We start from the raw sequence: 72,089 nt of genomic DNA on the forward strand, positions 1-72,089 counted from the left end.
GAATGCTGTAATTGATAAGAGGCAGCAGCCACTCTCCTTAGCTGGGAGAATGGATATTGGGTTCTGACACCACCTCTACGTCTCAAACACCTCTTTTGGGCTCCAACACCCAATAATGGCAATACTCATACCCAGATGCCCTCTTCACACTGCCTGGCTCTGAAATCCTGCTTACCCTGTCCATGTTAATAACCCCATGCCCGTCCATTTCACCACTTGGAATGCCCTCTAGGAGGCTGTCACCCTGCACAGGCCACCCCCTGCATAAACACCCACCTCATCCAGCTCAGGCTCTGAACTCCTGCAGCGAGCCCATCTTACGGCTTTTGGACAGAACTGTTTAGAAAGGCAAGGCTTGAGGAAGAGCAAAATGTGTTGTAACTTGAAGTAAAGCAAGTCATTCCCTCATGGACTGTGCATGGTCTTAAAAATGTTCTTTGCCTCTTCAGAAAGTAGGACTAATGAAGTCTGACCCACATCCAGAACTGACTCTAATCGTGAGCTCACTATTGATTGGCACACTGCCTTTCCAAGTGTAAAGCTATTTCCTCAGTCCGAGACTCTCATATTTATCTGTCAAACACTCCTAACAGCACCAAAGAGTAGAAGAGTCATTTGATGTTTTTAAAGTTATTATGAGTTGCATTTTTCTTTATGAAAAAAATAAGTTGAGTCTATATAAAAAATTATTTGGCAAGTAAATTACACATCTTTGGTCCAAATCTTTAAATAAAGCTTATGCTGTAAGAAGATGCAACATATTCTCTTTATTCTGCAAAACAGGCCGGTGGTAGCATAAGATCATAAACACACAATCACAGTTCCACTGGATCCTATGATGTCCCATATCTCCATATATTCAGAATCACACATACCCATCTTCATACAGCCTGGCTTGCACCCAGACACTCGACAATCCCAGTCACACAGCGACCCACACATCCACCCCATCCAACACATAGGTCTCCAGTCACAGTTAAGCACAATCTCCCACTGAACCTGGCACCTCACTGCTTAGTTATCAATCAGACTGCCAAGCTACTTTCTGTGACCCACAGCCAGAGAAGGTGCAGTCGGTCCCACCACCTTCATGCACGCACACGAGCTCACAAGCCAGATACAAAGGGCCATCACCCATTCTTTTAAATACACATAAAAAGCTCACGCCCTGTACCAAGGAGCCGGGACTACCTCCGGGGAACAAACTGACAAAATCCACCTGCCAGAGCTCCCACGGGTCTTGCACCCACTCAGCCTCAGGGTCACACCTATGGATGCACTTGGCAGTCCGGAGAAGTTTGCACAGCCCAGACAGCAACCAGGTGCGAGATCCCCTTGTTTGTTACCCTCAGCTCACCTCGCCGCTAGCCGGGACTGGGTTGTAACCTCGGGTTCCACGCGGGTCTGCGCCTGCGCTAGGGCCCCGCGCTTTGTATTCAGAGCCCAAGCCCACCTACTCCTGGCTGTGGACTACATTTCCCAGAAACCCCAGGGTCAGTGTTAGCTGTGGCTCTGAAGGCCCTCCACAATGCGTTCTAGGTGGTTTCACCACAGGTGGAACTTGTTGCAGCCAAGGAAGAAGTCAGCCTAGGTGAGATGCAGCAGGCCTCATTGGAGTAGGAGTGGGGTCGGGGTTGCTGACCAAAGTGAAGAGCCCCAGGGTGCGGATGGCGCTTATGGTGCAGGGAGCCTCACGGCCTGGGCGTGCGTGAGAGTTATAGGAGGGGTACTGTGTGATTGAGTGTGACAGGCGGTGTGCTTGCGTGTGTGCGTGCGTGCCTGCCTCTCAGGTCCAGGTTGGGCCTCTGTGACTGCGTGCGGCTGTGAGGCTGCCCCCGGTGAACCCGGCCCTCTCCTCACAGCCCCGAGTGTTTGCACAGAACAATGTCCCCAAAGAGGAACGTCAGATACTGTATTGAGTCCTAGGAAGGGGGTTCCCAGCAACAAGGTACACAGTCCTGGGCTTTGGGGTGGGACTTTTAGAGCTAGAAGTGTCCCTGAGACTGACTTCTGGGACTAAATGATGGGAGGGACTGTCCCTACTTGGAGGCACTGTGGGTGCTGCTACATTAGTCAGAACCACAGCATTTTCATACCTCTAATCCTAGATTTATGCTGTAAATTCAAAGACAGATTCCAGCCTCCCTCTCCCATCTGGTTACGTGTGTGAGATCAGAGCAGATGTGGCCCTGGAGGGGATTTTCTTGGTCTGTCTATGATCTAAAAAAGTCCTGGTGCCTCATGAGTTCCTTCTTCCCCAGTCCTGCCATTCTGCCAAACAGGGCTCCTAAGGAAGAAGGAAGTTGTTGCACATCTGAGTCCAGATCAGGTGAGTTTGTATTTCCCCTTTTTTTGCATTTTTGTTTCTAGAAAATGGAAACATTGCTTATTTTCCTGAAATGTCCAGTGGCCTATCCTAGGCCTTTTCCCCAGTAACCGATGGACCATGTAGATCCTCTCCTCATTGGCCCTCAAATGCTCCCTCCTCATTTTTCAAATCATTCTTCTGCACTCACTTTTTTATGATAGGAAGAAGTGCTTATCCTGGAGTCTACAGTTAAAGCTTTGTTTTATTGGGATTAGTGTGGAATCACATCAGTGATCTCTAAAACCTCAGTTTAAAAGTAAGGCAAGATCAGAGGTGGTTTGACTAGTGCCAGTAAGTGACAAGAGCATCTACTTTTTTAATTTTTAAAAGGCTTTTGGGGACAGGAATGTAATTGGAAGTCTGAGCATGAAAATCTATCATCATGGGCAGGGATTTTTCCAAGAAGTCAGTGGGTTGAGATTTATGTTTGTAAAGAGTTTATGATTTTAAAAAGTACACATGAGTAAAGTAATACTGCACACTTAAGATTACAGAATTAATTTTTTTGGCTCATTTTGCAAAAAAAATTTATTCAGTTGTGTTGCATGAAGGACTTACAAAGAAGAAAGTTAAAATAGCCCCAGCATCAGTATTAATATTAGGAGAAGGTATGTTGTAGCAAAATTTTTCTGTGCATTTGCTTGTGTATTTCTGCAGAATAGAAATTGTACTAAATGACCATTTGAAGGACACAAAGACTGTCCATCTTCTATTTAGAGAAAGTAATTTTGCATAACTATAGGTTTCTTACACTCCAAGAATAGAAGAAGAGGAGGAAAGTGCCAATGAACCCCTCTAGTTTGATTAAACTTCCAGGTATTTACACCTTTTAAGGTTATATAAATCAATTAAGAGTAATTATTGTTGCATACTTTATCAAATCAAATAACCCTTCAGGATTACACATTTTTTAGATTTTTAAGATTGCTTTCCCAGGACATAGCAATATCCTCTCCTGTCCAAGTATCTTTTAAAGCCCCACTCTGCAAATAATATTTTGTAGGACAGATTTATAATAGTGGAAAGCAGTAATGACTATAAATATTCACATAAATCTTTACATAGGATAGGAAATTAAGATTGAACCTCTTATTAAAGTTCTCCATTTAATGCCTTATTAGGTTCTTTTGGTCAGTTTTATGTTGAACAAGGTGTCTCCTCTTTGGTAGCTATAGGGACAAGAGTAGACTTCTTAAAATATTTTAAATGTCATTATAAAAAAATGGGCATGAGATTCAAATTTCACTATGAAAAACAGAAAATAATTTTATTTATTCACAATAGAATAAAGGATATGTAATATCCTTAATTTTGTACTATTTCAATCTTCATGAAAACTCTGAGATATGTGCTATTCTTCCCCCTAGTTTATCAATAAACTAACTGAAAAATTGGTAGCTATCACACTAAGATTCACATTCTGATTCACATTCACAAACTGCCTAAAAATGGAATTTTAGTCAAATATCAGACATAAGGGCTTATAGTATACCTGGGTTTTATGATAGAAATTAATTAGTCATACAAGCACTGAAAACATAACTGCTACCTTTAACAGCAATAATATAAAATCAGAATAGACTGAATAAGTATGAGCTAGAAGATAAAAGCTGCCAGAGAAATTCAGGTCACATGCCTTGGGAGTTCATAAGAAAGAGATGTTATTTCTCTAGCTAACTCTGTCAGGTTTTGACCAGATTATTCTGAACTCAGGGGAACTCTGTTGTGAGAAATGGATTTTATGCTGTATGCTTAATATAACAGCTGTTTTTATTTTTTTACTACAAGTTACATTCAGTATTATTTTGTATTAGTTTCAGATGTATGGCACAGTGGTCAGACAGTCATACATTTCAAAAAGTGGTCCCCTCGATCTTTCCAGCACCCAGCTGGCACCACGCATAGTTACTACAACATTATTGACTACATTACTCATGCTGTACTTTATGTCCCCGTGACTATTTGGTAACTGTCAATTTGTGCTTCTTAATCCCTGCACCTTTTAATCCAGTCCCTCAACTCCCCTGTCCTCTGGTCTGTTCTTTGTATCTATGAGTCTGTAACAGCTGGTTTTAGATTATCTTGAGCTCTTTCTCCCAGTTCAAGAGAAGTAGTTTAAAAAGGAAGACCTTTCCCTTATCAAAATGAAATAATTACATATATTACATCAATGTGTATATTTTATATTGCTTATAAAAGTGATGGATTATACTCAAGAAAAAGGAATGTCACAAATATGTCATGCAGATTAGAAATTTTAGCATATGGATAGATAACTTTCTGAACTTTTTTCTCTGTCTTGATTTCTACCTGTCTGTCTTTCATTATTTCTCTTTGTCTCTCTGTCTCTGTGTGTGTGTATATGTTTTTACAAATGTGTTCATATTGTACATTCTGGTTTTAACCTGATTTTTCTATTTATAGTATATCTGAAATATTTTCCATATCCTTTAAATATTCTTTCCAATTTAGTACAGTACTTAATATCTATATAATATCTCATTATATACATGATCTATAATTTACTTAACCAGTCAACTGGTGCTGGACTCAGAATGCTGAGCACCGTCTTCCTTTTACAATCATTTCCTTTGGACAAAGTCCTAAAAGTAGGCATGTGTGGTTAAATTCTTTCACATACCTCTACAATTCTTACTTAAAGGTTGCACAAATCCACAGTATCTACAACATATCCATTTCCCCATGCCCTTGTTCATATGGCATACCAATCTAATACCTGTAAATTGGTATTTCCTTATTTCTTTAACAAGTGTCTCCTTAATTATATTTCACTTTAATAACTTTGGTGGATGGCATATTGTTACTTTTTAGTGAATTACCTATGTTCAAGTTCCACTCAAAGGAAAATATCCTGCACTCCCGGCCAAGATGGAGGCATAGATAGACACGCTGTGCCTCCTCGCACAACCAAAAGAAGGACAACAATTTAAAAACAACCAGAACTGACAGAAAATCAAACTGTATGGAAGTCTGACAACCAAGGAATTAAAGAAGACACATTCATCCAGACCGGTAGGAGGGGCAGAGATGGACTCGCAGCAAGGCAATGGCTGGAGGACCAGGGTGGGCAAGACAGCAGCTGGCAGACTCGGGGAGGTGGCGACTGGCGGAGCGGGCAGGCCCACATTCACGTACAGATAAGCCAGGAGGGGAGAGAAACAGACCGTGCAACCCAGGACTACAGCTCGGGGAAATAAAGCCTCAAACCACTGATTGAAAACACCTGTGGTGGTTGAGGCGGCACCAGGAGAAACTCCTAGCCTCACAGGAGAGTTCGTTGGAGAGACCCACAGGGGCCTAGAGCCTGCACAAGCCCACCCACTTGGGAATCAGCACCAGAAGGGCCCACTTTAGTTGTGGGTAGTGGGTGAAGTGACTGGAATCTGGCAGAGAGCAGAGCAAGTGGCATTGTTCCCTCTTGGACCCCTTTCCCACATACAGCCCTGGTGAATACCTAACACTCCGCCCTTTTCTATGTAACAGGCACATTGAGACACACACACAAAAAATATGGCCCAAACAAAAGAACAGATCAAAGCTCCAGAAAAAATACAACTAAACAACAAAGAGATAGCCAACCTATCAGATGCACAGTTCAAAACACTGGTAATCAGGATGCTCACAGAATTGGTTGAATTTGGTCACAAATTAAATGAAAAAATGAAGGCTATGCTAAGTGAAATAAAGGAAAATGTACAGGGAACCAATAGTGATGGGAAGGAAACTGGGTCTCAAATCAACGGTGTGGACCAGAAGGAAGAAAAAAACATCCAACCAGAAAAGAATGAAAAAACAAGAATTAGGAAAAATGAGGAGAGGCTTAGGAACCTCTGGGACATCTTTAAACGTTCCAACATCCGAATTATAGGGGTGTCAGAAGGAGAAGAGGAAGAACAAAAAATTGAAAACTTATTTGAACAAATAATGAAGGAGAACTTCCCTCATCTGGCAAAGGAAATAGACTTCCAGGAAGTCCAGGAAGCTCAGAGAGTCCCAAAGAAGTTAGACCCAAGGAGGAACCCACCAAGGCTCATCATAATTACATTACCCAAGATTACACAGGAGGAGAGAATCTTAGAAGCAGCAAGAGAAAAGGACCCAGTTGCCTAGAAAGGAGTTCCCATAAGACTGTCAGCTGATTTCTCAAAAGAGACCTTACAGGCAAGAAGGGGCTGGAAAGAAGTATTCCAAGTCATGAAAGGCAAGGACCTACATCCAAGATTGCTCTATCCAGCAAAGCTTTCATTTACAATGGAAGGGAAGATAAAGTGTTTCTCAGATAAGGTCAAGTTCAAGAAGTTCATCATCACCAAGCCCTTATTATATGAAATGTTAAAGGGGTTTATCTAAGAAAAAGAAGATAAAAAATATGAACAGTAAAATGACAGCAAACCCACAGTTATTAACACCCGAACCTAAAACAAAAACAAAAGCAAACTAAGCAAACAACTAGAACAGGAACAGAACCACAGAAATGGAGATCACATGGAGGGTTATCAACAGGGAGTGGGAATGGGAGTGGGAGAGAGGGGGAAAAGGTACAGAGAATAAGTAGCATAAATGGTGGGTATAAAATAGACAGGGGGAGAGTAAGAATAGTATAGGAAATGTAGAAGCCAAAGAACTTATATGTATGACCTATGGATGTGAACTAAAGGGGGGGAATGTGGGTGGGAGGAGGTGTGCCGGGTGGAGGGGAATGAGGGGGGGAAATGGGATAACAGTAATAGCATAATCAATAAAATATATTTTTTTTTAAAAGGAAGATATCCTGGGGTAGAGAGAAAAAAGCCAGGGTTGAAAAAGAATTGGCTTTATTTAGAGAAACATGGATTCAAAACACAGTTCTTCCTCTAACTGAATTTGAGCAAAGAACTTTACTTTGAGCTTCTATTACCTCATCTGTTGAATGGAGATAACCACATTGCGTGATTAAATGTTAATGTGATAAAGGACCCACAGAAGATACTAAAAATACCTATTTTTGTTGTCACCTTGAGACCATGGGCATGACTTCACACCATGCGGCTTTGATATTGAGAGATTGGATTAGTCACTGCCTGTAGTGACTTCCAGCAGAAAAGCAATACTGAGGGTCCTAATTTTATTGAAATACGTAGAGGTTGGATGCACACAGAGCTCAGAGGATTCTGGAGCTGTAGTTCTGGCTGGGGAAGCACTCTGCATGGGAAGTACATTTTGCAATGGAAAAGGCTGCCTGCCGTTTTCTGCCTGCATGTCTGCTGAGTCCAGATATCTGAGCAATGAAAGATTATTCAGGTTTGGATGGAGCAGCCCCTTCTCAGCTCTAGAAGGTGCACATGGATGGAGGAGGATCTGCTCAGGGTAGGACTCGACAATTTGGTCTCAGCTACAATTCAGCATCATCAGAAATTGGGGGTGGACCAGAGACCCTTCTGCTGGAGAGCCTGATCTGGCTTCAAGCTGGAGGCCTCTGCTCTGCTTCTACACTTGACAGGTGGTTTCCATGGTGTAGGGAGGGTCTGACTTTACCCAAACTCAAGTCTTGTCTCTCCTGATTTGTATGTGGGGTATTGTGGAGATGGAAGTAGAAAGAAGGCAAAACACAATCATTTTAACTTAAGTCATTTGGAGATTTCTGAGACACATTTGTTCTCAAAGCCTCTTGTTTCTTCCCCAGCCCTGGCTTCTCTGGACTCTGTGTTTCTCTAGTGGAGGAAGCCAAAAGAAGACTGACAAGTTCTTGCTGTTCTAAAATGATGGCCTATGTAAGTTCACATTTCTCCTCCTAGAAATATTGTGATTTTGAATTTATGATATCATTTTTATTATCCTGAAACTTCTTCCGAACACAAAGCTACTGCTGAATCTGCTCCTCATTTGCTCTGATCATAGTGAACAATGGTGCCACACAACCTAGTGTCCTCCTCATTTGCTTCTATTCTCTCTCTCTTTTTTAAAAAAAATTATTTTTGAGAGTACATTTATTAAAGCTGGGTACAGTGAAACAAAGGAAGGGCTTTGTGTAGAAGAAGCAACAGGACAGCCTAGGCGGTGCTTTGCTTTGGCTCCCTAGAAACATTATAGGATAAAAATGAGCCAAGATGGGGCTGCTGTTAGCTCACTGAAAAGTCAGAGAAAAGGGGGTCTTGGAGACAGGGTCAGGGGGTAGCCCAGGATGAGCTACCACTGCCCATTTCTCCCCTGGTTGTGAATCTCATGGAGTCCCTTCGAGTTTAGGAGAGAAAAGTAAAGATGCATGCCTGAGAGGGAAGAAAGGCATGGGCATGCTCCAGAGAGAGCCTGCCTCCTCTCTTCTCTCTTGCCTGTGTTTACCTATTCATCACCTCTCTCTGAAAGATGAAGTCTCACGATGGAAGTATTTGGACTTCCCTCTTTAGAGTCGTGATTCCATGACATAGAGATGATGATCCCATTAGACTCCCCAGATCTGAGTTCTGCAGGTTGATAAGATGCAATTTAGTGTTCATTGTTCTGCAGTGGTGAGATCTCATACCTTGAGAGGCCTATAGGACTGCATTGGTGTGTGGCCTCCATGTAGGGATCTCAGGAATCTAAGTGGGGGTTGGGGGGAGCCGCGGGGAAGGTGGTGGTGGTCCCCAAAGGGAGAAACAATAGGAAAAAGGAACATTTTCCTATTGAGGAGATTGTGGAGGAGGCTTGAGGAGGTTGTGCTGGTATCCAGTGACATTAGCATCATTGTGGATCATCCTGCATCAGCGTCCTATAGCTCAGGTTCAAGGTAGGTGATCCTGAGGGATGGTGGTGGTAGCCAAAAGGAAGATTCTCTAGATCCCTAATGGGGGATGAAAACAGACTCACTCACAGGATTGAGGAAAACAGATTCAAAAGGATTGGTCTGATGTATCCATAAGATAAATGATTAGGCAGCCAATAAACAATTTAACTAAAGACTTTGTCATTTGTTATAATAAGGAAAAATGCTTGTGACATCATCTTCCATAATGATGAGCCTGAGTTTCAATGAAGTCAAATGTCAGTCAGGTCCTGTTTTCTAAGATAGAAGTTTTAGATTACTTTTGGGGAAAAACAATTCTTTTTTGTTTTTTTCATTTCCTGAAGAGAAAAGAGGATGGAACTCACATTTATTCAGAACTTGAAATGCAAGAACATGATAGGCAGTGTGCTTATTTATATGATTTTATTTCATTGGGAAATTTTGATTTTATTCATTCCTTGACCCTTCATTAATTATGTTATCTCATTATGCACAGGACATTTCGTTTGTACCACTAGCGTATAGGTACTCTACTTTAGAAATACTAATTTCCTTATTTTCCCCCACATGACATAGGCTTGAATCCTAGTTTAATTGCTTGTTATGTTGCCTCTTTCCTGCAAAGCAGTTTTCCATCTTGAAAATACATTCAAAACAATGGGTTTCTCATTTCAGATGTCCTTGGCATTTAGCGATGTGGCCATAGACCTCTCCCAGGAGGAGTGGGAATGCCTGGACACTGTTCAGAGGGCCTTGTACAAGGATGTGATGTTGGAGAACTACAGTAACTTGGTGTCACTGGGTAAGGAAAAGTGTGCAAATAATTTACAATTTGTTTCTGGAATACCAGTTTTCTCCAGTGTTATATTTCAGAGCCATGTTTTAAGAAACCAACTGATTTTCTGCCCCCTATTTCAAAAGAAATGGTTAGAATATTATTGGGTTGGAAATGGGCACTTGTGTTAAGCACCTGCATCTTCCCCATTCTTCAGTGACCTTCATTGCTCCCTCTAGCCCTTCTCGCAACTGCCTGCTTTCTAAATGATTCCCAAATTGGTTTCTACAACATTTTCAGAGAAGCCAGCTTTCATATAATGCACATGGTCAGAATTCCTGTAGCTGCTTAGTGTTAATGTCTGGCCCACCTGCAAAGAGATAGTCTCTAAGTTCTGTTTTTATTTAATCATCAGAAGAACCTCTATGGTTTATATAGTGGTGGATTGGGTTAACAATATTCATGTAAAATTCAAGCAAATACATCCCTAGAGGAGGAGTCCTGGAAGAGGGATCTATTTAACCTACTTTGTGGTTGAAGGTTATAGTCTGTGAATTTTGCATTTTCCATTGAAAGAATATCTGAGGGAGAACCTGGAAGCATTTTAGGAAACTTAATATTTTTCTTTTAACAAAATAACAACAAGGATAGGCCAGGCCTCTGGTAGTACAGAGAAACTGATTCTTCAAGAGAGCATGTGGCAGAACTTCTGGTCAAGATGGCGTCATAGGTAAATGTGGTACTCACGTCCCCCTACAACCACATCAGAATTACAACTAAACTACAGAACAGCCATCATTCAGAACTGTCTGAAATCTAGCTGAACAGAAGGCCTACAACTAGGGATATAAAGAAGAAGCCACATAGTGACTGGTAGGAGGGGCAGAGACACAGAAGGGGCTGGTCCCACACCCACATGAGTCAGATAAAAATTGGGAGGGGTATCTTGGCTACAGAGATCCAGCCCCACACCAGGAACCCTAGCCCAGGGTTACAGCGACAGCAAAAGAAGTCCCCATAATTTCTAGCTGTGGAAACCAGCATGGATTGTGTTTGGGTAAGATGGAGGGCTTCTGTAGTCCCAGGTAGTCCTCTTAAAGGGCCTGCACACAGACTTACTTGGATTTGCTTGCTTTGAGATCCAGTGCTGGGGCAGCAGCCTGAAAGGCACCAGGGACATATGGGGAGGAAGTGAATTCTCTGGCATCTGGGCAAGAGCTGGAGGAGCAGCTTTTTCTTAAACAGAAGCATTGGCAGTGGCCATTGTTCTTTTTCTGATCCTTTCCCCCCAAAAAGCTGGCAGGCAGGTACCATGTCTGATTGATTCTCCATTGACCTGACTATCACTGTTCACCACACCCAGGTGATTCTCTGAGACCCTGCCCACCCAACTTTCAAACCCATCCATACTGCAGACTTTTCTAAAATCTCTCAAACAAGCAGCATCTGGCCTCAGTGTGTCCCATACTTTTCATTAAGTGGCCCTACGCCCGGCACTAGTGCCAGGCTGCCTTGGTTTGCATCTTGGTATCTCCTGGGAACCTCCAAGTCCAGCACAAGTAGCAGTCATCTGCAGATAGCTTTGTAGCTCCTGCTGGGTGGCCCCAGGAAGAACACATGTGGTAGCTGACCTCCTAGAAAGCCTGTACCTCCCAGAAAACCCCAGAGCCAGTGCACCTGACAGAAAGCTTCAGACCATGTTGGAACACCACCAAACCACCCCCACAAGTGACACACTCAAGGGATGGACTCAGCAGGTACCAGAGCCCCACTGAAGTAAGTCCTACTCTGTGGGGTGAGCCCCTATACAGCTCATCCTCCCTGGTGGTTGCAGTCAGTCCTTGCAGCCGATTGGACTGGGGGTAAATCCTTACGATTGATGTGCCAACAGCAATCAAGGGTCAACAACAGTGGGGGTGTACACAGATCACATGGGGGTGTACATGGAATGCCCACCTCTGAATGACACATACTACATTAGGCCACACTACCAAGTCACAGAGTCAAAGCAGATCTACTTAATACATAGAAACAAACACAGGGATGCTGACAAAACAAGGAGATAAAGAAACATGGCCCAAATGAACGAACAGATCAAGACTTCAGAAAAAGAACTAAACAAATGGAGACAAGCAATCTATCAGATACAGAGTTCAAAACACTGGTTATAAGGCTCCTCAATGAACTTAGAAGATTCGAGGAACTTAGTGAGAACTTCGACAAGGACATAGGAAGTATAAATAATGGAGATAGAAAACATTAAAAAGAAGCAGTCCACCCTGGCTGGTGTAGCTCAGTGGATTGAGTACTGGCCTGCTAATCAAAGGATCACCAGTTCGATTTCTAGCCTAGGGCACCTGCCTGGGTTGCAGGCCAAGTTCCCAATAGGGGGAGTGTGAGAGGCAACCACACATCGATGTTCCTCTCCCTCTGTTTCTCCTCCCTTCCACTCTCTAAAAATAAATAAATAAAACCTTAAAAAACAAAGAAATAGTCAGAAATGAAGACTGCATTAACTGAAATGAAAAATGCATTACAGGGAATCAATAGTAGAGTAGGTAAAGCAGAAGATCAAATCGGAAATTTGAAAGACAAAGAAGCAGAAAGCACCCAGTCAGAACAGGAAAAAAAAAGAATTAAAAAATGAGGATAGTATAAGGAGCCTCTGGGACAACTTCAAGTGAACCAATGTACACATTGAGGGGGTGCCAGAAGGAGGAAAGTGAGGGCAAGTGATTGAAAACATGTAAAGAAAGAAAGAAAGAAAGAAAGGAAAACTTCCCTAATCTGGTGAAGGAAATAGACTACAAGTCCAGTAAATGCAGAGAGACCCAAACAAGATGAACCCAAAGAGGCCCACACAAAGACACAGCATAATTAAATACCAGAAGTTAAAGACAAAAAGAGAATCTTAAAAGCAGTTAGTTACCTACAAGAGTGCTCCCATGAGACTATCAGCTATCTCAAAATAAACTTTGCATGCCAGATGGATTGGCAAGAAATATTCAAAGTGATGAAAAGCAAGGACCTGCAACCAAGAATAACAAAGCTATCATTTAGAATCAAAGGACATATAAAGAGCTTCTCAGACATGGAAAATCTAAAGGAATTCATCACCAACAAACCAGTACTACATGAAATGTTAATGCATTTCCTTTAAGAATAAAAAAATAACAAATATGAGTAGTAAAATGGCAACAAATACATGTCTATCAACAATTGAATCTTAAGGAAAACAAAATAAATGAACAAGCAGAACAGAAACAGACTTATAGATACAGAGGACATTTTGACAGTCGCCAGATGGGATGGGCCTTGGGGGACAGGTGAAAAAGATGAAGGGATTGAGAAGTACAAATTGGTAGTTACAGAATAGTAACAGAATGAAAAGAACAGCATGGTCAATAATGTTGTCATAATTGTGTATGGTGGCAGATGGGTACAAGATTTATCGGATGGTCACTTAGTTATATGATATCTAATCACTGGGTTGTATACCTGAAACTAATATAATTATGTATGTCAACTGATTGAAAAATAAATATTTAAAATAAAAAAATAACAACAAAAAACAGTGCTATAATACTAGGTATCCTTTTAAGCCTTTAGATATATTCATTTAATTCACATAACAGCCCTACGAAGGAGGTAATAATAGCGCCATTTTTCATTTTATGAAAGTACAACACACGGAGGGAATAACTTCAAGGTCACACAGCTGGTAGGTAGCAGAGGATTTGAACCCAGGCTGTATGGCTCCCGTCTTCGTTCTCAACCCTTCTCTATATGTCTTTAAAAGCAGAGCAGACTGCCCTGGCCAAGTGGCTCAGTTAGTTGGAGCATTGTTCCATACATCAAAAGGTTGCAGTTCGATTCCCAGTGAGGGCAGATACTTAAATTGCAGGTTTGATCCCCTGTCCAGGTGCATATGGGAGGCAACTGATCATTGTTTTTCTCTCACATCGATGTTTCTGTCCCTCTTCCTTTCTCTCTAAAATCAATAAACATATGAGGATTAAACAAAAAAAAATTTTAAACTTTATTTTTAGAGGGAGGGGAGGGGAGGGAGAAAGAGAGGAAGAGAAACATTGATGTGCAAGAGATATCCGTTGCCTCTCATATGCCCCCAACTGGGGACCTGGCCTGCAACCCAGGCATGTGTCCTGACTGGGAATCGAACTGGAGACCTTTCAGTTCACAGGCCATCTCTCTATCCACTGAGCCACACCAGCCAGGGCTAAAGAAAAAAATTTTTTTGTAAAGTAGAGCAGACATTTTCTCTTCTCTAACTAGCCTCTTTAGTCCTGTGATCATGGATCCATTTATTTTTTTTTTTAATTTATTTATTGTTATTTAATTACAGTTGTATGCCTTTTCCCCCATCCCTTCACCCCACCCCAGGTGAACCCACTTCCCTCCCCCCTCTCCACCCTCCCCCTTGGATTTGTTCATGTGTCCTTTATAGTAGTTCCTGTAATCCCCTCTACCCACTGTCCCCGCCCCCACCCCCCACCCCCGCCCTTGCTATTGTTACATTGTTCTTAACTTCAATGTCTCTGGTTATATTTTGTTTGCTTTTTCCTACTATTGCTTATGTTCCAGTTAAAGGTGAGATCATATGGTATTTGTCCCTCACTTCCTGGCTTATTTCACTTAGCATAATGCTCTCCAGTTTCATCCATGCTGTTGCAAAGGGTATAAGCTCCTTCTTTCTCTCTGCTGCGTAGAATTCCATTGTGTAAATATACCATAGTTTTTGGATCCACTCGTTTGCTGATGGGCACTTCGGTTGCTTCCAGTATTTGGCTATTGTAAATTGTGCTGCTATGAACATTGGGGTGCACAGATTCTTTTGGATTGGTGTTTCAGTGTTCTTAGGGTATAATCCCAGCAGCGGAATTACTGGGTCAAAGGGCAGTTCCATTTTTAGTTTTCTGAGGAAATTCCATATTGTTTTCCACAGTGGCCTCACCAGTCTGCATTCCCACCAACAGTGCACGAGGGTTCCCTTTTCTCCACATCCTCTCCAACATTTGTTTGTGGATTTGTTTATGTTGGCCATTCTGACTGGTGTGAGATGATACCTCATTGTGGTTTTAATTTGCATCTCTCTGATGGCTAGTGATGCTGAGCATCTTTTCATATGTCTCTGGGCCTTCTGTATGTCTTCCTTGGAGAAGTGTCTGTTCAAGTCCTTTGCCCATTTTTTAATTGGGTTGTTTGTCTTCCTGGAGTGGAGTCGTGTGAGTTCTTTATATATTTTGGAGATCAGTCCCTTGTCTGAGGTATCGTTGGCAAATATGCTTTCCCATATTGTTGGTTCTCTTTGTAATTTGGTGCTGTTTTCTTTAGCCATGCAGAAGCTTTTTATTTTGATGAGGTCCCATTTGTTTATTCTTTCCTTTATGTCCCTTGCTTTAGGGGATGTGTCTGTGAGGATGTTGCTGCGTGGAATGTCTGAGATTTTCCTGCCAATGTTTTCCTCAAGGACTTTTATGGTGTTACGGCTTATATTTAAGTCTTTTATCCATCTTGAGTTTATTTTCGTGTACGGCGTAAGTTGGTGATCGAGTTTCATTTTTTTGCACGTAGCTGTCCAGATCTCCCAACACCATCTGTTGAAGAGACTGTTTTTGCTCCATTTTATGCTCCTGCCTCCTTTGTCAAATATTAATTGATCGTATAGATTTGAGTTTATTTCTGGGCTCTCTATTCTGTTCCATTGGTCTATGAGCCTGTTTTTATGCCAGTACCAGGCTGTTTTGATTACCGTGGCCTTGTAATACAGTTTGATATCAGGTATTGTGATCCCTCCTGCTTTGTCCTTCTTTCTCAAAATTGCTGCTGCTATTCGAGGTCGTTTATGGTTCCATATGAATTTCTGCAATGTTTGTTCTATATCTGTGAAATATGTCATGGGTACTCTAATAGGGATTGCATTGAATCTATAAATTGCTTTGGGTAGTATGGCCATTTTGATGATGTTAATTCTTCCAATCCATGAACATGGTACATGCTTCCATTTGTTTGTATCTTCCTTAATTTCTTTCTTCAGTGTTGTGTAGTTTTCTGAGTACAGGTCTTTTACCTCCTTGGTTAGGTTTATTCCTAGGTACTTTATTTTTCTTGTTGCTATATCGAATGGGATTTTTTTCCTGATTTGTGTTTCTGCAGTTTCGTTGTTGGTGTATAGGAATGCCTTTGATTTCTGGGTATTGACTCTGTATCCAGCTATTTTGCCAAATTCATTTATTAGGTCGAGTAGTTTTTGAGTGGAGTCTATAGGGTTTTCCATGTACACTATCATGTCGTCTGCAAACAGTGACAGTTTCATTTCCTCCTTTCCAATTTGGATGCCTTTTATTGCTTTTTCTTGTCTGATTGCTGTGGCTAGGACTTCCAATACTATGTTGAATAGGAGTGGTGAGAGAGGGCATCCTTGTCTTGTTCCTGATCTTAGTGGGAAAGCTCTAAGTTTTTGTCCATTGAATGTGATGTTGGCTGTAGGTCTCTCATATATGGCCTTAATTATGTTGAGGACTGCTCCCTTTATTCCCACTTTGCTGAGTGTTTTTATCAGAAATGGGTGCTGTATCTTATCGAATGCTTTTTCCGCATCTATTGATATGATCATGTGATTTTTGTCTTTGCTGTTGTTGATGTGATGTATTATGTTTATTGATTTGCGAATATTGTACCATCCTTGCATCCCTGGGATGAATCCCACTTGGTCATGGTGGATGATCTTTTTAATATATTGCTGGATGCGGTTTGCTAATATTTTGTTGAGAATTTTAGCGTCTATGTTCATCAGCGATATTGGCCTGAAGTTTTCTTTCTTCGTTGTGTCTTTATCTGGTTTTGGGATTAGGATGATGTTGGCTTCATAAAAAGAGTTTGGGAGTCTTCCATCAGTTTGGATTTTTTCGAATAGTCTGTGAAGGATAGGGGTTAGTTCTTCCTTAAATGCTTTGTAGAAATCTCCTGTGAAACCATCTGGTCCAGGGCTTTTGTGTGATGGGAGTTTCTTGATGACTGCTTCAATTTCCTTTGCTGATATTGGTCTGTTCAGGTTTTCTGCTTCTTCTTCAGTCAGTTTTGGAAGATTATATTTTTCTAGAAATGTGTCCATTTCATCTAGGTTTTCAAATTTCTTAGCATATAGGTCTTCATAGTAATTTCTTACGATCCTTTGTATTTCTGTGGTATCAGTTGTAATCTCTCCACTTTCATTTCTAATTCTGTTTATTTGGATCCTCTCTCTTTTCTTCTTGATAAGCCTACTTAAAGGCTTGTCGATTTTGTTTATCTTTTCAAAGAACCAGCTTCTGGATTCATTGATCCTTACAATTGTGCTTTTAGTCTCTATGTCATTTAGTTCTGCTCTGATCTTGGTTATTTCCTTCCTTCTGCTTGCTCTGGGCTGTCTTTGTTGTTGTTCCTCCAGTTCTTGTAGGCGTAGGGTTAGGTTGTTTGTGTGAACTGTTTCTAACTTCTTAAGGTAGGCCTGTATTGCTATGAACTTCCCTCTCAGGACTGCCTTTGCTGTGTCCCATAGGTTTTGGGTTGTTGTGAGTTCGTTTTCATTTGTTTCCAGGAAGTTTTTGATTTCTTCCCTAATCTCGTTCTTGACCCATTCATTGTTTAATAGCATGCTATTCAGTCTCCATGATTTTGAGTGTTTTGGGTTTTTACCCTTGGGGTTGGTTTCTAGTTTCAGACCCTTGTGGTCAGAGAAGATGCTTGATATGATTTCAATTTTCTTGAATTTGTTGAGGGTTTCTTTGTGTCCTATCATGTGGTCTATCTTTGAAAAAGTTCCATGGACACTTGAAAAGAATGTGTATTTTGCTTCTTTGGGATGAAAAGCTCTCTATATATCAGTTAAGTCCATTTCCTCTAGGGTATTGTTAAGTGACACAATATCTTTGTTAATCTTTTGTTTGGAAGACCTGTCCATTTTTGATAGTGGGGTGTTAAAATCCCCTACTATAATTGTGTTGCTGTCAATATCTTTCTTGAACTCCTCCAAGATTTTCTTTATGTATTTGGGTGCTCCTATGTTGGGTGCATATATATTTATAATGTTTATGTCTTCTTGGTGGATTCTTCCTTTGAGTATTATGAAGTGACCTTCTGGGTCTCTCTTTATGGCCCTTCTTTGGAAGTCTATTTTGTCTGATATGAGTATTGCTACCCCTGCTTTTTTTTCCTGTCCGTTTGCTTGGAAAATTTGTTTCCAGCCCTTCACTTTCAGTCTGTGTAAGTCTTTTGTCCTGAGATGGGTTTCTTGTAGGCAGCATATGTGTGGGTCATGTTTTCTTATCCATTCAGCTGTTCTATGTCTTTTGATTGGAGCATTTAATCCATTTACATTTAAGGTTATTATCGATAGGTAGTTATTCATTGCCATTATTTCCTACCTGTGTTCCTCTGTCTTTCTCTTTTCCTTCCTTTCCTTAAAGCAGTCCCTTTAGCATCTCTTGCAGAGCTGGTTTGGTGGAGCTGTATTCTTTTAGACTTCTTTTGTCTGGGAAGCTCTTTATTTGGTCTTCTATCTTGATTGAGAGCCTTGCTGGGTAAAGTAGTCTTGGTTGGAGGCCTCTGGTTCTCATTACTTGGAATATTTTTTGCCAATCTCTTCTGGCTTGGAGCGTTTCCATTGAGAAGTCAGTTGCTAACCTTATTGGGGCTCCCTTGTATGTTACTTCCTTTTTCTCCCTTGCTGCCTTTAAGATCCTCTCTTTGTCTTGGAAATTTGCCATTTTAATTATGATGTGTCTTGCAGTGGGTCTCTTTGGGTTCCTCTTGTTTGGGACTCTCTGTGATTCCTGGATTTGGGTGACTTTTTCTCTCCTCAGATTAGGGAAATTTTCCATCATTACTTTTTCAAACAGGTTTTCTATCCCTTGCTCTTCTTCTTCTCCTTCTGGTATTCCTATTATACGGATATTGTTACGTTTCATGTTGTCCTGCATTTCCCTTATTGCCTCTTCATTCTTTCTGAGCCTCTTTTCCTTTTCTTGCTCCTTCTGGGTGTTTTTTTCTACTTTATCCTCCAGCTCGCTGATCCGATCCTCTGCTTCATCAAGTCTGCTTTTAATTCCTTCTACTGTGTTCTTCAATTCAGAAATTGTATTCTTCATTTCCTCTTGGCTCTTGTTGATATTTTCTATTTCCTTTTTCATGTTGATATAGTTTGCAGTGAGTTCATTGTAGTTTCCTTGTAGTTTCTGGTAGTTCTCTTTGAGCTCAGAGAGCTCAGTGAGCTTCCTGATGACCATTGCTTTGAACTCAGTATCTGATAGTTGACTTGCCTCTTTTTCGGTTAGTATTCTTTCTGAGACTTCCTCCTTTCCTTTCATTTGGGAATTGTTTCTTTGTCTTCCCATTGTTTGTGAGGCTCTTCTTGTTGGCCTCTGCTTCTTAAATTGCTTTGTTCTGAATCCCTGGGTTTATGATATGAACTTCTATGGTAGAATGCCAATGGGATTCGGTGGTGCTGTCTCCTTACTCTCCTGTGCTCACTGGTCTTGAGCTGACGTTTATGTGTTTAACACGGTCTAACTCTAGTCTTTTCAGCGCTCCAGGTTTTGTTGTCGCACCTGTGGGAAAAATAGAAAGGGGGGGCGAAAGAAAAGGAAAAAACAAACAAACAAACAAACAAAAAAAAAAAAACCAAAGATGGGAAGGAGGGAAAAAGGAAATAGGAAAGGAGGAAAGGAAGGAAGGAGGGAAGAAGGATTAAAGAAAGATTGGAGGCAAGATAAGAAGGAATTTTAACAAAAATTAAAACATAGAAATAGATAAAAGAAGGCAGGAAGAAGACATAAAATGGTAAAGGATGGGAGGAAGAAGGAATGAAAGAAAAAAAGAGAGAGAGAGGAAGAAGGAGTTCAGGGGGAAAGGAAAAGGAAAAAAAAAAAAAAAAGGGAAAAAAAAATCTTCTGTTGGCTTTAAACCGTTCAGGTTATTTCTGCTGTTGTCCTGTCTGTGCAACGGGAGGGGGTGGTTGGAAGGATTGGTTTCACTTTTCTTCCTTCCTGGGTCACACTCTTCACTGTTTTGTAGGTGTGGTCCCTGGCAGGCAATCAGGCCGTTGATCAGCCAATCCAGCAGCTTTGTTCTTGGGACTCTCGAGTGGCCGCTCCAGCCGCTTTGGCTCCGGACGCGTGCGCGCGCAGCAGGGGAATCCAGCCGCTTTGGGTTTGTGACGTTATTTGGGCTCTGAGCGCGCAGCCGGCTGACCAATCGAGCCGCCCAGGCTAGGGAGGCTGGCGCGCTGCAAGCTGCTGGTTCAGCCGCCTTGGTGTTACGACTCTCGCCAGCCCCTTTGTGCTTGGGAAGTGCGCATCCAGCCGGCCCTACGCTTGGTGAGCGCGCAGCCCGCCGCCAAGCCAGAGGCTCTACACTTGGGGGCCCGATCCAGCCGCCCGGGGCTTGAGACTCTCGGGTGGGCGGGGCCGCCCTGGGACCGAATCACGCGGTACTCGGTTCCGAGGTTTTGGGTCTGTGGGTGGAGCAGCTAGTCTCTGCTCCAAAAGATCTCGGAGGTTTCAGGTGTGGGCGCCCCTCCGGGGTTTCATGTATGGGCCCCGTTCGCTAATCTGCGCGCGCGACCGCGCGCAACCGGACCTCAGGTGAGCGCCGGTGCTGCTTATCCCTGCTTATCCCGAGTTCCGCGTTCGCAGTCCAGGGGCGGAGGGGGGAGGGGCGCCAGGGGCCTCGGCCACCACCGAGAGTTCTCTAACTAGCCCCTGAGTGTCTCTATTTTCTTTTTCTTTTTGAGAAATTCCTCCTTTTCAAGCCCCCCTGGTCCAATCAAGCACCTGGCTGCTCACAGCGCAGCCTGGCCCTCTCCCAGGACTCCTGCAGCAGCCCCTGCGCCAGGGCTGGCGCCTCTGCAGCCCTTGTACCGCGCGGTCCCGGTTCCCGGGGACCTTATTGTCCTTGAGCACTCTTCTTACCGTCAGATCTTTCAATGTCCTCTATCTTTGGTCTCTAATCTTCGTATATGCTGGAGTACTGTTGGCTGTTCGCTCTGCTCCTCAGATCAGCTAGGTATTTCCCTGGCGCTGAGGGGAAGTGGATTCCGCTCCCACCTATGTTGCCGCCATCTTCCCTCATGGATCCATTTAAATGTCAATATTCTTCAATGGCCTTTTTCATTTTATCAAGTACCATTTTGACCTACAGTTTAATATAAATACAACCAAGTCTGAATTAAGTCATTGTGAGCTTACTTACAGGTGTTTATTTGTTCTAAATTACATGGCATTTCTTTCTTGTGAGCAGGATGTTGCATTCCTAAGCCAGATGTGATTACTTTATTGGAGCAAGAGAAAGAGCCCTGGTTGGCAATGAGGGAAGGGACAAGAAGCTGGTACACAGGTGAGTGATGGCAAATCAGGCAGGGAGTTGCCATCCTAAGTTTTAGCACTCCGGATCAGGGAGAGGCTCACCTCTGAGATGTTTGTAAAGCTCCCTTCAAAGGCCCAATGCCTGTGGAGAAAAGGCCTGAGACCTGACAAAACATTAAGATCTTAACAGGAGCTACCAAAGGAAATTGACCTTTACCCCCATTTGCCATGCTCCTTGTTTCTCTTCTCTTCTGTTTCCCTCCCTCCATTTCAAAGAGGGGACTGCTTTCTTTCTTCCCCAGTGACAACCATTTTACATATGTTTCCAAGTCTTCTTTTATAGTTACACTTACATTCATTTCTCCATTGGCTAAAATTGTTTTATTTAATGCCTTTTCCCCTTTTACTCGAAACCAGGCACTGAGCTAGAGTCGAGACTCCGTTGATGCTGGATCCTACCGTTGCGGAGGTGTTGCTCTTGTAGTAGGAGAGACATGTAGTAAAGAGATGACATAATATCAGATGTTGTGTGTGTTGTGAAGAAAATTAAGCAGACAGCATGTTGGAGGGTTGGCAGAGCTGTTTTAGGTAATATCAGCAAAGGCCAATCTGAGGTAATAACCTTTGAACAGAGATATGAAGTAAGGTCTCAAGCCCTGTGACTGCCGAGGAAGAGTAAACAGCAAATTCAAATGTTCTGAGATCAAGTGTCATCTGTGTTTCTTCCCAAACCAGATGATGCCTACTGATTTAAACATTCTTGTACAATTATTTGTGTGTTCCTATGTTTTCATTTCTCTTGAGAATAACTGCTGAGTCATGGGACAGGTATATTTTCTTAGATGTATTGAGATATAATTTACATAATATAAAGTGCATCCATTTCAAGTAACACGTTCTGTAACTTTTTAAAACAGTTTTATTGATGTATAATTATCATCAATAAACGGAACATATTTAAAGTGTACAGCTTGATAAGTTGACAGATGTATGTTGTGGAACTGTTATACCATCAAAATAACAAAAATTTCCTTCACCTTCAAAAGTAGTCCTTTTCTCATGCCACTCCCTACCCCCTCCCCAGACAACCACTGATGCTTTCTGACACTATGCATTTTCTAGAATTTTGTATAAATGGAATAATATAGTGTTTTATTTAGCTTCACTCACTCAGCATAATTATTTTAAGATTCATCCATGTTGTTGCACATATCAGTAGCCCATTCTTTTTTATTGCCAAAGAGTATTCCATTGTATGGCTATGGCACAATTTGTTTCTCCATTTACCTGTTGATGGACATTGAATTATTTCCAGTTTAGGGGTATTACAAATAAAACTGATATAAATATACATGAATATTGGTGCCTTCTCATTCAATAACCCTTTTTTAAAAATAATATATTTTATTGATTATGCTATTAGTTGTCCCATTTTCCCCCCTCTATTCCCCTCCGCCCTGCACACCCCCTCCCACCCACACTTCCCCCCCTTTACTTCATGTCCATGGGTCATACAGATAAGTTCTTTGGCTTCTACATTTTCTATACTATTCTTACCCTCCCCCTGTCTATTTTCTACCTACCATTTATGCTACTTATTCTCTGTACCTTTCCCCCCTCTCTCCCCCTCCCACTCCCCTATTGATAACCCTCCATGTGATCTCCATTTCTGTGATTCTTTCCTGTTCTAGTTGTTTGCTTAGTTCGCTTTTGTTTTTGTTTTAGGTGTGGTTGTTAATAACTGAGTTTGCTGTCATTTTTACTGTTCATATTTTTTATCTTCTTTTTCTTAGATAAATCCCTTTAACATTTCATATAATAAGGGCTTGGTGATGATGAACTCCTTGAACTTGACCTTATCTGGGAAGCACTTTATCTGCCCTTTCATTCTAAATGAAAGCTTTGCTGGATAGAGCAATCTTGGATGTAGGTCCTGGCCTTTCATGACTTGGAATACTTCTTTCCTGCCCCTTCTTGCCTGCAAAGTTTCTTTTAAGAAAGCAGCTGACAGTCCTATGGGAACTCCTTTGTAGGTAACTGTCCCCTTGTCTCTTGTGGCTTTTAAGATTCTCTCCTTATCTTTAATCTTGGCTAATGTAATTATGATGTGCCTTGGTGTGTTCCTCCTTGGGTCCAACTTCTTTGGTAGTCTCTGAGCTTCCTGGACTTCCTGGAAGTCTATTTCCTTTGCCAGATTGGGAAAGTTCTCCTTCATTATTTGTTCAAATAAATTTTCAATTTCTTGCTCTTCCTCTTCTCCTTCTGGTACCCCTATGATGAGGATGTTGGTATGTTTAAAGATGTCCTGGAGGTTCCTAAGCCTCTTCTCATTTTTCCGAATTCTTGTTTCTTCATTCTTTTCTGGTTGGATGTTTCTTTCTTCCTTCTGGTCCACACTGTTGATTTGAGTCCCAGTTTCCTTCCCGTCACTGTTGGTTCCTTGTACATTTTCCTTCATTTCACTCAGCATAGCCTTCATTTTTTCATCTAATTTGTGACCAAATTCAACCAATTCTGTGAGCATCCTGATTACCCGTGTTTTGAACTGTGCATCTGATAGGTTGGCTATCTCTTCATCCTTTAGTTGTATTTTTTCTGGAGCTTTGAGCTGTTCTTCCATTTGGGCCATTTTTTTTTGTCTTGGGGTGCCTGAGCCACGAAAGATTAAGTGCCTAAGGCAGCTTCTGCTGAAAGGACCGATGCGCCCGACTGTCTCCGAACGTGCAGGTAAAAATGCTGGAAGAACTTGTCCCCGTGTAAAAAGTCTAACCGCATCCACACAACTGCGGCTCCTCGGAAAAAAAGCACGTTCTCGGTGGAAGGGATCACTATTCTTTTCTTTCCAAGTTTTCCCCAATAAACCTTTTTATACTCCAAAAAATATATACATGAATATTACACATCTTTGCATAGATATATACTTTTACATATCCTGGGTAAATATCTGGGAAGCCATGGGTGGATCATATGATAAACATATGCTTACATTTTTAAAAAACTGCTGCAGCCCTGGCCGGGTAGCTCAGTTGGTTAGAGTATCATCCTAATACACCAAGATTGAGGGTTTGATCCCTGGTCAGGGCACATACAAGAATCAACTAATGAATGCATAAGTAAGTGGAACAACAATCAATGTTTCTCTCTCTCCCTTTCTCCCTTCCTCTCTCAAAAATCAATAAATTACAAAATAAAAAAGAAAATAAACTGCTACACTGTAAAATGGTTGTACCACTTTACCTGCCCAGCAGAAGTGTATGAGAATTCCAGTTTTTCTGCATCCTTGCCAGCACTTGGTATGGTTAGCCTTTCTAATGTTAGCTACTACTAATAAGTGTGCAGTGGTTTCACATTGTGGTTTTAATGTTCACTCACCTTATGCCTAATGATGTTGAGCAACTTTTCATTGCTTAATTTCTCATTCACGTATCTTCTTTGGTGAAGTGTCTATTAGAAACTTTTGCTCACTTTCTAATTGTTAGTTTTCTTATTACTGAGTTTTAGGAGTTCCTTGTGTATTCTGGGTACAAGTCCTTTATCAGATGTATGATTTGTAAATATTTTCTCCCATTATGTAGCTTGACTTTTCATTCTATTAACAGTGTCTTTTCAACAGCATAAGCTGTTCATTTGATTAGGTCAAATTTATCACTTTTCCTTTTATGGATTATGCTTTCAGTATCATATTTAACAAATCTTTGCCAAACCCAAGGTTACAAAGGTTTTCTTCTAGAATTTTTTATAGTTTTAGGTTTTTGCATTTCTATACCAATTATATACAAACTCTTCCAGAAACTGAAGAGGGAATATTTCCCAACTCATTCTACCAGGCCAGCATTACTCTGATATCAAAACCAGACAAAAACATTGTGAGAAAAGAGACCTATGAATCAATATTTTTCATAAACACAGATGAAAAAATTCTAAACAAAATTTTAGCCAGTTGAATCCAGTAATTTGTAACAAGAATGGTGATTGCTGGCAATTCTTGATGTTCTTTGGGTTGTGAATGCATCAGGCTAGTCTCTGCCTCCATCTTCACATCACCTTCTCTATTGAGTCTGGTGTCTAATCCCCCTCTCCTCACTCTTTCAAGTACACCTGTCATTGGATTTAGGGATAACCCTAAATCCAGAATGACCTCATCTTAAAATCTTTAACCTGATTATATCTGCATACTCATTTTTTTCAAATTAGGTCATATCATAGGTATTGGGAGCTAGGACTGGGACAGATCTTTTTGGAGGCCACCATTCAACCCAGTGTATCTGGAAATAATAACTTTTGTGATCTTTTTAATCCTTATATTATTTTTCTTGCCTTACTCTACTAGCCAGGACCTATAGTATAATTACTGAATAAAAGTAAGCTTGAGCATCTGTGGGATGCATGAGTAAAAATAATACTCAGCTGGTGCTAAATAAAATATCTCAATACTCAGTTGGGGTTAGGGACAAAGAAAAGCAACAATGGCCATGTACAGGGTGGAATGTATACAGTAGTGGAGATACCTTGTGTTCTAGGTAACTAGGAAATTCAAGAATGATGAGGCATAAAAATGACATTTTTCTATTTACTCTTTTGACTGAGCAATCTTGGAGGCACACTTGTTCCCTTTTTGTAAGAAGTGATGTAAGAAAGAGTATGTATAACCACTGCAGTAGGGTGAGGGAGATTGGGACAGGGAGCTGTGGTGCAATTTGGGGAAGGTAAGTTGTTATAATGAGCCTCCTTCAGCCACTTATTTGTCATATTTACTTTTATTCTTGTCCTAATTACCTTTTTAAATCCACATGTTCTACAATTAATTAGCAGGTACTCTGTATTAGAGCTTGTTATTCTGTGGCAGGAACTGAGACAGAGATTGTCTCTACTTAGGGAACAATAGGTATAGGAAAATAAAACAACAAATGACAAAATTAATGAATTTAAAATTGAGAAAAGCCACAGAACTAGGTGCTGGAATATGGAATCAAGAGCATGGACTGACTTAGATGTGGTTAGTAGGACAGCGTTTCTGAGGAAGTGACATTTAACCTGAGGCTTGGTGAGAAGGAGCCAGCCATACAAAGAACAAAAGTCAGAGGATTCCTGGGAGACGAAGCTGCCTGTGAAAAGCCTTAAGATATAGGAAAAGGTGTGGCATCCTATAGGATCTAAAGGATGCATTGCAATAAAGGAGACTGAGAACAAAGATGACAGTGGCTTGAATAATAAGATAAGTAATATGCTGGTATATTTATCTGTGGAAATTTTGGGTTTTATTAAAAGGATAAAGAGAAACCTTTGGGAAAAGAATTAGATACACATTCTCAAAATGATCTACATCAAAATAATCTGATGAGCAATATTTAAAATGCAAATATGCAGGACTTGTTCCTATAGGTTCCTATAGATTTTGATTCAATTTGTCTGGATTGGGGCCTGAAGAGCAGTATATGTAAGGAATTCCCCTACATCCGTCCTAAAACAGGAGGACCACTGGCTTAACTTGTTCCTCTAATAACCTATTTCACCCTCTTTCAAAGTCAGATAATTTTCTAAGATCTCTTACCTGCTTTCAAGTTGCATTACCATAATTTAGAGTTTTCTAAGCCAGTACCCAGCAAATAGTATCCATGGTACCAAATGGGCCAGTACCCGTGGGCCAAATAGCTCACCATCTGTTTTCACATGGCGCATGGGATAAAACTGATTTTCACATTTTTAATGGTCAAAAAAATCAAAGAATATTTTGTGACACAAATTTTTATGAAATTCAGATTTCATTGTTCATAAATAAAGTGTTATTACAACACAGCCATACACATTCAGTTACATCTTATCTATCGCTGCCATTGCACTACAACAAGAGATGTGTAATTATTTCAAAGACCATATGCCTTTCAAAGCCTAAATGTTTTACTATCTGGCTCTTTACAGAAAAAGTTTGCTGACCTCTGCTCCAAACCTTTACTTCTAATGTGTGTTATTTTTAGCTTATCATTTTTTTCACTATGACATGCAACTCCTCACCTCACTCCCAACACAGATAAATTACATTATAACATTTGTTTCCTTTTTACTTTTTTTTTTTTTTCCAGATTTGGAGTCTAAGAAGGTCACCAAGAAGTTATTTCCAGAAAAGAATATTTGTGAAATATATTTCTCTCAGTTGCAGACAATAGAAAAGAGTAAAACCTTCATCCATAAGGACAGTGTTTTCAGAAATGATTTTCAGTATAAACATGAATTTGAGAGACAAGAAGGACATCAGACAGGATGTGTTAGTCAAATGATAATCGAAAAACATATATCTCTTTCTCTACATCAGAAAATTCATTCTAGAGAGAAATCATATGAGTGTAAGGAATGTAGCAAGGCTTTTAGACAACATTCATACCTTACTCAACATATAAGAATTCATACTGGTGAGAGACCCTATAAATGTAAGGAATGTGGAAAGGCCTTTTGTCGTTTGGGAGATCTTAGAGTACATCAGACTATTCATGCTGGGGAGAGACCCTGTGAATGTCAAGAATGTGGGAAGGCCTTTAGACTTCATTATCAACTTACTGAACATCAGAGAATTCATACTGGTGAGAGGCCTTATAAATGTAAGATTTGTGGAAAGACTTTTAGGGTACAACGACATATGAGTCAACACCAGAAAATTCATACCAGTGTAAAACCCTATAAATGCAATGAATGTGGGAAAGCCTTTAGTCATGGTTCATACCTTGTTCAACATCAAAAAATTCATACTAGCGAGAAACCCTATGAATGTAATGAATGCCATAAGTCCTTCAGTTTTCACGCACAACTTGTTCGACATCACAGAGTTCATACTGGTGAGAAGCCCTACATATGTAATGAATGTGGGAAAGCCTTTCGTCTTCAAACAGAACTCACTCGGCATCAGAGAATTCATACTGGTGAGAAACCCTATGAATGTAAGGAGTGTGGGAAGGCCTTTATTTGTGGCTATCACCTTACTTTGCATCTGAGATCTCATAGTGGTGAGATTCCCTATGAATGTAAGGAATGTGGGAAAGCCTTCAGTAGTCGCTGTCACCTTACTCAACATTATAGAATTCATAGTGGTGAGAAACCCTATGGATGTAAAGAATGTGGTAAAGCTTTTTGTCTTCAATCAGAACTTACCCGACATCACAGAATTCATACTTGTGAGAAACCCTATGAATGTAAGGAATGTGGGAAGGCCTTTATTCATAGCAATCAACTTATTTCACACCAACGAATTCAAACCAATGAGAATACCTATGAATGTATGGAATGTGGGAAGGTTTTTAGTCGTCGCTACAATCTTACTCAACATTATAAAATTCATACAGGTGAAAAACCCTATAAATGTAAAGAATGTGGGAAGGCCTTTCGCTTTCAAACAGAACTTACTCAGCACCACAGAATTCACACTGGTGAAAAACCCTATAAATGTCAGGAATGTGGGAAGGCCTTTATTCGTAGCAATCATCTTACTCAACATCACAGAATTCATACTGGTGAGAAACCCTATGAATGTAAGGAATGTGGAAAGACCTTTAGTCGTCACTATCATCTTACTCAACATCACAGAATCCATACTGGTGAGAAGCCCTACATATGTAATGAATGTGGAAATGCTTTTATTTGTAGTTATCAACTTACCTTACATCAAAGAATTCACACTGGTGAGATTCCATATAAATGTAAGGAATGTGGAAAGACATTTTAGTCGTCGGTATCATCTTACTCAACATTGTAGACTTCATACTGGTGAGAAACCTTATGGATGCAAAGAATGTGGGAATGCCTTTCGTCTTCAAGCAGAACTTACTCGACATCACACAATTCATACTGGTGAGAAACCCTACAAATGTAAAGAATGTGGGAAGGCCTTTACTGTTAAATCAGAACTTACTCGACATCACAGAATTCATACTGGTGAGAAACCCTACCAATGTAAAGAATGTGGGAAAGCCTTTATTCGCAGTGATCAGCTTACTTTACATCAAAGAAATCATATCAGTGAGGACACCCTATGCATAATATAAGGAGGATAAAATGGCCTTTAGAAAATGCCTTTTTTAATGGCAGAGAACTCATAATTCAAGAAAAATATATAGTTTTATACTATTATTGACTTAAAGAGTTGAAAAATTATAGCATCACCAAGTCTTGATTAAACTTGAGCAGACTGATACTGCTTCAGTGTATCTCAGACCAAATTGGAGGGCTCCCCTCTCCCCAAATTATTGTTGACCAATACTTTATAAAATGCAGTAACATTGAATTACCAGAAAAAAATGAAATGAAATGAAAAACATACAAGTCTCCATTTTCATTTTTTTATTATTGAAATACAAACAAATTATCTGTCAAATTGTAAAGGTTTCTAAATGCTTGTTCTCAGTGTCTACACCTTAACTCATTGCAGACCAGAAGCAGACAATCTTGTGGACAAGCATTAGTACATGGATCACACTTTATATAGAACTGTAACAGAAAATAATTCTGTTAATGTAATGAATATGGGAAGACTTTAGCCACAGTATATCTGTACTATAATTCTCATAATTCTATCTCAGACCTCAGCCTATGTGGTATTTGGCAAAACACTTCTCTCTGCCTCAGTTTTAAAATAGTGATAATAGAACCTACCTAATAGTATTTTTGTGAGGATGAAATGTCAATTAAAAAAAACCAAAATATTTATGCTCAATAAATATTGTTATTTTTATAATTAGTGCTATTATTAGTAACTCCATGTGAGAGGAGGACCCTATGAATGTAAGGAATTTGTAAAAGCCTTCCATTGCCTTTCACTCCTTACTTAAATTGAGATAATTGTGAAAAAAGTCCAGAAAAATAAGTAAACTCCCCATTCTAACGTCAGAATTCATCTCTGAAAACTAATGCGAAAAAACATCTCTAGAGTTGATGGCTATGCAGTTTATGCAAGTAAAACTTTGAAGAATCAGGGAGCACTGTAACACTTTTTCTTTTCATAATCCAAAAAGGAGACAAGTTACAATGTACTTATTCTGCCCAAAATTCCTGTTATATTAGAAACTAACAAGCAAAAGAATTTTGGGGGGAAATTTAAGTAGTACAATGAACACTGATACATCCTTCCCAGATTTGCTAATTACTAATATATTGTCATCTTTGGTTTGCATCTGTATAATTTTTTACATGTTATTTTTGCTATAGTGTTTGAGTATAAATTGTGGACATCATCGCCTTTTATCTGTCTGTATATAATCATGCAACTCCTAAGAGTAAATAAAGGCTGCCTCCTACTTCACACCTAAGGAAATTAATAATTCCATAATCTCTCATATTACAGATAGATATGAGTGCCTTAACCCAATGTATCTGAAAAACTATCTCTGGGAACAATAGTATTTAATGGTGCTTGAAAATGTTCTGTGGTCACACAGGCTTATGAAGTTTTGAATACTAAATCCCTTCTAAGGAAAAAAAATGCTTATTATCAGGCTATCAAAAGATTTAAGAGCCATATACTAAAGGTAATTTGCATAACTTTGTTTATCCCAGTGTATCTTAAACTTTACTAAGGAAGTCCTGTGCACAATAACTAATATCTCTGAGGTGTGAACCCACACTGGAAATGCTACCATAACCAAAAACAGTGACCCTAAAGATGGACTACTCAGTGAAAATGGCAGGTGCTTAGCTATGTTTATTTCTCTGCTGCACCACATCTTCCTCTGCAATCAATGGATTGCCCTCTGAATATAGGGCCAATACTTTTCAACAGAATTGAAAACCCATTTGGTCCAGTTTTTTTTTTTCTGATATAAAGAAAAGTGGTTTATTCAGATGCTGGCCATATGGAAGATGAGGAGGTACTCATGTCTCAAAGCCCATTTCCACATCTCAGTGGAAGCAGCAGATTTTATAAGGAGGGAGAAGGGAAGAGAACAAAGAGATCAAAGGAGGGGGTTGAAGTTTTCTATACGCAGATGAACCCAGTCCATTCTGACAAAGCAAGTGATGTCCTGGTGTGCATCATTCTGGTTTAGTTATTATGGCTTCATGTCATCCTGGTTTCACATCATTCTTGCTTTGCATCATCCTGGCTTCACATTTGAAGGTCAGAAAATCTCCCAGAGCTGGGATGCCTAAAGGTCAAAGTGTGGCCCAGTGTTTATTTGAATATACCGTAATGTATTTAGACCTTTCTTATTGGTGAGTTGTTTAGGTTTCAACAGTTTTTCACTATTTCAAATATACTTCAGTGACTATCCTTATCTGTGATTATTGGTTAAGGTGAACTGGAATTTCTTGAGCTGGACATGTGGAGGTAGGAATGCTCCTACATTAAGTATTCTTTGTGTTGTTAGATATTGCTAGATTGATCATAGGTTATACACACTTCCAATTATACTGGGTATTGTCAAATTGTTCTTAGACTCCTGTCAATATTCAATTTGACAGGAATACACCTATCAAATTGAATATTCCTGTAGCTTCACTCTAGATAAATGTTTTAAAATTACATTTTATTGTTTATGTTATTACAGTTATCCCAATTTTCCCCCTTTGCCCCCTCTACCCAGCACCCCCCACACACACTCCCTCAGGCAATTCCTGCACTGTTGTCCATTTCCATGGGCCATGCATATATGTTCTTTTTCTACTCTATTCCCTATGCCATTTACATCCCCATGACTATTCTATAACTACCAATTTGTACTTCTTAATCTCTGCACCTTTTATATCCATCCTCCTGAAATCCTCCCATTTGGCAACAATCAGAACATTCTTTGTGTCTATGAGTCTGTTTCTGTTCTGCTTGTCCATTTATTTTGCTTTTTTTTTAAAAAGCTCACTTGTTGATAGATATGTATTTATTGCCATTTTATTGTTCATATTTTTTATCTTCTTAAAGAAGACCCTTTCACATTTCATATAATACTGGCTTGGTTGTAATGAACTCCTTTAGCTTTTTCTTGTCTGAGAAGCTGTTTATCTGTCCTTCAATTCTAAATGATAGCTTTTCTGGTAGAGTAATCTTGGTTGTAGGCCCTTGCTTCTCGTCACTTTGATTATTTCTTGCCACTCCCTTCTGGCCTGCAAAGTTTCTTTTGAGAAATCAGCTGACGGTCTAATAGGAGCTCCCTTGTAGGTAATTAACTGCTTTTCTCTTGCTGCTTTTAATATTCTTTCTTTGTATTTAACCTTTGGCATTTTAATTATGATTTGTCTTGGTGTGGGCTTCTTTGGGTTCATCTTGTTTGGGACTCACATCCCCATTGTTGATGGCCAACATGGTAGGGAACGTGGACACCGCATACATCATATGATGATTACACATACATCTGTGTAATCATCAATAACCACCTTGGCCATCACCATCTTCTGTACCCTAACATTGGCCCCAGGATCCTGCATGGGCTGCACAACTGCATGGAACTCCACAACCAGTTGTGTCTCACTCAGTCTTGAAAGTCAGGTCCATTACAGATGTTAAATGTCATTGTAGAGATTCTGGTAGTGCATATTGACTAGGCTGCACTGGGTGTTACTGTCAGACTACCAGGACTACACTGTGGATGGGGTCTTCAGGCCCTTAGAGGTGAAGGGTGCACACCTACCCTAAGAAGAGCTCCTGGAGATGACAGAGGCCAAGATCCTCAGGAGAAGTTGCTGAGCCACCTTCCTGCAGTGTGCATAGAGGGTTGCACAGCCCAGCCCTTCCTGCCCATCAAAGCCTCTTCTCCATTTACAAGTTTTTGTGTGACCAGATGTTTACATTTCTCTTGGGTGTATACCCAGAAGTGGAATTGCTGAGTGTTATGCAAACACTATTAAATCATTTGAATAAATGCCAGACTGTTGTCCTAAGTAATTGTACCACTTTATATTCCTATCAGCAGTGTAGAAGGGTTCCAATTTCTGTATATCCTCACCAACACTTACAATTATCTGACTTTGTGATTCTAACCATCCCAATGGGAGTAAAATTGGTAACTCGTTGTGATTTCAACTTGCATTTCCCTGCTGGCTAATGACATCAACCATCTTTCCGTGTTCTTAGACCATTTGCATATCTTCCTTGAAGGACGATTTATTCAGAACTTTTGTCAATTTTTATATTGGGTTATTTGTACTTTTATTATTGTGTTATAAGAGTTCTTTCTATATTCTAGATACAAATTATTTATCTGATATATGGTTTGCACATATTTCCTCTTATTCTGTGAGTTGCCTTCACTTTCCAAGTTTTGGTGATTATGAATAGGGCTGCTATGAGCACTATTGTACAGGTTTTGGTGTGAATATAAGTTTTCATTTCTCTAGGGTAAATAACTAGGAGTGGAATTTCTGAGTCAGATGGGGTAGCTTTAAATTTATAAGAAACTGCTGGTGACATCAGCATCATGGCAGAGTGAGGAGACCCCTATGTCTCTCCCCTTAAAGTTACTAGTTGGACAAGTGTAATTCAACCAAAGGTCCTCTGCTCAACACACAAACACATCTGAAAGATCCAAGCATCGGGACAACTGAAGGTGGGCATATCTGAAAGAGCCGGCGGCGGGGGTGGTGGTGGTGGTAGGAGGAGCAGAAGCAACAATCAGGCTGAGTAGCCTGTACTCATTTCAGCAAACCCAGTGACAAGGTCAGAGACACAGCACAGCAGTGTGGCAGCCTCTCTCAAGTGGCTGCCATTACTAGGAGTGAGGCAAAGCCACAGAATCACAAATTTCCTCCCTTTTGCAGCAGAACACCATAGAGAGAGCAGAGATCCCCCAGATAGCAGTCACTAAGGCTGATCTCATGGTGCTTTATGCCTGTGTGCACTTTTTCCATATTTATAACCCAGCCATCACAGTCTAGACCCAAGTCACTCCTCAACATACAAATCCTAGCTCACCAGTGGCATCGCACTTCTCAGTTTGTCTTCATATCTTCCCTTTCCTCTAAAGCCCTTCCTCGTACTCTCTTAAAAACAAAGTTACCATCATCAATAAAACCCATATGCCAAAAATTTTTAATTGTATACCAATGATCATAGAAGTATTGTTCACAAAAGCCAAAAGGTGGAAACAATGCAAATCAAGGAATGTTCATCAAGGAGTGACTGGATAAACAAAATGTGATATATACATACAGTGCAATATGATTCAGCCTTAAAAAGGAATGAAATTCTGACACATGCAACAACATGGGTAAGCTTTGAAAATAATATGGTGAATGAAATAAACAAAAGGACAAATAATGTATGATTTCACTTATATGAGATACTAGCATAGTCAAATTCATGGAGACAAATTCATGGAGACAAAGTAGACTAGAGAATAGAGGTGCTAGAAAGGGGGAACCAGAAGTTGTTTAATGGAGAGTTTTTTCAAAAAATTGTTTGTAATTAAAGATTTTATTTATTTTTAGAGAGAGGAGAAGGGAGGGAGAAAGAGAGGGAGAGAAACATCGATGTGTGAGAGAAACATTGATTGGTTGCCTCTTGTTCACCCCCAACTGGGGACCTGGCCCACAATCCAGGCATGTACCCTGACAGGGAGTCAAACCAGCAACCTCTCAGTTCGCAGGCTGGTGCTCAATCCACCGAGCCACACCAGCCAAGGGCATAATGGAGAGTTTTAATTGGAGGTATGAAAAAGTTCTGGAGATGAATGATGGTGATGGTTGCACAACAATGTAGATGTACTTAATGCCATTAAACTCTTAAAAATGGTCAAAATAGTAAACTTTGACTTAATGGACATTTTACCACAATTTTTAAAAACCCTTATGTCCTAAACCTTTTCTCTAAACATTCCTTTCTCATCTGTTTTCCAGCTGAAACCTTTCCCTGAAAACATTGTGTCTCCTGAAACCCTTTCAAATGCCGGCTGCTTAATCACCCCCATCCCTCACATTGCAGGGTCTGAATGGGGAGTGGGCACTCAAAACTCCCTAACACCTCAGGACTTCGGGCTCCACCACCCATTATGTTTTTGTGCCCCCCAAGGTTCCTCGCACAACCTGCCTCACAACTCACATCACCTGGCTCCTACTTTCCTTTGACTTCTGTGGTCATACAAAACCAACCTAATTAACAAAGGCATTTAATATTATTTAGTATAAAATCAGAACATTCTAGAACTTCTGGATGGTAAAAGATTAGTAGTTCAAAGGCAATCAATTAAAATACCACAGCAGCAAGTCTCAAACTTAATTCTCTCACTTGCCCGTTCACCTTCTCCCATTCATAATTTCCCATTGCCCAAACTGCTTTTCATTTGTCTTCCCAGGTTACAGGAATCTCCCAATCAGAGCTGATAGACCAACGAAGACTGAGAAACAGCTGTTTGACTTTGGGTTTTTTTCCTCTTTTCTCCTTAGTTCTCTAATACCCAAGGTCCTCCAATTCTCCAATTTAGTTTTAGCAAAGTAGGAAGCCTCAGTTTAGTCTGGAAGAGTCCCATTCTCTCACCTAACTTAGAGTTGGAAATGAAGGTTTAAAGGGAAGTGCTGGATGCACAGTCTCTCTGTGAATTAAAGTGCTTTTCACTTTAGTACATCCTTGCCAAAACAAAGAGGCAGGACTTTTTGGGTGCCCCTCTACCTTGTTGTTTATGCACTCCAGCACTGAAAGGAGAAAGTGAAGAAAGAAAAAAGATCCAGGAGAAGATATCCTCACTCAATCTGCTTCCTGGTCCTCCTGTCTGGTACCACCAAAGAACAGCTGTGGAAACAGAGACAATAAGGCTGTGCCTGCCCTTTGATTGGCTGTAGAATCTCTCCCTTCTCATTGGCTGCCATGCTTCTTGATTAACTAGATTCAGAAGGTGGTGTGAAGCTGTTTAGGCATCTGTTTTTTCCCCCACCTTGGGTGTAAATGATCTTCCTTCAAGTGTTGCTGAGAGGCAGTGACTGCTGGATATTCTCATGATGCTAGTAATAGACTCTCCCTATATAATATAACCACTGGGCTTGTGAATGATCTTCTCACACTACCAAGGATGGGCAATTTGGAGACTGGGAACTGAGAAACTGAGAACCACTCTGCTCATAATCTGAATGTCTGACTTCCCCTATCCTCCAAGCTTCTCAAGGGAAGCTATTGTGCATCCTTTCAACTTTTATACAGCCCCTAGAATTGAACATTTGTATATGGATATCAATTAATATTCTTGGATAACTAGCTGTGGGTGGAAGTGGAAGAAGTTAGAATTTGCAAATGTCTAAAACTGTGATGAGAACATTTAACATGAGTTCTACACTCTTAATGAAATTTTAAGTGGATAATACAGTAATGTTAACTTTAGGCATTATGTTGTATGGGAGAAATCTAGAATTTATTTATCTTGCATAACTGAAAGTTTGTACCTATTGAACAATATCTCCACACTTTCCCCTCCACCCAGCTTTTTTTTTTCTTCCAACTTAAAAAAAATTATTGTTATTCAATTACAGCTGTATGCCCTTTCTCCCCATCCCTCCACCCCACCCCAGCTGAACCCACCTCCCTCCCCCACCTCCACCCTCCCCCTTGATTTTGTCCATGTGTCCTTTATAGTAGTTCCTGTAATCCCCTCTTCCCACTGTCCCCACCCCACTCCCCCCTGGCTATTGTTAGATTGTTCTTAACTTCAGTGTCTCTGGTTATATTTTGTTTGCTTTTTTTCTTCTGTTGATTATGTTCCAGTTAAGAGTGAGATTATATGGTATTTGTCCCTCACCGCCTGGCTTATTTCACTTAGCATAATGCTCTCCAGTTCCACCCATGCTGTTGCGAAGGGTATAAGCTCCTTCTTTCTCTCTGCTATGTAGAATTCCAATGTGTAAATATACCATAGTTTTTGGATCCACTCGTTTGCTGACGGGCACTTAGGTTGCTTCCAGTACTTGGCTATTGTAAATTGTGCTGCTATGAACATTGGGGTGCACAGGTTCTTTTGGATTGGTGTTTCAGGGTTCTTAGGGTATAATCCCAGCAGCGGAATTGCTGGGTGAAAGGGCAGTTCCATTTTTAGTTTTCTGAGGAAAGTCCATACTGTTTTCCACAGTGGCCTCACCAGTCTGCATTCCCACCAACAGTGCACTAGGGTTCCCTTTTCTCCGCATCTTCTCCAACATTTGTTTGTGGATTTGTTTATGTTGGCCACTCTGACTGGTGTGAGATGGTACCTCATTATGGTTTTAATTTGCATCTCTCTGATGGCTAGTGATGCTGAGCATCTTTTCATATGTCTCTGGGCCCTCTGTATGTCTTCCTTGGAAAAGTGTCTGTTCAAGTCCTTTGCCCATTTTTTAATTGGGTTGTTTGTCTTCCTGGAGTGGAGTCGTGTGAGTTCTTTATATATTTTGGAGATCAGGCCCTTGTCTGAGGTATCATTAGCAAATATGTTTTCCCATACTGTTGGTTCTCTTTGTAATTTGGCGCTGTTTTCTTTAGCCATGCAGAAGCTTTTTATTTTGATGAGGTCCCATTTGTTTATTCTTTCCTTTATGTCCCTTGCTTTAGGGGACATGTCTGTGAGGATGTTGCTGCATGGAATGTCTGAGATTTTCCTGCCAATGTTTTCCTCAAGGACTTTTATGGTGTTACAACTTATATTTAAGTCTTTTATCCATCTTGAGTTTATTTTTGTATATGGTGTAAGTTGGTGATCGAGTTTCAGTTTTTTGCACGTAGCTGTCCAGATCTCCCAACACCATCTGTTGAAGAGGCTGTTTTTGCTCCATTTTATGCTTCTTCCCCCTTTGCCAAATATTAATTGGTCATAGAGACTTCGGTTTATTTCTGGGCTCTCTGTTCTGTTCCATTGGTCTATGTGCCTGTTTTTATGCCAGTACCAGGCTGTTTTGATTACAGTGGCCTTGTAATACAGTTTGATATCAGGTATTGTGATCCCTCCTGCTTTGTTCTTCTTTCTCAAAATTGCTGCAGCTATTTGGGGTCGTTTATGGTTCCATATAAATTTCTGAAATTTTTGTTCTATATCTGTGAAATATGTCATGGGTACTCTAATAGGGATTGCATTGAATCTATAAATCGCTTTGGGTAGTATGGCCATTTTGATGATGTTAATTCTTCCAATCCATGAGCATGGTACACGCTTCCATTTGTTTGTGTCTTCCTTAATTTCTTTCTTCAGTGTTGTGTAGTTTTCTGAGTACAGGTCTTTTACCTCCTTGGTTAGGTTTATTCCTAGCTACTTTATTTTTCTTGTTGCTATATCAAATGGGATTTTTTTTTTCCTGATTTCTGTTTCTGCAGTTTCGTTGTTGGTGTACAGGAATGCCTTTGATTTCTGGGTATTGACTCTGTATCCAGCTATTTTGCCAAATTCATTTATTAGGTCGAGTAGTTTTTGAGTGGAGTCTATAGGGTTTTCCATGTACACTATCATGTCGTCTGCAAACAGTGACAGTTTCATTTCCTCCTTTCCAATTTGGATGCCTTTTATTGCTTTTTCTTGTCTGATTGCTGTGGCTAGGATTTCCAATACTATGTTGAATAGGAGTGGTGAGAGAGGGCATCCTTGTCTTGTTCCTGATCTTAGTGGGAAAGCTCTAAGTTTTTGTCCATTGAGTATGATGTTGGCTGTAGGTCTCTCATATATGGCCTTTATTATGTTGAGGAATGCTCCCTTTATTCCCAGTTTGCTGAGTGTTTTTATCAGAAATGGGTGCTGTATCTTATCAAATGCTTTTTCTGCATCTATTGATATGATCATGTGATTTTTGTCTTTGCTGTTGTTGATGTGATGTATTATGTTTATTGATTTGCGAATATTGTACCATCCTTGCATCCCTGGGATGAATCCCACTTGGTCATGATGTATGATCTTTTTAATGTATTGTTGGATGCGGTTTGACAATATTTTGTTGAGAATTTTAGCGTCTATGTTCATCAGCGATATTGGCCTGAAGTTTTCTTTCTTCATTGTGTCTTTATCTGGTTTTGGGATTAGGATGATGCTGGCTTCATAAAAAGAGTTTGGGAGTCTTCCATCAGTTTGGATTTTTTTGAATAGTCTGTGGAGGATAGGGGTTAGCTCTTCCTTAAATGCTTTGTAGAATTCTCCTGTGAAACCATCTGGTCCAGGGCTTTTGTGTGTTGGGAGTTTTTTGATGACTGCTTCAATTTCGTCTGCTGTTATTGTCTGTTGAGGTTTTCTCCTTCTTCTTCATTCAGTTTTGGAAGATTATATTTTTCTAGAAATGTGTCCATTTCACCTAGGTTTTCAAATTTCTTGGCATACAGTTCTTCGTAGTAATTTCTTACTATCCTTCCACCCAGCTTTTGAAAACCACCATTCTAGCCTGCCTGGTTAGCTCAGCTGGTTAGTGCATCATCCTGATACAGCAAGGTTGCAGGTTTGATTCCTGATTCTGGCACATACAAGAATTAACTCAATGAATGTATAAATAAGTGGAACAAAAAAATAGATCTCTCTTTCTCAAATAAATAAATGAAATATATATTAAAAGTTTTTTTGACAGACTTCCAGCCAAGATGGAGGAGTAGGTAAACATGCTGTGCCTCCTCGCACAACCAAAAGAAAGACAACAACATTTTAAAAACAAAAACCAGAACTGACAGAAAATCGAACTATGAAAGTCTGACAACCAAGGACTTAAAGAAGACACATTCATCCAGACTGGTAGGAGGGGCGGAGATGGGCAGCCAGGCATAGAGGACTCACAGCAAGGTGGCAGCTGGAGGACAGGGCAGGCGTGGCAGCAGCTGGTGGACCCAGAGAGGTGGCAGAATGTGGAGTGGGGTAGGGTAGGGTGGGGGGGTGGGGGGGTAGGGTATGGTAGGGTAGGGTAGAGTGGGGTGGAATAGGGTGGGGTGGGGTGGGGTGGGGTGGGGTGAGCAAGGTAGCAGCTGGCGGACCTGGTGTAAGACCGCACGATCCCAAGGCTCCAGTGCGGGGAAATAAAGCCTCAAACCACTGATTGAAAACACCTGTGGGGGTTGAAGAAGCAGCAGGAGAAACTCCCAGCCTCACAGGAGAGTTCACTGGAGAGACCCACAGGGTCCTAGAATGTACACAAACCCACCCACATGGGAATCAGCACCAGAAGGGCCCAATTGGATTGTGGGTAGTGGGTGAAGTGACTGAAATCCGGCAGAGAGCAGAGCAAGCAGCATTGTTCCCTCCCAGACCCCTTCCCCACATACAGCGTCACAGGGTTGCCCCAACCTGGTGAACCTTGGGTCTCCACCCCTTTACATAACAAGCATGCCAAGAAAAAAAAATGGCCCAAATGACAGAACACTTCAAAGCTCCAGAAAAAATACAACTAAGCGACGAAGAGATAGCCCACCTATCGGATGCACAGTTCAAAGCACTGGTTATCAATATGCTCACAGAATTGGTTGAATCTGTTCGAAAAGTAGATGAAAAAATGAAGCCTATGCTAAGAGAAACAAAGGAAAATGTACAGGGAACCAATAATGATGCGAAAGAAACTGGGACTCAAATCAACGGTGTGGACCAGAAGGAAGAAAGAAACATCAAACCAGAAAAGAATGAAGAAACAAGAACTTGGAAAAATGAGGGGAGGCTTAGGAACCTCCAGGACATCTTGAAACGTTCCAACATCCGAATTATAGGGGTGCCAGAAGGAGAAGAGGAAGAACAAAAAATTGAAAACTTATTTGAACAAATAATGAAGGAGAACTTCCCTCATCTGGCAAAGGAAATAGACTTCCAGGAAGTCCAGGAAGCTCAGCAACTCCCAAAGAAGGTGGACCCAAGGAGGAACACACCAAGGCACATCATAATTATATTACCTAAGATTACACAGAAGGAGATAATCTTAGAAGCAGCAAGAAAAAGAACATAGTTACCTACAAAGGAGTTCCCATACGACTGTCAGCTGATTTCTCCAAAGAGACCTTACAGGCAAGAAGGGGCTGGCAAGAAGTATTCCAAGTCATGAAAGGCAAGGACCTCCATCCAAGATGACTCTATCCAGCAAAGCTATCATTTAGAATGGAAGGGCAGATAAAGTGCTTCTCAGATAAGGTCAAGTTCAAGGAGTTCATCATCACCAAGCCCTTATTATATGAAATGTTGAAGGGATTTATCTAAGAAAAAGAAGATTAAAAAATATGAATGGTAAAATGACAACAAACTCACAGTTATTAACAACCACACCTAAAACAAAAGCAAAAGCAAACTAAGCAAACAAACAGAACAGGAACAGAACCACAGAAATGGAGATCACATGGAGGGCTCAACAGAGGAGTGGGAGGGGGAGAGAGGGGGGAAAGGTACAGAGAATAAGTAGCATATATGGTAGGTAGAAAATAGACAGGGGGAGGGTAAGAATAGTATAGGAAATGTAGAAGTCAAAGAACTTATAGGTAACCCATGGACATGAAGTATAGGGGGGGAATGTGGGAGGGAGGGGGTGTGCAGGGTGGAGGTTAGTGAAGGGGAGAAAATGGGACAACTGTAATAGCATAATCAATAAAATATATTTAAAAAAACAAACAAGAATAAATAAAATATTTAAAAATTTAAAAATTAGAAAAGAAATATATATTAAAAGTTTTTTTAATTATCATCCTACTGTCTACTTCTATGACTTTGAATATTTTAGACCCTTCAGGTGAGTGAAATCTTGCAGTATTTGTTCTTCTGTAATTGGTTATTTTACTTCACATAATGTCCTCCAGGTTCATCCATGTTGTTTTATGTGACAAAATTTCCTTCTTTTTTTTTAAGCGAGAGAGGGAGAGCGGGGTGGGGGGGGGAGAGAGATACAGAGAGAGAAACATGGATGTGAGAGAGAAACATCGATCAGCCACCTCCCACATGTGCCAGGTCCAGGGAATGAACTCGCAACCTAGGTATGTGCCCTGACTGGGAATCCAGCCTGCAACCTTTTCGGTATACAGGACAATGCTCCAACCAACAAAGCCACCCAGCCAAGGCAAGACTCCATTCTTTTTTAAGGCTGGATAACATTCCATCAAAGGTGCCTGTTAACACCCCATTACTCTTATTATGGAGTCTTGTGTGAACTCTGCTCCATCGTCACTCCAATCACCATCACCCACCATCAACTGCCATAACTGTCTCCTCCATCTCTAACATTAATTGGGTGCTGATGATCTAAGAGCCCTACAACTGAAGGTATTTCCTGCAAAATTGGATTTTCTCCAGCCCTCTGAAGCAGGTAGTTTCATTACTTCCCTTTTCCAAGGGACTTGAAGTCATCAGGGTGAAAGCCAGGACTGAAAACATTCTTACTTGATCGGTGCAAATTTTAGCCTTTCCACTGTGCTGCCAGTGGACTTAAAGAGCTCTGCGTTGGATCTGTGGGCAGGTGCAGCTTTGTTTGTCTAGTGAGACTCGATGGATCTTTCTCTCCAAGATCTTGATTATTCATTAACCCAGACACCCTCCACCAAAATTCTGAACTGACAGCCTCATGCTGACTTTCTAAACCATCCTTAGCTGGGCCACAGCTCACATATTAGAAAAATGTGTCTTGATTTTCTTTTTGGTTCCTTGGTAGCTGCCCCAGGATCTGGCACAGGTTAAAAGTGGTCAAGCACTTGAGCTGCAAAACTCATTCATCTGGAATCTATTCTAGGTTATCTGTGTGGCCATAGGTAAGTAGCTTAACTTCACTGTACTTCCACCTCTGTAAAGCAGAGATGGTGATGATGATGATGGTGGTAGTGGTAAAAAAAAAAAAAAAGGTAAAAAGAAACGGGTGAAATTAATGTTACTGATATATTTACTTAACTCAAATATATCCAAAATATTATCATTTTTACACATGGCAGTAGCCATATTTCAAGACTCAATACTACACATGGCTAATAGTTACCACATTTGAAAACCAAGTTATAACAGAATGTTTCAATCATGGACATTTCTATTGAACACCTCTGTTCCACAGCAAAGGTTGGCAGACTATGGCCCATGGAGTAAATCTAGCCTGCTGTCTATAGGGAACCTATCTGCATGGAATGGCAAATATAGCCCAGCCCTATTGGAACGCCCATAGGTGCTTGGCGACACACAGGACGCCAAACCACAGATCGGCTCTCCCATGGGAAACCAGGCCTGCATTACACCGAGGCTGCTTTGAGACTTGTTCTTGCTAAAACTCCCTCACCCTGAGTTGAAGCAGCAAGTGCTTACTGCATATCTTTAAAGTAACTTCCTGAAGTCTGTGCTATTTCTCTCAAGGACTGAAGTGTAACCAGACCAATTACTCTTATTGTTCCCTTGCATTTGCAACATTTTTTCCTTGTTAATCTGTAGGAAGTAATCAGTAATATCCTTTCCTTTGCTACCTGTAAAAAGAAATTACCTAAAGAAAACCTGAGCATAATGAATGAGAACCTTCTTTGATGTACACTATTGGAAAGCCAATAAAAGCCTGTCAAGACAAGGGTCGTGTCACTTTCCCCTTGACAGAGTGGCCGTGCCGTCCCTTTTTCTCCACAGGACTCAGTAGTCTGTGTGACTTTGTCTGGTCTCATCCACAACACTGTGGACACTGCTGGCCAGAGTCTGCATGAGCTGTCAGTTTTTATGAACACAGTTTTATTGAACATAGCCACATACATTTGATTTTGTATTCTCTAGGGCTGCTTTTGAGCTCCAATGGCAGAGTTGGGAGTTCGTGTTAGAGAATATATGGCCCTGTAAGCCAAAGACACTTTCTATTTGACCTTTCATTTATTTATTAGAGTACATTTATTAAAGCTGGGAATAGTAAAACAAAGGAAGGGTGTAGGATAGAAGAAGCAACAGGAGAGAGCCTAGGTGATGCTCTGCCTTGGCTCCCTCGAAACATTATGGGAAAGCAGTGAGCCAAGATGGGAGCCACCATTGGTTCACTGAAAAGTAAAAGAAAAGGGGTCTTGGAGACAGGTTCCGGGGAATAGCCTGGGATGAGCTGCTGCTGCTCGCAAGTCTCGTGGGGTCCCTTAGAGTTTGGGAGGAATCTCACACCTGAGAAAGAAAAGGCACGGACATGCTCCTGAGGGAGCCCAAATCTGACCTTTTATTTAAAAATGTTTGCCGACACCTGTTCTGGAGTATCCCAGACTATAATTTGTTTTGTGAAAATAGCAAAATGATGTATTACTCCAGCCTGGTTATTGAAAATCAAATCTAAACCTCATAAAGGGGAGGATTACTTGTGACAAAATTGTACATATTGCTAAGCAGGTAGTCAAAACAGCCCTTAATGACTCATTGAATAAATGACTTATTTATTAAGTGCCCATAAGTCTGTTGGTGAAAATTTAGAAATTATATCCCATCCATATTTAACAAAGTATATAGTTACCATTTAGATAACTAAAGTGATAAAATGTCTTCTCATGTTTATATAAAGAAAATTAATAAAGCCTACTTAGAAGATTCTCTAAAAGCTCATTCAGTGGACAAAATTATTTACTCAGGCATATTTTTCTCTGTAATTGCAGAAATTTGTTTTCAGAAGTTCATTAAACAAACTGGAAACTGTCTTAGAAATTTTCCTTTGATTTTTTGGCCAAAAAATATTAACCAGAATAAAAGATATTTAAATTTCTAATAAATGATATCATGCATGTTATGACAAAGCCTAACACTAATATCTTAAAAACTTACATTTTTAAACTTAAACTTAAATGTGCAGTAAAACTGTGATTTGTCAGTTTATTTCAGAAATTGTTTTTACCACATGTTGTTAAGAAAAGCAAATGCACTACTCCTAATTACAGAAATGGGGTGTTGCTTATCATCCTGAAGACAGCACACACCATTCCATTCTAATTTTGATTTTACAAAATTCTAAAACTCATGTACGTGTAGCTATAACAGACTGGAATGATATACATCCAAGGCAAGCTGGCCAGAGTTTCTTTTTTCTTTCTGTTTGATGACATTTTAGTTGTATGTTTCATATTTTCTTTTATTTGTTTATCTCAGGTTTGGAAATATCTGCAAATGAACAATTATTATTTATACAAGGAGAAAAATGGGTCGCTAAAAGAAAAAATAAAACTGAGTGACAACAAGCAACTTACAGAATACTGAGGTTCAATCCAGGGCACAGTAACAGGGTCTTGGCTCTGCTGGAGTCCAGGCTGTCATTCAAAAACCTACTGAGTGTTCCTTCCGGACCTTGCACTATCTCCCATTCGTGTCATCCTTTACACATTTTCATTGAATTTATGAGGTGACATTCATTCACAAAATCATACAGGTTTCAAGTGTACAGCTCAACAAACATGATCTGCACACAGCATCACGGGCCCATCACACCAAGCAAAGTCTCTTTCCATCCCCGTTCTCCCCATCTTTGCCACCTCCACGTACCCCCCATTCCCATTTCCTCTGGCTATCACCAGACTTTTGTCTGTATATATGAGGGGGGTTGTTGCTTAATCCCTTCACCTTCTCTCATCCGGCTCCCATCCTCCCTCACCTCTGACAACTGTCAGTCTGCTCCATGTATCCATGCCCATTTCTATTTTGTTTGTCAATGGATTTTGTTCGTCAATGTATTTTGTTCATTACATTCCACATATGAATGAGATCATATGATATTTGTCTTTCTCTGACTGCCTTATTTCATATAGCATGATAATCTCCAGGTCCATCCAGGCTGTTACAAAATATAAGATTTCTTTTCTTTTTTTTCAACGGCCAAGCAGTATTCCATTGTGTAAATGTACCACAACTCTTTTATACACTCATTTACTGATGGACACTTGGGCTGTTTCCAGATCTTGGCTATTCTAGAGAATGCTGCTTTGAACATAGCAGTACATATATCCTTTCAAATTAGTGGTTTTGGTTTCTTCTGGTATATTACCAGAAGTGGGCCCTGGCTGGTGTGGCTCAGTGGACTGAGCGCTGGCCTGCAAACCATAGGGTTGCTGGTTCAATTCCCAGTCAGGGCACATGCCTGGGTTGAGGGCTGGGTCCCCAGTGGGTGGTGCATAAGAGGCAACCACACATTGATGTTTTCCTCTATTTCTCCCTCCCTTCTTCTCTAAAAATAAATAAATAAAATGTTTTTTAAAAAAGAAGTAGGATCACTGGGTCAAAAGGCAGTTCCATTTTTAATTTTTTAAGGAAATTCTATACTGTTTTCCACAGTGGCTGCACCAGTCTGCATTCCCACCAACAGTGCACTAGGATTCCCTTTTCTCCACAACCTCACCAGCACTTGTTTGTTGATTTGTTTAGGATGGCCATTCTGACCTGTGTGAAGTGGTATCTCATTGTGGTTTTAATTTGCATCTCTCTGATGGCTAGTGATGCTGAGCATCTTTTCATGCCTCTGGGCCCTCTGTATGTCCTCCCTGGAGAATTGTCTGTTCAGGTCCCTTACCCATTTTTTAATTGGGTTGTTTGTCTTCCTGGAGTGGAGTCATGTGAGTTCTTTATATATTTTGGAGATCAAACCCTTGTCTGAGGTATCATTGGCAAATATGTTTTCCCACACAGTTGTTCTTTTTTCATTTTAATGCTGTTTTCTTTAGCCATGCAGAAGGTTTTTATTTTGATGAGATCCCATTTGTTTGTTATTTTCTTTATGTCCCTTGCTCTAGGGAACATACAGGTAAAAATATTGCTGCATGGAATATCTGAAACACCACTTCGAAAGAACCTATACACTCCAATGTTCATAGCAGCACAATTTACAGTAGCCAAGTGCTGGAAGCAACCTAAATGCCCATCAGCAAATGAATGGATAAAGTGGGCTTTTTTTTAAAAAAGTGACTGTACTAGTTTGCACTCATAGAAAGTACAGAAGAGTTCCAGTTGATTTTCAATCCACCTCAGTACTTGATATTTTCTTTCTTTTCAGCGTGACCATTCTGACTTGTGGGTGATAGTGTTCTTTTTTTGTTAATCCACACCTGAGGATATATTTATTGATTTTAGAGAGAGAGGAAGGGAAAGAGGGGGAGGGAGAAACATTGATGTGAAAGAAAACATCCATTGGTTGCCTCCAGCACACACCCCCACCAAGAACGGAACCCTCAACCTAGGCAAGTGCCCTGACCGGGGAATCAAATCTGCGACCTTTTGGTGCACAGAACAACACTCCAACTAACTGAGCCACACTGGCCAGAGCTCCTACTGTTTCTTTGATCCACTTTTGTTATGTTTACTGACCTTTAGTATATCCTCTCTAGTGAAGTGGCTTATCACATTTTTGTAACTTTTTCCTTTTCAGATGTATTCTTCTTATTGATTTTTAGAAGTTTTTGATATATTGTGGATATAAATCTCATATCATTCATGTGTGTATATATATGGCACTGTCTCTCATTTTGTGGATTGAATTTCCACTCTCTTAATGTTAATATTTTATGAAAATGTTCTTGACTTTAATATATTCCAATTTATAATGTTTTAATTTTATGGTTGATGCTTCTTGTGTCCTGTTAAAAATATATTTGTCTACTCCAAGGTTAAGACTGTTTCCTCTGCTCCTTCTAAAGTCTTTAATTTATATTCAGACTTAGAGTCTCAAATATCTGGAATGATTTGGGGTAACATGGCTGCTCTGCAGTGACACCCTTGTCCTGCGTCAGGCGACCACATTATTCCTTCCCTTTGTCAGCTTGTCTCTCTTTGTATCAGTATCTTAAATTTTTCACATTTATAATACATGGCAGAAAAGGTCCTCTAGCTGGATTCTTCTTCGAGACTGCCTCAGTTCTTTTTGGTCTTTCCCATTTTCATGTGAATTTTAGAATCAGCTTGTCAATTTTCCCAAAAAATCAATCATTTTTAATCAGTATTGTATTACATACATTTGGTGAGATTTTTATATTTTCACAGTAACGAGCCTTCTAGTCTATTAATGTTATATTCTTCCTTATTTATGGCTTCTTTAATTTTCTAAATAAATTTTGCAGGGTATTAGAGGGATTGCACATTTTGTTAGATTCTTTCCTAAGTATGTGTCATATTTTAATGTAAATGGCATTGTTTTTCATTCTTGTTTCTTTATTGCAGGTATATAAAGATACAATAGGCTTTCATTTATTGACCTATACACAGAAACATTGCCAAATCCACCAATTAATCTAAGCTTATGTAGACTGCATATCTAGGAAATCCAAAGCAGATATGATTTGGAGGTAATGACAGTTTTAGTCTTTCCTTTCCAACTTGTATGTCTTTTTGGTTTCTTTATACCCTTATGAAATCACTAGAACCTTCAGTAGACTTTTGAATAGCAGTTGTATTAGTAGACATTCTTGTTTTATCCCGAATGTTGGAAGGATGCTTTTAACATTTCAATATTGAGAATACTGCTTGTTCTAGGGGTATTTTTTGATAGGTATCTATGAACAGATTCAGGAAATTGTCTTCTCTTTTCAGTTTGCTAAGAGTTTTCATCATGAGTGGGTTTCACATTTTGTCATATGCTTTTTGGGGATGTATCAAGATGATAGTATAATTTTTGTCATTTTCTTTGTTGGTGTGGTAAAATGCATTGAATATTAAAAATATATCTCATTCCTGGAATAAACCTTACTTGTTCATGATATAATATCTTTTTATATATTACTAGCTTTGATTTGCTAATATTTTGTTAAGAATTTTTCCACTTGTGATTTTGAGAGTTTGGTCTATATTGTTTCCTGTAATTTCCTCACGAAACTTTGGAATCATGTTTATTCCAGACTCACAAAAAAAGTCAGGTAACGACTTTTTATATTTCCTGAAGGAGTTTTGCATAGTGTCTAAGCATAGGGTTTTCCTTTTGATAAGTTCTTAAATAGACTACTCAGATTTCCCATTTTTCTCTGGCTACATGTGTAATGTTACACTGCCATACAATGTATGGGAAATGGACACCAGGTCAAGTAAATGAGAGCCTGGAACTTTTATGAATCTCATCTGTGCTGGAAGTGGGCACAGAAATAACAAGACAATAAAGACCCATGTTTACTCGGGGATTTAATTATCTCAGAAAAGAAAAAAGACAAATGTATAAAAGTATATGCAATTTGAACAATGCTCACCACTTCCCCTGTTATGGCACTAGTCCATCATACCTCACTGGATTATTCCAGTTGGCCTTTTAAATGGTCTCAAGTCTCCTACTTTGATCTCCCGAGCAAGAGTGCAGGAGAAACATCAATGTATCTGTTATGATTCAATCAGAGAAGTAGAGGGATATGGAATATGAGATTTTTTAAATAAGGATTAGACTTCATAATTGTGAAGAAGTCTGTGGGATACTGTTGTCTCTGCATGTTCAGGGGCCTAAGGTCACTGTCGATTGGCAGGCCTGTCATCAGCATATAAAAGGTGGACATGAAACAGGAGAATGAAGACAAATGGGAACCTGTGTTGGTGCCTCATGACCTCCAACCTCTACAACGTGGCTGCCCTGCAGAAGCTGGCCCCCTGCCATAAACTGCACACACAGATGGCACACACGAGGAGAAAAAGAGGACACCTGGCAAGTCGCGGGCAGCTGTAGGCCCAGCTGGGCCATCATCCCAGCATGTCAGCAGATGGACAGCAACATGGAGAGTGGCAGCAGCACCTGAGGTCGACACTGCCCCTCAGAGTACATGGCCACTTCTTTTCTGCCAACTTTTAAATATGGCACAAACGTTGCCTTGACCAACCCTAACCAGAAACCATGCAGGAAGGGGGCTCTCTCAAATTGATGCAGTATAACACCACCACCATCATTCTTTTTTAAAAAATCAGACCATGTCATTCCTCTGCTCAAAAACCTCTAATGGCTCCCTATCTCCTTTAGGGTAAAAGTCAAAATACACACACTACCTGCAATACTTCACACAAGCTAGCACTTCCACTCCTATACTTGTTCATTCTCACTGTGTGGCTCCTCCCTGCAGCCACACTGGTCACCATGCTTTTCCTTCATCACACAAACAATGGTCCTTCCTCAATCTTTCCTCTGCCCACTCCCTCCACCCTTGACATTCTTGCCAAGGGCTATATGCATTACTTCCTCCCTCAAGTCGTTCTGGGCCAGGTCAAATATAACAGTCTCAGGAAGGGATCTCCTGACCAGATTCTTTAAAACTGAATCACCTACCTTGACCTGTGTGGTTCAGTTGGTTGGGTGTCATCCCGCAGGGAGAGAGGTCACAGGTTCGATTCCAGGGCCCATGCCTAGGTTGCAGGTTTGGTACCCGGTCAGGGTGCTGTGTAGGAGAGGGGTGTATACCAATTGATGTTTCTCATATCAATGTTTCTCACCCTCTCTCCCCCTTCCCTGCCTTGATAAAAAATAAATAAATAAATAAAATATTTCCTAAAATATAAATAAATGAAAACTGAATCTCCCAGGGCATTCCTTTTCCCTCTGCTATCCGTTACTTTTCAACATAGCACTTAAGACCAGCTGAAACACTACAGTGTTATGTTTGTTTAGCATTTTCTGTTGAATGTAAACTCTATAAGGATCATTATTTTTCTTATTTTATTTATTAATATATCCAATATCACCTGTGATATCACAATGACTGGCATATAATAAGGGATCATTGAATATTCTTGATAAAATCAGTGAATAGATGAACTAAAATTGTAAGCCCACCTCCTCTATCTGATCTTTAAATGAAGCTAACTTATTATAGGTCTCAGGCCTATTCTCTCCACCCTCAAATTTCCCTTTCCCTTATTCCAATGCTACCTGAGCTCCTATTACCAATATATGTTGTTGACAGCCAAATGTGCATTTCCAAAGCAAACCTTCCATCTTTGCTCCACTCATATGTACATGTGAGTGATATAGGACCAGAGACGTGCATGCTACAGTGCCTTAGAGACATAACACACTTAGCATGCTAAGAAGAATGTGCAGTATCTTTACACCCAAACTATAGCTGCCCCAGTTTCTCATAGCAAAAAGCATCACCACAACCAATCCAGTTGCTCAAGTGAGTCAATACAAGTCATTGTCTGTACTGGCATTAAACAACACTTTATAAAACAATTGACAAGTTCAGTGTATACTTCTTTCCAAGGAAGTATTTCACAAGTCCTTGTTGTCCCCTTCATGTTGATTTTCATCATCTTTATCAGAATCATCATCCTCTCTCACCTGCTTTACTTCAAAGGTCTCCTTATTCTCTCTCCCAAGTTTATTTTTGATCAGGTCAATAAACTGTGCCCATAATTGTTAGGCAGATCGGATAATTTCTTAAATGTCTCCTTTACCCTTGATAGAAATCCTTAAATTGCCTGAAATTACTGTTGGGATTCATGGTACAAATTCTTAACCTAGTCTGTAAAACCTGGCAAACTGTCATCCCACCCTAACTCAATAACCTCAGCTCCTACCGAAATCTGTTGTTCTCGGCACATGAGGCACATAGGATCTCTTTCAGTTCTTTGCATGCTCCATGTTCCTTCCTGCAGAGTGTATTCAAACATACTTTTCCATTTGCCTAAAACATCCACTATGGCGGTTGGACTCCTTGAAAATATTCAGGGAGTAGTCTAAAGTGCAGATTCAAAGGGAAGCTTTCCGTGGTTCTGAAACATGCTTCCCTGAGCTCCTCGTTGCAGCAATCTGTGCACCTCTTGTGTATAATGGTTCGTTTGAGGTCTGGGTTCCCCACAGACTTTATTGGAGCAGATACATCTGCTCACCACTGTGCCTAGAGCATGTGTCGTACACAGAAGTTACTTCACAGTGTGAGATGACGGATGAATAAATATTGTACAAACATTGGATAAGTTCTACAACTTCCTCAGCAAAAGGAGCAGAGGCTGGAGATATGCTTGTCACTTTTTAAGAGCAAAAAGGGACTGAGGGTTGGAAAACAAGATGCTAGAAGCATCTTGGTATTCACAAGCCACAACGGTGGATTGTCAAAAAGATAGACACATGTTTCAAAAGCAGAAGAGAGAGAATAAAATAAGACAAAAGTGCTCACAAGTATCAGGATAAATTTTGTGGCTCTGGTCTCTGGGGATATTTGGGGGGATTTCCTAGTGCTGTGAATGTATTGGACTTGCTGTTTGTGCCTGTGGAGGAAAAATATCATGGACCCACTGGCCCATATCATGAGTCCCAAACAAATAACATCAACAGAGGAGAAAATAACTGAATACATTGTTTCTGTGATTGTGTTAATAAAAACACGAGAGCAGTGTCCAAGATTTGATTTCACGCTGCTATTTCTGCTATTCTCTTGTCCAGTTACTCTCATAGGAACAATGATATTTACCAGCAAATGAAATATCCAGCTCAAGATACATGAAGAATTAACATACTTAGGGGATTTGAATTTGAGTTCTTCCCATCTAGAGTTTGTGGGGTTAATATATAATGCTTGGAAGCTACCAAAAAGACAGGTGATGCTGAGGGAACTTCCCCAGGCCACTCTCTGAAAATAAAAGACAAGTTTACATCCAACATCATCTAGGAAAAATTTCATCCCAAAGGCTGCCATTGTCTGAGGGATTCCTCCACAAAGAAGGACCAAAGTATTGGCTAAAGCAAGATGGTTGATTATTTGCTTTAAGGGTCTCAATACATGTCTCCTAAAAAGAGAGCAGATATAATGGCAAAAGAGTAAAGCATTTCCCACAATCCCTATCCCAGTCTGAGCAAGAATGAGCATAAGTATTGGCAAGTCAGCAGAAATCATGCCTTTAGTGTCTGAGGTACAATGACTTTGCTTGGATCCATAGAACCTGGAAAGAACAGAAAGACACATGAATTTCTTTAAGTCCAGTGAAATACAGTTTCCATTATAATTTCTTGAAAATTATAAAGAAATCTCCCTTCTGGGAACCCTGTTCTATTGTCATGCATAAAATCCTTCAAATTTGTTTCTACTCATCACCTAGTATATTTCTCATGGTCTTTATAACAACTGAAATTATCTTATTAGATGATATTATTTCTGCAGAAGGAAGACCAATTCCTCCAAATATGAGGGCCATGAAATCAGGGATCTGTCTCACTTGCTTTCAATCTATAGCTAGGGCCTGGAACAATCTATTACTAGTGGGTAGTCAATAAATATCTATTACATGAGTAAATGAATAAACAAATTAATGATATTAACTTTTATATCAAAAGTTATTTGAATATGTTCTTTACATTAATGGGATTTCTTAACATAGAATGCAGACTTTTTACTTAATAATTTACAATATTTGGTGTGTTAAGCTCACTAATTGTGTGATTCAAAACTGCATATCCTTACTTGATTTAAAGGCTTTATTTGTTTTGTTGATGTAAAAGCTGGGCCTTTCTGAGAGATAGGTGTTCAAATAGTTTATGTAGCACTGGATCCTGTCAAACATTCATTTGCCAACATTATCTTTCTATAAAACAATATAATTTTTAATACAACTTTTGAATCAAGGACCTAAACTTAACTGAGCAGTATAGCTTAATAATAATACTAATTAATAATAATAAATAACATAGCAAATATTATTTAAAGAGTACACATGATTAATATGACACTGAACATTAGAAGCAACCCCATTTCATTAAGAAAAAAGACTAACATGACCACAGGCACACAATTATTCAATATTTTTCTGACTTGGTCAATTAAATGATAGGGAAAAGTTATGCCTCTTTGAAAATTAGATCATTTGTGTTACATTGAAAGAGCCAATGGAAATATTTTAGATGTAATAGCATTGTAATTTGTCCAAATATTGCACAAATAAGCAAATATTTAAAATATATTGTGCATACACAATATAAACTGTTCTTTGATAAAACCTTCTCAGTCTGAGATTCCCTAAGCATGGGGTCAAGATGAATTAAATGTATAATAGAGAACATTATAGGCCTGGTGTATGGTCTATCTTAAGTAAATGTTATATTTACTTAATATATATGTATATTGTGCATACACACTTTTAAAATCTTAGGAGTAAACTAGAGCAGTAATGTGCTTGAAATGTAGAAGTAAAAAATTAAATAGCATAAAAGAAATCATAAATGAGTAGAACTAAATTCCATGTTCTTGAATGGGAAGATACAATATGTTGTTAAGATTTGAAACTTACTCAAATTTGTAGATTCAATTTAATATCAATCAAAACAGCAAGAGAATTTTTGGGCAACTAGGCAATTTCTCTCAAAATTTATCAAAATTTTCAAATATACAGATGCCAAGTCATTTTTAAAAACATACATAAATTTTAGGTAGAGATGCCCCCCTAATCCATACATCTTGAGGTACAGTGAGATTTCATTAAATCGTTAATCCCGTATGTGTCCTGTGCTAGCCACTGCCCTGACCCATCGTATTTGTTTTCAAGAAACAGAGCAGAACGCAAAATCCACATCAGATGTCTGATGGTAAGACCAATATCACATCTCACAATCTAAGTCTCGGACCCAAGTATGTAATTGGTAATGAGGGCCCAACTGTGAGGATGTTCACTGGTTAACATGCCTTCTTCTGTAATTGGGTATTCCAAAGTATATTATATTGACTTGAAGATCAGAATCTATAATAACATGTAATGTCTTAGTCTACCTGTTCTGATGTAGATTCTGACAATATCTTAAAATTTTCACGTCTACACATAGAACTTTTCAGTATAAATGAATTTCCCAATTTCAGTCTCACCCAGACAAGGTCCAGTGGAAACAAAAAACATTAACATTTACTTAAGATGGTCTGTACACCAGGCCTGTAATGTTCTCTATTATACATTTAATTCATCTTGACCCCATGCTTAGGGAATCTCAGACCAAGAAGGTTTTATCAAAGAACAGAAGTGATGATTCTAACAGACCTAATGCAGGTAAAGAATCAAAGAGACACTGTAAGCAAGTGGGTGAGATGAGAATCTTTGCAAGCATCAGAGAACATACCTTCCCAGGCAGGTTCTATTAGGGACTCTCATATGTTTTCGTGAAAAGGTGTTAAATGTCCAGACATTGTGTAGATTTCTACCTTCAAATATTCATCCCATTTCTTTCCCAAGCAGTTTCAAAGTCTGAAATAAAATTCCACTCACCTGAACAACCTTGGTCCCAGGATGTTAGACCCAGTAATTACCAGATTTGACATGGGACAGAAAATCTGAACTCTGAATTATAGGTTTGGTTTTCCTGACCTCATCTCTCTAGAGCTGTTATTATTCTGTTATTCCTAACATCAATGACAGTGTCTCCAAGAAAAATCTCTAAACATTTTTCTCATCATACTAATTATACAAATTAATTATGAGTGTTGAAATAGAATATCCCAAGATACTGTCATAGGTAACTGGAAGAAAACATTTCTCTGAACCCTCTTCTGGGATGAGGTCAAATAATTGTGAAGCTTAAAAAGTGAGAGCTTAGAGAATAAACAAGTGGCCATGTCTATGTTCTAAAAATCTCCGAGGGATATATTTCCTAGAAAAGAATTTTTAGATTCCTAAAGTCCTTAATGAATTCCACCTATTAAAGATTTGGTGGGGGGGGGGGAAGGCCTTCCAAGGAGAGGGTGTGGGGGACATCTAAATAAGGCATCAGGTGTTGAAAGAGAACCCATTAGAAAAGGTAAAACAAATTAGATGGGGCTGTCTGATGGAAAGTCAACTTACTATGGACTCACTGTATGGGAGTGAGGAAGAGGAGGGGAGAGAAGATCATTCTCAATAAATGTAATTGTAACAGAGTAGCCAGATCCTCATGGGGTGGAGGAATGGTTTAAATGCTGTCGGTAGATCAGGATTTGTTTAATCACAGTAAATATATTTTATATCCATTTTATCAAACCCCATTATTAGTAAAAAAAAAAGTGGCATCCATGCATAAGTAAAGAAATTAATCTTAGTTCTAAAAAGGTATATATCAATCCATTTAACATATACTTAGGAAAAAGGAATGGGTATGAAGTGAGGATTATTCTAAATTTTTGAAGGAAATAGAGGCATTTCTCAACAGATGCAGAAGCATAGAGATTTCAGGATAATTGAGAATATTTTAAAGCAAAGCAGTAGATAATGGCAGAAAGAGTTGAAAATGAAGCAGAAGGTATCTTCAGGGCAGAATCATAGGAGGAGCTCAGGTTATCACCAATGAAATATTTGTGTTGACACCAATCTACCCAGATGTGTATGTAGCTACACAAAACTGCCAGAGAGTAGCCCTGGGGAGAAATGGACACTAAATTCTCTCAATGCTGAGGTTTTTCCAGGTCAGAGTGATGAAAAGAAATAAGAAAGGAGTTAAGAATACTGATACTGGATAGAGAACCAAGATGGTGGCGTAGGTAGACACACTGCGCCTCCTTGCACAACCAGAACTGACAGAAAATCAAACGGCAAGGAAGTCCGACACCAAGGAAATAAAAAATAAACATTCATCCAGACTGGTAGGAGGGGCGGAGACAGGCACCGAGGTGGAGAGGACTCGCATGGCCGTGGTGGGACCGAGACTGGTGGAGTGTGGGACAAACGGGGCAGGCAGTCTGACCACTAGCAGACCCTGTGGCCCCACATTCGCACACAGATAAACCCAGAGGGCAGGACTCAGAGTGGCGGAGAAAGGGGCAGGCAGAGCAGTGGGTAGCACCCCGCAGCCCCACACTCCTGCTCAGATAAACCAGGACGAACAGAGGGGAGCAAAGCAGACCGCATAACCCAGGGCTCCAGCGTGGGGAAATAAAGCCTCAGACCTCTGATTGAAAGTGCCCGTGGGGGTTGGGGCGGCAGCAGGAGAGACTCCCAGCCTCACAGGAGAGGTCGTTGGAGACACCCACAGGGGCCTAGAGTGTGCACAAGCCCACCCGCTCGGGAACCAGCACCAGAGGGGCCCAATTTGATTATGGGTAGTGGAGGCAATGCCTGAAATACAGTGGAGAGTGCAGCAGGTGCCATTGCTCCCTCTCGGCCCCTCCCCCACGTACAGCGTCACAGCACAGCAACCAGCGTTACCCCGCCCCGGTGAACACCTAAGGCTCCGCCCCTTAAAGTAACAGACACGCCAAGACAAAAAAAAAAAATGGCCCAAATGACAGAACACTTCAAAGCTCCAGAAAAAATACAACTAAGCAAGGAAGAGATAGCCAACCTATCGGATGCACAGTTCAAAACACTGGTTGTTAAGACGCTCACAGAATTGGTTGAATTTGTTCGAAAAGTAGATGAAAAAATGAAGCCTATGCTAAGAGAAACAAAGGAAAATGTACAGGGAACCAATAGCGATGTGAAGGAAACTGAAACTCAAATCAATGGTGTGGACCAGAAGGAAGAAAGAAACATCCAACCAGAAAAGAATGAAGAAACAAGAATTTGGACAAATGAGGAGAGGCTTAGGCACCTCCAGGATATCTTGAAACATTCCAACATCCGAATTATAGGGGTACCAGAAGGAGAAGTGGAAGAACAAAAAATTGAAAACTTATTTGAACAAATAATGAAGGAGGACTTCCCCAGTCTGGCAAAGGAAATAGACTTCCAGGAAGTCCAGGAAGCTCAGAGAGTCCCAAAGAAGCTGGACTCAAGGAGGAACACACCAAGGCACATCATAATTACACTACCTAAGATTACACAGAAGGAGAGAATCTTAGAAGCAGCAAGAGAAAAGGACACAGTTACTTACAAAGGGGTTCCCATAAGACTGTCAGCTGATTTCTCCAAAGAGACCTTACAGGCAAGAAGGGACTGGAAAGAAGTATTCCAAGTCATGAAAGGCAAGGGCCCACATCCAAGATTACTGTATCCAGCAAAGCTATCATTTAGAATGAAAGGGCAGATAAAGTGCTTCTCAGATAAGGTCAAGTTCAAGGAGTTCATCATCACCAAGCCATTATTATATGAAATGTTAAAGGGACTTATATACAAGAAAGAAGATAAAAAATATGAACAGTAAAAATGACAGCAAACTCACAGTTATTAACAACCACACCTAAAACCAAAACAAAAGAAAACTAAGCAAACAACTAGAACAGAAACAGAACCACAGAAATGGAGATCACATGGAGAGTTATCAATAGGAGATTGGGAGGGGGAGGGAGTGGGGGAAGGTACAGAGAATAAATAGCATAACTGATAGGTGGAAAATAGACAGGGGGAGGGTAAGAATAGTGTAGGAAATGTAGAAGCCAAAGAACTTATAAGTATGACCCATGGACATGAACTATAGGGGGGGAATGTGGGAGGGAGGGGCTGGGCAGGATGGAGTTGAATGAAGGGGGGGAAATGGGACAACTGTAATAGCATAATCAATAAATATATCAAAAATAAATAAAAAATAAAAAAAATACTGATACTGGAAGAGACTGAAAAGATCAACCAGAAAATTAAACTAAGGAAACAAAAAATATTGACAGAGAACTAAGAATGTACATAATGGGCTCAAAAGGTAATGAGAGACAATGGAGAGCTCTGCAGAAAAACTGCTCCAGAAATCTGCATGGGGCCTCCTTGGGTCTTTGATGAACATTACGTTGTGCGTGGATAGCGTGAAACTCCTTGAGGCTGCATATACAAAAGCCAGTTAACTGTGAACTAAATACTTCCTAGAGCTCATTCAAAGCTGGAAATTGCTCAAGATATGACTAACCAGAAAAGAGTCCTCACTAATCACTTACACCATTCAGTAGAGACACCAGAGGGTCCATGCCTTAGTAATTGGACCAAATAGCTCTACAAAAAGGGTTATTCTAAACCCACTTAACAAAAATTAAATGTAAGCTTTGAAAAAAAATCAAACTGAACCACAAGCAAATTAACTGCATACCAGAACCAGCCTAATACTCCTTTTAAAAAGAAAATACCTTGGCCAGGTAGCTCAGTTGGTTAGAGCATTGTCCCAATATGCCAAGGTTACAGGTTCAATCCCAGTCAGGGCACATACAAGAATCAACAAATGAATGCACAGATAAGCAGAAAAGCATATCAATCAAACTCTTTCTCTGTCTAACTTTTTCTTTCTCTTCTCCCTCTCTCCCTCTCCCTCCCCATCACCCAGTAAATTAATTAATTAATTAATTAATTAAACCCAGGCACTCAACAAAGTAAAATCGACAAGTCCCATTAACCAACTAAAAATTATTAGCTATGCCAAGAAACCAGAAAAAAATATGTTCCATTAACAGGAGAAAAATAGTCAATAAAGCAGATGCATATGTCTTTTTTATTTGTTTGTTTTAATCACTAGATGGGAGTAACACATATGGGAAAAGAAAGGTCCGTTAACTAGAAGATATACCAATAGAAACTATCCAAAATGAAGTTAAAGAGAGAAATAAAAGATTGAATTTTTAAAAGATAACAGAGTTTAATTTACCCGTGAGATAATATTAAGCAGGCTAATATTCATGTACTTAAAATCCCAGAAGAAAAGGGGGAAATATATTTTTGGAAGAGATAATGGCTGATAATTTTCTAAGTTTGATGAAAACTATAAATTCACAGATCCAAGCACAGACCAAAGCTCATGAAAATTGAATTCCTTAAAAGTAAACATATGTTTTTTTCTTTTTTTAATTTTTAAATTCTTTTCTTTTTAAATTACAGTTGATGTTTAATATTATATTTGTTTCAAGTGTACAACCCCATGATTAGACATTTATATAACTTATGAAGTGGTCACCTCAATAAATCTAGTACCCATCTGACACTATATGTAGTTATTACAATGTCATTGACTATATTTCCTATGCTGTACTTTACATCCCCATGACTATTCTGTAAATACCAATTTGTACTTCTAAATCCCTTCACTTTTTTCATCCATTCCCCAACCCCTCTCCAATCTGGCAACCGTCAAAATGTTTTCTGTATCTATGAGTCTATTTCTGTTCTGCTTGTTCACTTGTTTTTTAGACTCCACATGTAAGTGAAATCATCTGACAAATTTTCTTTCTCTGTCTGACTTACTTCATTTAGCATAATACCCTTTAGGTCCATCCATGTTGTTGCAAATGGCCAGATTTAGTTCTTTTTTATGGCTTAGCCACACTCCATTGTATATAGGCATCACTTCTTTTTTATTCATTCCTCTATTGGTGGACACTTCGGTTGCTTCCATATCTTGGCTGTTGTAAGTAATGCAGCAATAAACATATGGATGTATATGTCATTTCAATTTAGTGTTTCAGGTTTCTTTGGATAAATACTCAGAAGTGAAATTGCTGGGACCTTCTTTGTCTCTTGTTATAGCCTTTGTTTTAAAGTCTATTTTTGTCTGGTATAAGCTATCTTGCTGCTCCACAAACATCAAATCATAAAAGTAGCCAAAGAAAAATACACATTAGAAAAAGAGGAACAAAGGTAAGAAACACTGATCACTTCTTGGCTGAAGTTATGTAGATTGTAAAGACAACAGAACTATATCTTTACAGATCTGAAAGGGTAAAATGTCAACCTAGAATTTCATACCCAAATAAAATACCTTTCTCAAGTGAATTTAAAATAGACTTTCTCTGGTTAAACCAAAAAATAATTTACCACTACCAGATATTTACTATTTCAAATGGAAGGAAAATGAGGCCAGATGGATACCTAAACAAACACAAACAAATAATTAGCACTGGAAATGGGAAATACATACATGAACGTAAATAATTTTTTATCTTTACTTTCTTTTTGATTTAATCTTTACTGTATATTTTCCATTACCATTTGGTCCCCTTGTACCAGCCCCCCAGCAATCACCACACTGTTGTCCATGTCCATGAGTCCTTTTTCCTTTTTGCTCAATCCTTCCACCCCTTAACCACCATCCCCACTACTAGCTGTCATCTGTTCTCCATCTATAAGTCTGTCTGTTTTGCTTGTTAGTTCAGTTTGTTCATTAGGTTCCATGTATGAGTGAAATCATGTGGTCTTTGTCTCTCTCTGACTGGCTTGTTTCACTTAGCATAATGTTCTCCAGATCCATCTTTAATTTCTTTAAAATATTATTTTTAAATAAAAATTATGGCAATATGTTATGAGGTTTATAACATAGGTAGAAGTAAAATATGTGACAATTGCATAAAAATGAGTGGAGAAATAAAAATATATTGTGGCATGGGTCTTACTTTATATGTGAAGTGGTTCAATATTATTTTATGGCAGGCTGTGATAAGTTGTCTATTGTAAACCCTAGATTAACAACAGAAAATCAGATGTACAGTGGATAATCCAACAGTGGAGACAAGAAGAAATCCTTAAAAAAATATTAATTAATCCAAAAAGTAAAAAGGAGAAAAAATAAATAACACAGAGGGAAAATAGAAAGAAAAATGTCAAAAGAGGTCAATTTAAAATCAACAATATCAATAATCACATTAAAAATGGTCCAAGCTCTTCAATTAAAAGGCAGAGCTTGCCAGACTGGATAAAAAGGCAAAACCCAACCATTAGCTACATATAGGAAATTCATTTTAAGGTTTAATGTAAAGAGGCTGCTGGAGCATCGTCCATTCTCCATCTGGAAGGACGTTGGTGTTGAGGAGAATACAACTACCACGTCTTCCAGGGCTTTGACAAACCCTCAGATGCGTAGCCTCCTGGCCAGGTGTCTGCGCTTTCATCTTGTTGGAGCCATCCTTGTATCCCTGGGAGCTGCAGCTTCCTATAAGTTTGGTGTGGCTGAAAAAAGAAAGACAGCATATGCAGATTTCTACAGAAATTATGATTCCAGGAAAGATTTTGAGGAGATGAGGAAGGCCAGTATCTTTCAGATTGCAAAGTGATCTTAGAACATAAAGAATTCCTTTGGCGTGAATTCCATGGCACTGACCTGTGTTCCTGAACTATGAAACATGAGTATTTGAGCTAAGAAAAAGTTTCTCTTGATAAATAAACAATTAAGAAATACTGTGGAAAAAAATTAATGTAAAGACATAGAGAACAATTCAGCACCCATACACAAAAAAAATGACCCTGGACCCATATCTTACACCTTATACAAATAGTAACTCAAATTTGATCTTAGAACTAAATATAAAAGTTAAAACTGTATATGCACCAGGGAAAAATATTTGCTTCTCTGAGGTAGGTACAGAGTTCTTAAATAGAACACAGAAAGTACAAGCCATAAGTGAAGTAAGCCAGGCGGTGAAAGACAAATACCATATGATCTCACCTATAAGTGGAACCTAATCAACAAAACAAGCAAGCAAGCAAAATATAACGAAGGACATTGAAATTAAGAACAAACTGACTGTAACCAGAGGGGTGGCAGGAGGGAAATAACGGGGAAGAAGGGAAAGGGTCACCAAAGAACATGTATAAAGGACCCATGGACAAAGCCAAAGAAGGGTAGGATTGAGGGTGGGAGGTAGGGGTGGGTGGGGTGGGAGAAAGTGGTGGTGGGAAAATGGAGACAACTTTATTTGAACGTTAATAAAAATGATAAAAAATAAAATAGAAAAATAATAAATAAATAAATACTATCTGCACAGTATCAAAATGAAGAGAAAATTTTGATCTTCATCAGAATTAAATTCTGTTCTTCAAAATTCACAGTTAAGAAACTAAAAAAGCAAACCACAGGCTAGAAGAAAATATTCACAATACTATACCTAACTTGTATCTAGCATATATAAACAACTTTCAAATATATAAGAAAAATAAAAAGTCAAGTTTAAAATGAACAAAATATCAAACACTCTCTTCCCAAAGGACATATATAAATAGTCAATGGGCACTTGAAAATATACTTTATATCATCAGTCACCAGGGAAACACAAAACCGCAGTGATATACTACTATACAACCACTCAAATGTTAAAATTAAAAAGACTCTCATATATGGCTGGCAAGAATGTAAAACCACTTTGGAAGACAGTTTGGCAATTTTTTATAAAGTTAAACATACACTTTTACAACTCGACAATTTCACTTCTAAGTATTTATCCAAGAGAAGTGAAAATGTATGCCCACACGGAACCTTACACATGATGTTTGTAGCTGCTTCATTAATAATAGCCAACAGTTGAAAACAACCCAGTGAATTATGGTACATTTGCAAATTATGGTACATTTGCTACCCAACAGGAACCAGGCCCAGAGTAGGTCTGCCTAGGGTCGACTGGTAGTGCGTGGGTTCTTGACTTGTGCAGAAAAGATTTCACAACACAAGTCCAGGTGATTTTGAGAGTCTGTTTATTAAAGCTGGGGACAAGGAAACTAAAGAGAGCTTAGGATTGAAGAAGCATGAGGAGAGAGCCTGGGTGGGGCCGCTCTGGCCCACTGGAAAGTCAGAGAAAAGGGGGCCTTGGAGACAGGTTCCAGGGATTAGCCCAGGACCAGCTGCCACTGTCCATTGCTTCCCTGGTTGCAGGTCTTACAGGAACCCTTAGAGTTTAGAAGATGTGGGCCTGAGAGAAAGGAAAGGTGCAGGCATGCTACCAGGAGGGAAAGTCCATCCTGGGTCACTCGTCTTGAGGGTTTTAAACCCTGGGAGTTTAAGGGAGGTCTTAGGGAAGGATTTCAATAGAATATTCATCAGCTTTATGCTGATGAACCAAAATGAGATTTATCCTCTTAATTTCATCTATCCTTGGGTGTGGTTAGCACAAATGGCACTAATTGGATTTCAAGTGTGTGTGTGCATGTGTGTGTGTAGATTTTATCTCCCTTCTAACCACTTGATTCTCCAACCCCTGTATGAAAAATTTCACAGCCTGATTTTTTCAAAAAGCCAGTCTTTTTGTGCAAGCCCAATTTGTCCCCAGCTTATAAAAGCAGCCAAGCAGAGCCAGACCCTAAGCCAGTTCAGAGAACCTTCTTTTCCTCTGTGCTGCCTCCTCTGTGCTCAAGCATAAGCTTAATAAAATCTGTCTGGAAATTTCTCTGGGGTTTTCTAACTTGGGGAATCCAAGATCCCCAACACCAGTGACAAAGTGGCTCTGATTTCCCCACTGGAATTCTCAGTGATCAATGTTTGGCTTTCTTGGTGCAGCAAGCAACGAACTCTCCGTCCAGTTATACTTCCAGGGTTGAGGAGCACCAGGCCACAAGACTCACGAGAACAACTCCAGAGGGCACAAAAGGACCCCCGGGAAACAAAGAGCTTATAATTGTTAGGGCACCCAAGCAGGGCATGCATGAGTGAAGCAGGACAGGTTAACGGGGCCCCCAGGGTGTCCACTCTTTCTGAGCCCTCTGCCCCAGGTTTCCCAGACTGTGGAAGAAAAGGGGCCTCATATTAACATAACAAGCTCAGGAGAGGTCTATTTGGCAACCTTACAAACTCAGAGACCTAAAGTAACTACAAAGGATGGCCTGAAATTAAAACTTATTAACTAAAAGCTGTTCATGGTGGTTAGTTAGAACTGCAATCAGGCTCCAATGTGAAGAAAAATAAACTATTTTATTTGGAATTGCTTGGACCAGGAGAACAGCAAGCTAATTCTCAAAATCCCAACTCTCTTGTGGCTTAGAGTCAAAAGTTTTTATAAAGCTAAAATCATGAGACAGGGGTTTAGGATCGTGGATTTTGTGGATGGGTCACTAATTAGGTAATTATTTAATTTTCATCCTTTTAAAGTATATGTTATTGATTACACTATTCCAATTGTCCCATTTTTTTCTACCCTTTATTTTTCCTCCCCTCTATACACCTCTCCCCTACAATGCCCCAACCCTCCAGCATCCCCCTCACCTTAGTTCATGTCCATGGGTCATACATATAAGTTCTTTGGCTTCTCCATTTCCTATACTATTCTTAACCTCCCACCTCTCTATTTTGTTCCTACCAATTATGCTTCTTATTCCCTGTACCTTTTCCCCCATTCTCCCCCTCATCTCACCCCACTGATAACCCTCCATGTGATCTCCATTTCTGTGATTCTGTTCCTGTTCTAGTTTGCTTCGTTTGTTTTTGTTTTAGTTTTTGTTTTTTTAGGTTCAGCTGATAGTTGTAAATTTATTGTCATTTTACTGTTCATAGTTTTGATCTCCTTTTTCTTAGATAAGTCCCTTTAACATTTCATATGAGGGCTTGGTGACGATGAACTCCTTTAATTTTACCTTGTCTGGGAAGCACTTTATCTGCCCTTCCATTCTAAATGATAGCTTTGCTGGATACAGTAATCTTGGGTGTAGGTCCTTGCCTTTCATGACTTTGAATACTTCTTTCCAGCCCCTTCTTGCCTGTAAGGTTTCTTTTGAGAAATCAGCTGATAGTCTTATGGGAACTCCTTTATAAGTAACTCTCTCCTTTTCTCTTGCTGCTTTTAAGATTCTCTCCTATCTTTGATCTTGGGTAATTTAATTATGATGTGCCTTGGTGTGTTCCTCCTTGGGTCCATCTTGTTTGGGATTCTCTGAGCTTCCTGTACTTGCACATCTATTTTCTTCATCAGATTGGGGAAGTTTTTCTTCATTATTTTTCCAATAAGTTTTCATTTCCTGCTCTTCCTCTTCTCCCTCTGGTACTCCTATGATTCAGATGTTGGAATATTTAAAGTTGTCCCAAAGGTTCCTAAGCCTGTCCTCATTTTTTAAAAAGATTTATTTATTTATTTATTTATTTATTTATTTATTTATTTATAGAGAGGGGGAGGGAGGGAGGAAGAGAGGGAGAGAAATATCAATGTGTGGTTGCCTCTAGTGTGCCCTGAACTAGGGACCTGGCCCGCACCCAGGCATGTGCCCTGATTGGGAATCAAACCAGTGACCCTCTAGTTCACAGGCCAGCACTCAATCCACTGAGCCACACAAGCCAGGGCCTCTCCTCATTTTTTTTGAATTCTTGTTTCTTAATTCTGTTCTGGTTGAAAGTTTATTTCTTCATTCTGCTCCAAATCATTGATCTGAATCCTGGTTTCCTTCCCTTCACTGTTGGTTCACTGTATGTTTTCCTTTATTTCACTTTGCATAGCCTTCACTTCTTTCATTGTTTTGCATCTATACTCAATCATTTCTGTAAGCATCCTGATTACCAGTGAACTCTGCATCAGATAGGTTGCCTATCTCCTTGTTGCTTAGCTCTTTTTCTGGAGTTTTGATCTGTTCTTTCATTTGGGCCATATTTCTTTGTCTTGGCACACCTGTTACTTGTAACGGGTGGAGGCTTAGGTACTCACCGCAGTGGGGCAAACCATGTCACTGCGTTGTGGCATGGTCTGGATCAATATTTCTTCTTTAACTCCTTGGTTGTCAGACTTCCACACAGTTTGATTTTCTAGCAGTTCTGTTAGTTTTTGTTTTTAAATTGGCTGTTGGCCTTCTTTTGGTTGTGTGAGGAAACAAAGCACATCTATCTATGCTTCCATCTTGGCCAGAAGTCTGTAATTTTCATCTTTCAATCCTGGTGTTTCCTTATTTGGGTTCTTTGAGGTTGCAGCGGGGTGGTCCTTCTGCTGTACAACTCCAGAGCTGCAAAACATCTTACCAATGTGTCAATATCATCTTGGTGTGCAGAAACAGGTGCTATTCATCTTGTGATCATTACTCACTTAATGCTAGTATTGCTTTGTGCTTGACTGGCTATACTTTTTTTTTTTTATCTCAAGCAAAGTGTGCCTTTAAACATTTTTCCTGGAACTTGTTTTACAAACAGGCCTTTAGATCAGGGCTACTATTCTTTCTTAATCTTTGATTATGAGCCATAAGACAACCAAAGTAATCAAGACATTTAGTTAAAGCTTATACCTCTAGATTCTATGATCTAATACCTGAACATGTTTAATGTTGACTGTCAGTTTCAGAATTACACATTAGGAATACAATCAATCTGTGTCAGAAACACAGAGCCGATCAGCTCAACTTAGACAGTCCTATCAGGGAATAAGCCTTTTCCTGTGGGAACTGTAAGTGACCCCAGTGGTTCAGGCAGCATGCAGTTCTGCCGCTACAGAGAACTACCCTAAACCTGTAACAGTCCCAGAGTCTGAGTTCTATTTATTGAGCCTACAACTACTTTCTGTTCAGCACAATTCATGTCAGGTTTTCATGAACTTACATCCCACAGTATATTCAACCACTCACTAATGGAAATTATAATTGCTTTTAAGTTTTCTGCTTCTAAAAATTGTGATATAATGAAAATTTCACCCATACATGCCACATATACTGATACTTTATTTCAATAGATTCAAAGAATATTTCTGGATTGAAGGGTATATGTATTTTTTATTTCAATATATAATGTCAGATTATCTCCAAAATTTCTGTAACAAATCACATTGCTACAAGCAATATGTGAGAAAATCCCTTCCAGTCTTCCCACCAGCATTATTAGCTTTGTAAGTCATTTTTGGTTTTGCCAATAAATGGGTATATAATGATGTCTTATTGTTGCTTTAACTTCCATTTCCCTGGATATTAAAAATCAAGCATCATTTCCTATGTTTATTGGTCTCTTGGATTTTCAATTCTATAACTTATGTTCTTTGACCAATCTTCTACTTGGTTATTATTCTTTTATTTACACAACTACCTTTCATCTGTTTTGCATGCTATCATTTTTTCCATTGCCTTGTTTGTGACATCATCTGCCATTTGATTTTTATATTATCAAATATATTAATATTTTATTATATGGGCTTGAGATTCCTTATCTTAAAGGGACTTGCCTATCACAAAATTGTACATAAAATCTCTTCAATTTTCTTCTAAGACGTTTGTTATTTTTTATCCTTAAGTATTTTGTCCACTTGGAGTTTTTCTCTGTGTGGCATTAGATAAGGATCATACTTTATTTTCTTCCAGCTATGCCAGTATCATTTTTTTAAATAAACTGTTCTTCTCCTACCAAGTTCTAATGCCACCTTTATGTGTAATAAAATCACATCTTTTCTGAGCTTTATTTCTAAAGTCCCCCATGTATCTACCTAGTCACATGGTATTACTACACTATATATATATATTACAATGACTTCATGGAGTGTTTAAATATTTGCTAAGAGTAACCTCCCCTCGGTTTTATGTTCATAATTTTATTGTGTTTTATGAGACATTTATTCTTTCGTGTAAACTTTAAGATTATTTTTCTCAATTAAAATGTCCCCTGGGGATTTTAATTGGCACTATGTTGAATTCATAAGTTCTAGGAGAAACTGCGTGAAGTACTAAGTTCCTCATTCAAAGCGTGGCATGGCTCTCCACTGTGCAGATCTTGTTTTATGTTCTCTGAAATGATTTTATGGAATTCATTTCATATAGGTCTTGTATCTATCTCTCTTGTTCAATGTACTGAATTTTAACTCTTTCGTTGGTCATTATTTCTTACTGTGGTTTATTTCATAATCACATCTTCACTTATGTTCTTCAAACACAAACCCACCAGACGTAGCACATTTATACCACTTGGGATAGGCTCAGTCATGCTACAGTAACACATAGCCCCCCAAATCTTGGCACTTTAACATAATACAAGTATATTTACTGCTGATACTATGTGTCAAATATAAATTAACAAGAGGCTATAATCATTCTAGTCACTAAAGGACCCAGTCTGACACTGATTCATCTTAAAATGTGTTTTCACGATCACCTCTGCAATGGGGAAAGGAAGGAACAAAGGACATACTTTCACTTCTCAATTGCATTTGCTGAAGCATGATGTGTGACGATGCGTGACTATGCCTGACAGAGTGCGAAGGGGGAGAAGCGGAACAGTCACAAACCATCCAGATGACTTTCACAATGTTTTCCTGGAAGCATGCAGCATTCTCATCTCCACTTCCATCACAGTAGATAGGGACGGGGGGCCCAGTAATATTTATTGGGTAGGGACAAAGGTGTATAATAATATTTATCTATCATAAGAAAATAACAGGATTGGCATCATCAGGAATGGTGGAGCAAAGACCACCAAAAATTTTCTCCTCCGTAAAATTAATGATAAAACTTGCAAAAAGTAGTCCAGAATCAACTTTTTCAGAATACTGGGAACTAATCAAAGGATTACGGCAATGTGGGGAACACTTACTCAATATAAATGTCTAAAACTCAGCAAGATCAGTAAGGTTTGTGGAATTTTAATTTACCATTGTCCCATCTCCTGCTCTCCAGCTCCAGCATAGCTCATAGTCACAGTAAAAATACAGCAGCCTTGCAGTCACCGAAAGGAGCGCAACAGGGCTGGAGGTGTTCTAAGCCACATTCACAAGGAGTTGTCATATTTAACCTGTCTGGTGGACCCCTGGAAGACCCCACTTGCAAGGCTGTCTATATTTGACCTTAGAGTTTCCCAGTGGAAAATGCCTTCTCACAGTGGGTGGAACTTGTTAAAAAAAATTACTAGCAATTGTTTAATGCCATGGCTTCCTGAAGTGGTGAATAATATTACAGACAAGCAATCTACTAACAAAAAAAGCTTACAAGGAAGAGCTGCTGAATAAGATTTCCATAGGAACTTTGAAAATCTCTGACATATTTTGAGAGTCTAGAAAGCCATTCACTGCAGGGAACTATGAGCATGCCCAAAGGTACATTCATGCTCAGGAAAGACCTGAGGAAGCCCTAAGCTCTCATCTTGTGCTTACCTGGAGGCTCTGCACAAAGTAAAGTTGAAAGCCAAGTTTTAAACTGTGTGGCTAAGTGTTGAAAGCGTGCTCCAACACACACACACACGTGCATACACAGAGTCCCTCACCAAAAACTGAGAGACTTGTTGGTTCCAGGCATTTCAGTAAATCTCCATTCATTACCTGAACCATAAACTAATCGAGCAGATTTCAATATCCACACACAATGAAGAACACAGACTTTACAGAATTCATTTAGAAAAATCAGAAAAATCACTAAACAAGTAACTACTACAACAAACAGCAACAAAAACAAACCTTGAGAAGTGGAGTCCAGAGTTGCCCATTATGACTCAAAATGTCGTTTCCAACAAAAAATATTATGAGACATGCAACGAAACAAGAAAGTATGGCCTGAGGCAAACACTAAAAAATATTATACACACACACACACACACACATATACAGAGAGAGAGAGAAACAAGAACATCAGAATAGTACATTAGAAAAGGAGGACAGTAATGAAAAAACAGACAAGCAAAGAGGACAAAAGATATATAGAAAATAAATAGCAAAATGGTTGATATAAAGCTTACCTTCAGTAATTATAATAAATGCAAATAGTTAAGCACTCTCATTAAAAGGCAGTGATATGTAGAATGGATTACTTTTATCCTAACCCAAGAACATTTTTTATTGCTTTTAGAGAGAGAGAGTGAGAGAGAGGGAGAGAGAGAAAGAGAACAACACTGACTGGTTGCCTTTCATATGCGCCTGGACTGGAGATCGTATGCACCAATCAAACCTACAACCTAGATACGTGTCCTGACCCAGAAATGAACCCATGACCTAGCTACAGGAAGACATGCCAACCAACTGAGCCATACTGGCCAGGGCAAGCAGAATGGATTTTTTTTAAAAAAAACATGATCCAACATTATGCCATCACAAAGATACACATTTTAGATTCAAAAGTATATAAGTTAAAGTAAAGTGAGAGAAAGATATACAATGCAAATGGTAACTAACACAAATGGGGTGGCTATACTAATATCAGACAAAATTGGCTTGAGGACAAAAATGGTTACTAGAGTCAAAGAAGGACATTTTATAATAGTAAAATAATCCATCAAGAATACATAACAATTATAAACATACATGACCTAAACAACAGAACCCCAAAATGCATAAAGCAAAAATTGACATAATTGAAGGAAGACATAAACAACTGATTAATAATATTTAGAAACTTCAGCACCCCACTTTCAATAATGGACAAAACAGGCAGAATATAAACAGGAATATAGAAGATTTGAACTACACTATAAATCAACTATACATAACAGACTCCTGCAGAACACTCCATGTAACAATAGAGAGTACATATTCTCAAATATACATGGAACAATCTCCAAGAAAAAAAAAACACATGCCAGCTTATTAAGGAAGCCTTAATAAATTTATAAGGATGAAATCACAAAAAGTATGTTCTCTAACAACAATAGAATTAAATTAAAAATCAATGATGGGCAGATTTCCAGCCAAGATGGAGGAGTAGGTAGACACACTGTGCCTCCTCGCACAACCAAAAGGACAACAACAGTTAAAAAACGAAAAACAACCAGAACTGACAGACAATTGAACTGTATGGAAGTCTGACAACAAAGAAGATAAAGAAGAAACATCCATCCAGACCGGTAGGAGGGGCAGAGATGGGCAGCCGGGCGGAGAGTACTTGCAGCAAGGCAGTGGCTGGCTGACTCAGTGAGGTGGTGGATTGTGGAGTGGGGTGGGCAAAGCTGCAGCTGGCCAGCGAGACAGCAGCTGGTGGACCAGGTGACAGACCGCGCAACCCAGAGTTCCAGCTTGAGGAAATAAAGCCTCAAACCTCTAACTGAAAAAACCTGTGGGGATTGAGGCAGCAGTGGGAGAAACTCCAGCCTCACAGGAGAGTTCATTGGAGAGATCCATAGGGGCCTAGAACGTACACAAACCCACACACTTGGGAAGCAGCACCAGAAAGGCCCAATTTGATTGTGGGTAGTGGAGGGAGTGCCTGAAAACCAGCAGAAAGCGGGGCAAGTACCATAGCTCCCTATCGGACCCCTCCCCCACATACAGCATCACAGTGCAAGGACAAGCATTACCCAACCCTGGTGAATACCTAAGGCTCCGCCCCTTTAAGTAACAGACGCACCCAAACAAACAAACAAACAAATGGCCCAAATGAAAGAACAGATCAAACCTCCAGAAAAATACAACTAAGCAACAAAGAGATAGCCAACCTATCAGATGCACAGTTCAAAACACTGGTAATCAGGAAGCTCACAGAATTGGTTGAATTTGGTCACAAATTAGATGAAAAAATGAAGGTTATGCTAGGAGAAACAAAGGAAAATGTACAGGGAACCAATAGTGATGTGAAGGAAACTGAAACTCAAATCAATGGTGTGGACCAGAAGGAAGAAAGAAACATCCAACCA

At 39.6% G+C, this 72,089-nt stretch overlaps 2 protein-coding genes across 4 annotated transcripts; one reads left to right on the forward strand and one right to left on the reverse strand.

Annotated features, from left to right (window-relative positions):
- Window positions 1–1,510: 1,510 nt before the first annotated feature.
- LOC112320019 (zinc finger protein 546) lies at window positions 1,511–29,497 on the forward strand. Its single transcript, XM_053915945.1, is given in 7 exon segments — window positions 1,511–1,591; window positions 2,262–2,329; window positions 8,052–8,139; window positions 9,807–9,933; window positions 21,202–21,297; window positions 27,347–28,970; window positions 28,972–29,497. Coding segments are annotated over 5 exon segments (2,184 nt in total). The 5' UTR covers window positions 1,511–1,591; window positions 2,262–2,329; window positions 8,052–8,127; the 3' UTR covers window positions 29,297–29,497.
- Window positions 29,498–45,983: 16,486 nt separating this feature from the next.
- LOC112320091 (vomeronasal type-1 receptor 1) lies at window positions 45,984–55,255 on the reverse strand. Of its 3 annotated transcripts, none has more exons than XR_008425882.1 (3): window positions 55,074–55,132; window positions 50,304–52,915; window positions 45,984–47,124 (listed from the first exon to the last, which is right to left on the reverse strand). XR_008425882.1 is itself a non-coding variant. In XM_045185340.2 (2 exons), exon 2 carries the CDS (start codon window positions 52,867–52,869, stop codon window positions 51,967–51,969), a length of 903 nt encoding a protein of 300 aa, XP_045041275.1. In that variant the 5' UTR covers window positions 52,870–52,915; window positions 55,220–55,255; the 3' UTR covers window positions 48,769–51,966. The 3 variants fall into 3 exon arrangements, 1 of the variants encoding a protein (XP_045041275.1); XR_006653588.2 differs by lacking the exon at window positions 45,984–47,124 and having other exon boundaries at window positions 48,769–50,412; window positions 51,554–52,915; XM_045185340.2 differs by lacking the exons at window positions 45,984–47,124; window positions 55,074–55,132 and adding an exon at window positions 55,220–55,255 and having other exon boundaries at window positions 48,769–52,915.
- Between the last annotated feature and the right edge of the window lie 16,834 nt (window positions 55,256–72,089).

Source organism: Desmodus rotundus, chromosome 12 (genome assembly GCF_022682495.2).
Source record: "Desmodus rotundus isolate HL8 chromosome 12, HLdesRot8A.1, whole genome shotgun sequence".
In the NCBI taxonomy this organism is placed as follows: domain Eukaryota; kingdom Metazoa; phylum Chordata; class Mammalia; order Chiroptera; family Phyllostomidae; genus Desmodus; species Desmodus rotundus.

Bases quoted from the DNA above. Each gene is read 5' to 3' on its own strand.
- LOC112320091 (XM_045185340.2), bottom strand. From the start codon at position 52,869: ATGATTTCTGCTGACTTGCCAATACTTATGCTCATTCTTGCTCAGACT.